The following is a 72,089-nucleotide window of genomic DNA, read 5'->3' as shown; positions in this document are numbered from 1 at the left end:
ACTAAGTTAACTCTTAGTTATCTCCTTTGCAGCAGATCTAACGTGAACATATGCAATCCATTTAATTGGGAACGCGTCTGCACTCATGAGAGGGATAGAGAGCCGCAAGTTCCAGCTGGCTTGTGATTGTTGATAATTGATATCTCCTCCTTATAAGAAAGTTTTAAAAGGAAATCATGAAGGCAACAGTAGTTCCCACTACTGACCATTTAAAAACTGTGAGAGGGCCCAGCCGTAGGTACAGCACTAGCCATAGTGGAGCAGGCAGAAGATCATTGAGAAATAAACGTGAATTAAAGCGACTGTCTTAAAGCGATAGTGTACAATTTATACATTTGTTAAACAGCATAAAATTAGCAGTATTTTTAAAACAAATTAGCAGTATTTTAAAACAAATACTTTTCATACTAAATTATAGGCTATAAAAAATGTATTTTTTTAGGCGTGTGTCGTGGGGGGGGGGGGGGGGGGGGTTGTGTGGCCCGCCGGCCAATTTTCAAAACCCAATGTGGCCCTTGAGCCAAAAAGTTTGCCCACCCCTGAGCTAGACGCATCAAATTCGGTAGGTATGTGTATCTCCCCAAGATGAACAACTTTCGTATGTACAATGCATTAGCCACGCCCAACAGGAAGTGAGGTATTTGGGATTTTGTGCGGACTAAAATGTGATGAATTGTGATGCCAGAAGACGTTCTTCCCATCGGTAAAAACGCATGAAATTTGGCACACACGTCAAGAGGTACCATGAATACACAGGGGAAAAGCCTTGGCACTGGGCTTGGCCCAGGAACTCCATTGCGCCCCCTTATGTCACTGTGACTTGTGGTTGGCATATAGTTTTAGATACACACACCAAATTTGGTGGGTGTGTTTAACTCCCAAAAACAATCAACTTTTGTATTAACATGCCATTAGCCACGCCCACAGGAAGTGAGGTAATTGGGATTTTGTGCATTGTGGACATGATCGATCAATTTTAACGTACTCCTCCTAGACGATTGATCCGATTCATGTGAAAGTTGGTATACATGATGCCAATATGCTTCTGATTCTAAATTGTGAAGCTTTTTTTGATATGTTGTAATTTGACGAAATGGCGAAACTATGAATTTTAATACCCTTCCACGTTAACAATAAATGTGTCTTAATTCACCATGCATGGCTTGAAATGTTTTAAATTTCACAGGTCTTTGAATACCATGGTAGTGATAATTCACATGCCCATAATGTATATTTGGCATAGCGCCACCACCTGGCAACAGAAAGAATGGCAATTACATTGATGTTACATGATCAATTTTAACATACTCCTCCTAGACGGTTTGTCGGATTCATGTGAAATTTGGCTAACATTATGCCAAGATGTTGCTGATGTTAAATTGCGAAGGGATTTTTGAAATGTTGTAATATGTCATGATTTTAATATCTCACCATATAAACTGGAAATGTGTCATATAATCACAGTGCATTGAATGAATGGTCTGAAACTTCTCAGGTTAAAAGATATTATGATTATGATGATATCCAGACACCCAATGGGCCTGCCTGACATAGCGCCACCACCTGGCCAAGTAGGAAATGTGCCAGAAATGGACAATGCCTTAAGTGATTGATCTGAAACTTTATAAAATATTGGATATCATTATTGTGATGATATTCACACATATAATTCACATGCCTAGCATAGCGCCACCATCTGGCCAAACAGGAAATATGCCAGAAATGCTCTATGCTTTGAATGAATGGTCTGAAACTTCTCAGGTTAATAGATATTATAATTATGATGATATCCAGACACCCTATGGGCCTGCCTGGCATAGCGCCACCACCTGGCCAAGCAGGAAAATGTGCCAGAAATTGGTAATGCCTTTATTGGTTGATCTGAAACTTTACAAAATATTGGATATCATTATTGTGATGATATTCACATGTGTAATTCACATGCCTAATATAGCGCCACCATCTGGCCAAAAAGTTTATCAAAAATGTTCTTTGCTTAAAAGGAATAATCTGAAATTTCTCAGGTTAATATATATTATGATTATGATGACACACAATGGGCCTGCCTTGCATATTGCCCCACCTGGCCAAGCAAGTAAATGTGCCAGAAAATAACATGCAAAAACAAATAACACACACATCAAATATGTACCTTTTACAAATGCACCACATCGGTGCTTTGTTGGATTCTGAAATGTCATGGGTTGCGGCCCGCAGGTGCTCGGGCCCGCCATTGCCGCTTGCGGCTATATTTAGGGCCCGAGCACCCGAAGGGCGCAAGGCCCTATTGTTTTTGTAAGGATTATTATTATTATTATTATTGTTATTCCACTTTTTTGCTTTCCTGTTTTTGAGGTGGTTAACATGGTCGAAACCTATTGAAATTTGGCACACACGTCAGGTATCATGCATCGCAGTTAGGTACAAGAGCTTGACCCCGGGCGTGGCCCAGGGACTCGCTAGCGCCCCCTTAGGTGACTGATCCCGTGGTTGGCAAATATTTTGAGGTGGTTAACATAGTCGAAAACGCATGAAATTTAGCACACACATCAAGTGGTACAGTGAATAGACAGGGATAAAAGCTTGGCACCGGGCGTTGCCCAGGAACTCCATAGCGCCCCCTTACGTCACAGTGACTTGTGGTTGGCATATAGTTTTAGATACACACACCAAATTTGATGGGTGTGTGTAACTCCCAAAAACAATCAACTTTTGTATTAACATGCCATTAGCCACGCCCACAGGAAGTGAGGTAATTGAGATTTTGTGCGTTGTTGGCATGATCAATTTTAACATACTCCTCCTAGACGGTTGATCCGATTCATGTCAAAGTTGGTATACATGACGCCGAGATGTTCCTGATTATAAATTGTGAAGCCTTTTTTTGATATGTTGTAATTTGACGAAATGGCGAAATTATTAATTTTAATACCCTTCCACATGAACAATAAATGTGTCATAATTCACCATGCATGGCTTGAAATGTTTTAAATTTCACAGGTCATTAAAGACCATGTTAATGATAATATTCACATGCCCATAATGCATGTTTGGCATAGCGCCACCACCTGGCAACAGAAAGAATGACAATTATACTGATTTCACATGATCAATTTGAACATACTCCTCCTAGACGGTTTGTCAGATTCATTTGAAATTTGGCAAACATTATGCCAAGATGTCGCTGATGTTAAATTGTGAAGGGATTTTTGAATGTTGTAATATATTTGATATGATTTTAATATCTCACCACATAAACAGGAAATGTGTCATAAATCACAGTGCATTGAATGAATGGTCTGAAACTTTTCAGGTTAATAGATATCATGATTATGATGATATCCAGACACCCAATGGGCCTGCCTGGCATAGCGCCACCACCTGGCCAAGCAAGATATGTGCCAGAAATGGAAAATGCCTTAAGTGATTGATCTGAAACTTTATAAAATATTGGATATCATTATTGTGATGATATTCACATGCGTAAATTCACAGGCCTAGCATAGCGCCACCTTCTGGCCAAGCAGGAAATGTGCCAGAAATGCTCTATGCTTTGAATAAATGGTCTGAAACTTTTCAGGTTAATAGATATTAAGATTATGATGATATCCAGACACCCAATGGGCCTGCCTGGCATAGCGCCACCACCTGGTCAAGCAGTAAATGTGTCAGAAATGGACAATGCCTTAAGTGATTGATCTGAAAGTTTACAAACATTTTGGATATCATTATTGTGATGATATTCACATGTGTAATTTTCATGCCTAACATAGCGCCACCATCTGGCCAACCAAAAAGTGTATCAGAAATGTTCTTTGTTTAAAATGAATGGTCTGAAATTTCTCAGGTTAATATATATTATGATTATGATGACACCCAATGGGCCTGCCTTGCATTACGCCCCCACCTGGCCAAGCGAGTAAATGTGGCAGAAAATAAAATACAAAAACAACTAGCACAAGCATTAAATATGTACATTTCACAAACGCACCACGTCGGTGCTTTGTTGGATTCCGACATGTCACGGGTTGCGGCCCGCAGGTGCTCGGGCCCGCCATTGCCGCTTGCGGCTATATTTATTATTGTTATTTCACTTTTTTGCTTTCCTGTTTTTGAGGTGGTTAACATGGTCGAAACCTCTTGAAATTTGGCACACACGTCAGGTGTCATGCATCGCAGTTAGGTACAAGAGCTTGACCCCGGGCGTGGCCCAGGGACTCGCTAGCGCCTCCTTAGGTGACTGATCTCGTGGTTGGCAAATATTTTGAGGTGGTTAACATAGTCGAAAACGCATGAAATTTAGCACACACATCAAGTGGTACAGTGAATAGACAGGGATAAAAGCTTGGCACCGGGCGTTGCCCAGGAACTCCATAGCGCCCCCTTACGTCACAGTGACTTGTGGTTGCCATATAGTTTTAGATACACACACCAAATTTGGTGGGTGTATGTAACTCCCAAAAACAAACAACTTTTGTATTAACATGCCATTAGCCACGCCCACAGGAAGTGAAGTAATTGAGATTCTGTGCGTTGTGGACATGATCAATTTTAACGTACTCCTCCTAGACGGTTGATCCGATTCATGTCAAAGTTGGTATACATGACGCCGAGATGTTCCTGATGATAAATTGTGAAGCGTTTTTTTGATATGTTGTAATTTGACGACATGGCGAAATTATTAATTTTAATACCCTTCCACATAAACAATAAATGTGTCATAATTCACCATGCATGGCTTGAAATGTTTTAAATTTCACAGGTCATGGAAGACCATGTTAATGATAATATTCACATGCCCATAATGCATGTTTGGCATAGCGCCACCAACTGGCAACAGAAAGAATGACAATTATACTGATGTCATATGATCAATTTCAACATACTCCTCCTAGACGGTTTGTCAGATTCATTTGAAATTTGGCAAACATTATGCCAAGATGTCGCTGATGTTAAATTGTGAAGGTATTTTTGAATGTTGTAATATATTTGATATGATTTTAATATCTCACCACAAAAACAGGAAATGTGTCATAAATCACAGTGCATTGAATGAATGGTCTGAAACTTCTCAGGTTAATAGATATGATGATTATGATGATATCCAGACACCCAATGGGCCTGCCTGACATAGCGCCACCACCTGGCCAAGCAGGAAATGTGCCAGAAATGGACAATGCCTTAAGTGATTGATCTGAAACTTTATAAAATATTGGATATCATTATTGTGATGATATTCACATGTGTAATTCACAGGCCTAGCATAGCGCCACCTTCTGGCCAAGCAAGAAATGTGCCAGAAATGTTCTATGTTTTGAATAAATGGTCTGAAACTTCTCAGGTTAATAGATATTATGATTTTGATGATATCCAGACACCCAATGGGCCTGCCTGGCATAGCTCCACCACCTGGTCAAGCAGGAAATGTGCCAGAAATGGACAATGCCTTAAGTGATTGATCTGAAAGTTTACAAACATTTTGGATATCATTATTGTGATGATATTCACATGTGTAATTTTCATGCCTAACATAGCGCCACCATCTGGCCAACCAAAAAGTGTATCAGAAATGTTCTTTGCTTAAAATGAATGGTCTGAAATTTCTCAGGTTAATATATATTATGATTATGATGACACCCAATGGGCCTGCCTTGCATTGCGCCCCCACCTGGCCAAGCGAGTAAATGTGGCAGAAAATAAAATACAAAAACAAATAGCACACGCATCAAATATGTACATTTCACAAACGCACCACGTCGGTGCTTTGTTGGATTCCGACATGTCACGGGTTGCGGCCCGCAGGTGCTCGGGCCCGCCATTGCCGCTTGCGGCTATATTTAGGGCCCGAGCACCGAAGGGCGCAAGGCCCTATTGTTTTTGTAAGGATTATTATTTTTCATTATTATTATTATTATTATTATTATTGTTATTCCACTTTTTTGCTTTCCTGTTTTTGAGGTGGTTAACATGGTCGAAAACTCTTGAAATTTGGCACACACGTCAGGTGTCACGCATCGCAGTTACGTACAAGAGCTTGACCCCGGGCGTGGCCCAGGGACTCGCTAGCGCCCCCTTAGGTGACTGATCCCGTGGTTGGCAAATATTTTGAGTTGGTTAACATAATCGAAAAGTCTTGAAATTTGGCACACACATCAGGTGTCGCACAAAGCAGCTAGGTAAAAAAGCTTGGCCCCGGGTATGGCCCAGAGACTCGCTAGCACCCCCTTACGCCCCCTTAGGTGACTGATCCCGTGGTGGGCATATACTTTCAGCTACACGCACCAAATTTGGTAGGTGTCTGTATCTCCCCAAGATGAACGACTTTCGTATGTACAATGCATTAGCCACGCCCAACAGGAAGTGAGGTATTTGGGATTTTGTGCAGACTAATATGTGATGAAATATGTGCTAAATCGTGATGCCAAAAGAGGTGCTTCCCATAGGTGAAAACGCATGAAATTTGGCACACACATCAAGTGATACAGTGAATAGACTGGGATAAAAGCTTGGCACCGGGTGTTGCCTAGGAACTCCATAGCGCCCCCTTATGTCACTGTGACTTGTGGTTGGCATATAGTTTTACATACACACACCAAATTTGGTGGGTGTATGTAACTCCCAAAAACAAACAACTTTTGTATTAACATGCCATTAGCCACGCCCACAGGAAGTGAGGTAATTGAGATTTTGTGCGTTGTGGACATGATCAATTTTAACGTACTCCTCCTAGACGGTTGATCCAATTCATGTCAGAGTTGGTATACATGACGCCGAGATGTTCCTGATTATAAATTGTGAAGCCTTTTTTTGATATGTTGTAATTTGACGAAATGGCGAAATTATTCATTTTAATGCCCTTCCACATAAACAATAAATGTGTCATAATTCACCATGCATGGCTTGAAATGTTTTAAATTTCACAGGTCATTGAATACCATGTTAATGATAATATTCACATGCCCATAATGCATGTTTGGCATAGCGCCACCAACTGGCAACAGAAAGAATGACAATTACACTGATGTCACATGATCAATTTGAACATACTCCTCCTAGACGGTTTGTCAGATTCATTCGAAATTTGGCAAACATTATGCCAAGATGTCGCTGATGTTAAATTGTGAAGGGATTTTTGAATGTTGTAATATATTTGATATGATTTTAATATCTCACCACATAAACAGGACATGTGTCATAAATCACAGTGCATTGAATGAATGGTCTGAAACTTCTCAGGTTAATAGATATCATGATTATGCTGATATCCAGACACCCAATGGGCCTGCCTGGCATAGCGCCACCACCTGGCCAAGCAGGAAATGTGCCAGAAATGGACAATGCCTTAAGTGATTGATCTGAAACTTTATAAAATATTGGATATCATTATTGTGATGATATTCACATGTGTAATTCACAGGCCTAGCATAGCGCCACCTTCTGGCCAAGCAGGAAATGTGCCAGAAATGTTCTATGTTTTGAATAAATGGTCTGAAACTTCTCAGGTTAATAGATATTATGATTTTGATGATATCCAGACACCCAATGGGCCTGCCTGGCATAGCTCCACCACCTGGTCAAGCAGGAAATGTGCCAGAAATGGACAATGCCTTAAGTGATTGATCTGAAAGTTTACAAACATTTTGGATATCATTATTGTGATGATATTCACATGTGTAATTTTCATGCCTAACATAGCGCCACCATCTGGCCAACCAAAAAGTGTATCAGAAATGTTCTTTGCTTAAAATGAATGGTCTGAAATTTCTCAGGTTAATATATATTATGATTATGATGACACCCAATGGGCCTGCCTTGCATTGCGCCCCCACCTGGCCAAGCGAGTAAATGTGGCAGAAAATAAAATACAAAAACAAATAGCACACGCATCAAATATGTACATTTCACAAACGCACCACGTCGGTGCTTTGTTGGATTCCGACATGTCACGGGTTGCGGCCCGCAGGTGCTCGGGCCCGCCATTGCCGCTTGCGGCTATATTTAGGGCCCGAGTACCGAAGGGCGCAAGGCCCTATTGTTTTTGTAAGGATTATTATTTTTCATTATTATTATTATTATTATTATTATTGTTATTCCACTTTTTTGCTTTCCTGTTTTTGAGGTGGTTAACATGGTCGAAAACTCTTGAAATTTGGCACACACGTCAGGTGTCACGCATCGCAGTTAGGTACAAGAGCTTGACCCCGGGCGTGGCCCAGGGACTCGCTAGCGCCCCCTTAGGTGACTGATCCCGTGGTTGGCAAATATTTTGAGGTGGTTAACATAATCGAAAAGTCTTGAAATTTGGCACACACATCAGGTGTCGCACAAAGCAGCTAGGTAAAAAAGCTTGGCCCCGGGTATGGCCCAGAGACTCGCTAGCGCCCCCTTACGCCCCCTTAGGTGACTGATCCCGTGGTGGGCATATACTTTCAGCTACACGCACCAAATTTGGTAGGTGTCTGTATCTCCCCAAGATGAACGACTTTCGTATGTACAATGCATTAGCCACGCCCAACAGGAAGTGAGGTATTTGGGATTTTGTGCAGACTAATATGTGATGAAATATGTGCTAAATCGTGATGCCAAAAGAGGTGCTTCCCATAGGTGAAAACGCATGAAATTTGGCACACACATCAAGTGATACAGTGAATAGACTGGGATAAAAGCTTGGCACCGGGTGTTGCCTAGGAACTCCATAGCGCCCCCTTATGTCACTGTGACTTGTGGTTGGCATATAGTTTTACATACACACACCAAATTTGGTGGGTGTATGTAACTCCCAAAAACAAACAACTTTTGTATTAACATGCCATTAGCCACGCCCACAGGAAGTGAGGTAATTGAGATTTTGTGCGTTGTGGACATGATCAATTTTAACGTACTCCTCCTAGACGGTTGATCCAATTCATGTCAGAGTTGGTATACATGACGCCGAGATGTTCCTGATTATAAATTGTGAAGCCTTTTTTTGATATGTTGTAATTTGACGAAATGGCGAAATTATTAATTTTAATGCCCTTCCACATAAACAATAAATGTGTCATAATTCACCATGCATGGCTTGAAATGTTTTAAATTTCACAGGTCATTGAATACCATGTTAATGATAATATTCACATGCCCATAATGCATGTTTGGCATAGCGCCACCAACTGGCAACAGAAAGAATGACAATTACACTGATGTCACATGATCAATTTGAACATACTCCTCCTAGACGGTTTGTCAGATTCATTCGAAATTTGGCAAACATTATGCCAAGATGTCGCTGATGTTAAATTGTGAAGGGATTTTTGAATGTTGTAATATATTTGATATGATTTTAATATCTCACCACATAAACAGGACATGTGTCATAAATCACAGTGCATTGAATGAATGGTCTGAAACTTCTCAGGTTAATAGATATCATGATTATGCTGATATCCAGACACCCAATGGGCCTGCCTGGCATAGCGCCACCACCTGGCCAAGCAGGAAATGTGCCAGAAATGGACAATGCCTTAAGTGATTGATCTGAAACTTTATAAAATATTGGATATCATTATTGTGATGATATTCACATGTGTAATTCACAGGCCTAGCATAGCGCCACCTTCTGGCCAAGCAGGAAATGTGCCAGAAATGTTCTATGTTTTGAATAAATGGTCTGAAACTTCTCAGGTTAATAGATATTATGATTTTGATGATATCCAGACACCCAATGGGCCTGCCTGGCATAGCTCCACCACCTGGTCAAGCAGGAAATGTGCCAGAAATGGACAATGCCTTAAGTGATTGATCTGAAAGTTTACAAACATTTTGGATATCATTATTGTGATGATATTCACATGTGTAATTTTCATGCCTAACATAGCGCCACCATCTGGCCAACCAAAAAGTGTATCAGAAATGTTCTTTGCTTAAAATGAATGGTCTGAAATTTCTCAGGTTAATATATATTATGATTATGATGACACCCAATGGGCCTGCCTTGCATTGCGCCCCCACCTGGCCAAGCGAGTAAATGTGGCAGAAAATAAAATACAAAAACAAATAGCACACGCATCAAATATGTACATTTCACAAACGCACCACGTCGGTGCTTTGTTGGATTCCGACATGTCACGGGTTGCGGCCCGCAGGTGCTCGGGCCCGCCATTGCCGCTTGCGGCTATATTTAGGGCCCGAGTACCGAAGGGCGCAAGGCCCTATTGTTTTTGTAAGGATTATTATTTTTCATTATTATTATTATTATTATTATTGTTATTCCACTTTTTTGCTTTCCTGTTTTTGAGGTGGTTAACATGGTCGAAAACTCTTGAAATTTGGCACACACGTCAGGTGTCACGCATCGCAGTTAGGTACAAGAGCTTGACCCCGGGCGTGGCCCAGGGACTCGCTAGCGCCCCCTTAGGTGACTGATCCCGTGGTTGGCAAATATTTTGAGGTGGTTAACATAATCGAAAAGTCTTGAAATTTGGCACACACATCAGGTGTCGCACAAAGCAGCTAGGTAAAAAAGCTTGGCCCCGGGTATGGCCCAGAGACTCGCTAGCGCCCCCTTACGCCCCCTTAGGTGACTGATCCCGTGGTGGGCATATACTTTCAGCTACACGCACCAAATTTGGTAGGTGTCTGTATCTCCCCAAGATGAACAACTTTAGTATGTACAATGCATTAGCCACGCCCAACAGGAAGTGAGGTATTTGGGATTTTGTGCAGACTAATATGTGATGAAATATGTGATGAATCATGATGTCAAAAGAGGTGCTTCCCATCGGTGAAAACGCATGAAATTTGGCACACACATCAAGTGATACAGTGAATAGACAGGAATAAAAGCTTGGCACCGGGCGTTGCCCAGGAACTCCATAGCGCCCCCTTATGTCACTGTGACTTGTGGTTGGCATATAGTTTTAGATTCACACACCAAATTTGGTGGGTGTATGTAACTCCCAAAAACAAACAACTTTTGTATTGACATGCCATTAGCCACGCCCACAGGAAGTGAGGTAATTGGGATTTTGTGCGTTGTGGACATGACCAATTTTAACATACTCCTCCTAGACGGTTGATCCGATTCATGTCAAAGTTGGTATACATGACGCCGAGATGTTCCTGATTCTAAATTGTGAAGCTTTTTTTGATATGTTGTAATTTGACAAAATGGCGAAATTAGTAATTTTAATACCCTTCCACATAAACAATAAATGTGTCATAATTCAGCATGCATGGCTTGAAATGTTTTAAATTTCAAAGGTCATTAAAGACCATGTTAATGATAATATTCACATGCCCATAATGCATGTTTGGCATAGCGCCACCAACTGGCAACAGAAAGAATGACAATTACACTGATGTCACATGATCAATTTTAACATACTGCTCCTAGAGGGTCTGTCAGATTCATGTGAAATTGGGCAAACATTATGCCAAGATGTCGCTGATGTTAAATTGTGAAGGGATTTTTGATATGTTATATATTTGATATGATTTTAATATCTCACCACATAAACATGAAATGTGTCAAAAATCACAGTGCATTGAATAAATGGTCTGAAACTTCTCAGGTTAATAGATATCATGATTATGATTATATCCAGACACCCAATGGGCCTGCCTGGCATAGCGCCACCACCTGGCCAAGCAGAAAATCTGCCAGAAATGGACAATTCCTTAAGTGATTGATCTGAAACTTTCTAAAATATTGGATATCATTATTGTCAAGTCAAGTCAAGTCAAGTCAAGTTTATTTATATAGCGCATTTCATACACAGAGGTCATTCAATGTGCTTTACATAAACAAAACCAAACAATAATAACAAATAAAAGCATAGAAGGGCAATATAGTCAAAGAATAGTTAAAAGGTAAAATAATAAAAACAAAAACATAAGACACATGGTAAAATCATTTAAAAATAAAGAATAATTAGTAAGCAAAAACAAAGGCAAAGTAGTAAAAAAAAAAAAAAAAGTAATAAAAGACAAAGTAGAATAATTATCAAGGCAGATTCAGAATTTGTAACTCGGCACAGTTAGCAGAAAGCATCTGAGAACAGTTTGGTCTTAAGTCTAGATTTAAAACTGGCTACAGTTGGGGCCTTTTTGATGTAATCCGAAAGTTGGTTCCACAGCTGAGCCGCATAGCAGCTAAAAGCTGCTTCACCATGTTTAGTTCTAACTGTAGGTTTTACGAGCAGGTTTTTCACCTGGGACCTGAGAGGACGAGAAGGTGTGTACTGCTGAAGCATGTCTGATAAGTATTTAGGTCCTGCTCCATTTACTGATTTATAAACAAGCAATAGTGCTTTACAAAAACAATAGGGCCTTGCGCCCTTCGGTGCTCGGGCCCTAAATATAGCCGCAAGCGGCAATGGCGGGCCCAAGCACCTGCGGGCCGCAACCCGTGACATTTCAGAATCCAACAAAGCACCAACGTGGTGCGGCTATTATTGTGATGATATTCACATATAATTCACATGCCTAGCATAGCGCCACCATCTGGCCAAACAGGAAATATGCCAGAAATGCTCTATGCTTTGAATGAATGGTCTGAAACTTCTCAGATTAATAGATATTATAATTATGATGATATCCAGAGACCCTATGGGCCTGCCTGGCATAGCGCCACCACCTGGCCAAGCAGGGAAATGTGCCAGAAATTGGTAATGCCTTTATTGGTTGATCTGAAACTTTACAAAATATTGGATATCATTATTGTGATGATATTCACATGTGTAATTCACATGCCTAATATAGCGCCACCATCTGGCCAAAAAGTGTATCAGAAATGTTCTTTGCTTACAATGAATAATCTGAAATTTCTCAGGTTAATATATATTATGATTATGATGACACACAATGGGCCTGCCTTGCATTCCGCCCCCACCTGGCCAAGCAAGTAAATGTGCCAGAAAATAACATGCAAAAATAAATAGCACACACATAAAATATGTACATTTTACAAATGCACCACGTTGGTGCTTTGTTGGATTCTGAAATGTCACGGGTTGCGGCCCGCAGGTGCTCGGGCCCGCCATTGCCGCTTGCGGCTATATTTAGGGCCCGAGCACCGAAGGGCGCAAGGCCCTATTGTTTTTGTAAGGATTATTATTTTTATTGGGGGCCAAGCAGCGAAGCTGCGAAGGCACCCATTGTGTTTCTATCTTTTCCTACTATTATTATTATTATTACACATCTTTCCTCTGCCATTGAAGTCTATGGCAGCCCATAGAACCGTCTGGTGAAAAGTTGTGAAATTTGGCACTGTAATTAGGCAGAGTCCCATGATTAATTTCACCAAGTTTCAAGTCCGCACCACGAGCGCTCTAGCGCCACCAACAGGCCAAAGTTGGACATGCGTTCACGCATGTATCTTCTGACCCGTTGGCCCGATTTTAAAAATTGAGGTACCATTGGAATCCTTGGACCAGGCCGAGTTCAACGCACCCTATGGCGTCGTTTTCCGCCATGATGGATTTTCCGCCATATTGGATTTTAGTGAAAGTGAAACTAATTTTTCACAGGTCACAAATTTTGTCCGATCGACACCAAACTTGACATACATGATCTTCAGACCAAGCCTCACAAAAGTTGTGGTATTTTGTCTCCGGAACTATAACCGTTCATCCATAATATACAATTGAAATTTGCGGCGAAGCCGCCAAACAGGAAGTGAGCTCATATCTCAGCAACCCTTGCATGTATCAATGCCAAACTTGGTGGATAGACTCAGGACCCAATCAGAGGGAAGCTCAAAAAATTTGGTGACCTTTGACCTCTAAGGGGCGCTGTAATTAAGAAACATGCCTTTTGGCCTGTAGTTGCTGTTGTGTTTAGAATTAAATTGCACTAATGATGTCTGGTAATACTGTTGGAGTTCCTTAGTTCGACCCAAGCCAACTTGTGATGTCATCGTAATTGATTCGGCCGCCATATTGGATTTAATCAAAAACACGTACAAGTTTTCGCAGGTCACAAATTTCAGCGGATCCTGACCAAAATTGGCAGAGACCATCTTCAGACCATGCCTGATGAGTGCATTGATTTCTGGAACAATTGAAAGAAGTATTAGCCTGTACCAGCCAATTGAAATTTGCGGCGAAGCCGCCAAACAGGAAGTGATTTCATATCTCAGCAACGCTTTCATGTATCAAAACCAAACTTAGTACATGTACCTCCGACCCCATCGGGAGGACGCTCAAGAAATTTGGTGACATTTGACCTCTAGGGGGCTCCGTAATTGACAAAAATGCATTTTGGCCAGTAGTTGCTGATGCGCATTATTTTGCAATGGAAGTCAATGGCCGCCCATAGAACCGTCTGGTAAAAAGTTATACAATTTTGCACACTAATTGGGGACAGTCCAATAATTCATTTCACCAAGTTTCATGACGGCACCTCAAGCGCTCTAGCGCCACCAACAGGCCAAAGTTGGATTTGTGTTCACGGACGTAACTTTTGACCTGTTGACCCGAATGGCAAAATGAGGTATCATTGGAATCCTTGGGCCAAGCCGAGTTCAACACAACCTATGACGTCAATTTTTGACCTCTCTGTTTAAATCACAGCAAGTGTGATCATATGTCAGTCAATCTTTTATTTTTGATGTGAAACTGATGACAGCAAGTTCCATCCAGTTCATTCTAATGTGTGCGTGCAAGGGTGGGACGGGGTGGGATGGGCAGGGGCGGTTGCGGCGGTGGACTGGCTGGGGGAGGGGGCGCCGACACTCAGCCCTGGTTCAGCCCCACAAAATCAGCTATGTTTTGATGTGAAACTTGACCTTGTAACTCAGCCAATCTTGGGTTGTATGGCATGGAACTTGCTGTGACTGCTTAAGCCTACATGTCTGATGCAACGGCATTGACTTACATGGCAAATCTGGCCTGCTGAACTGCCTGCTTGGCCCCCTCATTGCTGCTTGCAGCTATATTTATTATTGTTATTCTACTTTTTTGCTGTCCTGTTTTTGAGGTGGTTAACATGGTCGAAAACTCTTGAAATTTGGCACACACGTCAGGTGTCACACATCGCAGTTAGGTACAAGAGCTTGACCCAGGGCGTGGCCCAGGGACTCGCTAGCGCCCCCTTAGGTGACTGATCCCGTGGTTGGCAAATATTTTGAGGTGGTTAACATAATCTAAAAGTCTTGAAATTTGGCACACACATCTAGTGATACAGTGAATAGACAGGGATAAAAGCTTGGCACTGGGCGTTGCCCAGCAACTCCATAGCGCCCCCTTATGTCACTGTGACTTGTGGTTGGCATATAGTTTTAGATACACACACCAAATTTGGTGGGTGTATGTAACTCCCAAAAACAAATAACTTTTGTATTAACATGCCATTAGCCACGCCCACAGGAAGTGAGGTAATTGAGATTTTGTGCATTGTGGACATGATCAATTTTAACGTACTCCTCCTAGACGATTGATCCGATTCATGTCAAGGTTGGTATACATGACGCCGAGATGTTCCTGATTATAAATTGTGAAGCCTTTTTTTGATATGTTGTAATTTGACGAAATGGCGAAATTATTAATTTTAATACCCTTCCACATAAGCAATAAATGTGTCATAATTCACCATGCATGGCTTGAAATGTTTTAAATTTCACAGGTCATTGAAGACCATGTTAATGATAATATTTACATGCCCATAATTCATGTTTGGCATAGCGCCACCAACTGGCAACAGAAAGAATGACAATTACACTGATGTCACATGATCAATTTTAACATACTGCTCCTAGACGGTTTGTCAGATTCATGTGAAATTTAGCAAACATTATGCCAAGATGTCGCTGATGTTAAATTGTGAAGGGATTTTTGATATGTTATATATTTGATATGATTTTAATATCTCACCACATGAAGAGGAAATGTGTCATAAATCACAGTTCATTGAATGAATGGTCTGAAACTTCTCAGGTTAATAGATATAATGATTATGATGATATTCAGACACCCAATGGGCCTGCCTGGCATAGCGCCACCACCTGGCCAAGCAGGAAATGTGCCAGAAATGGAAAATGCCTTAAGTGATTGATCTGAAACTTTATAAAATATTGGATATCATTATTGTGATGATATTGACATGCGTAATTCACAGGCCTAGCATAGCGCCACCATCTGGCCAAGCAGGAAATGTGCCAGAAATGCTCTATGCTTTCAATAAATGGTCTGAAACTTCTCAGGTTAATAGATATTATGATTATGATGATATCCAGACACCCAATGGGCCTGCCTGGCATAGCGCCACCACCTGGTCAAGCAGGAAATGTGCCAAAAATGGACAACACCTTAAGTGATTGATCTGAAAGTTTACAAACATTTTGGATATCATTATTGTGATGATATTCACATGTGTAATTTCAATGCCTAACATAGCGCCACCATCTGGCCAACCAAAAAGTGTATCAGAAATGTTCTTTGCTTAAAATGAATGGTCTGAAATTTCTCAGGTTAATATATATTATGATTATGAATGATGACACCCAATGGGCCTGCCTTGCATTAAGCCCCCACCTGGCCAAGCGAGTAAATGTGGCAGAAAATAAAATACAAAAACAAATAGCACACGCATCAAATATGTACATTTCAGAAACTCACCACGTCCGGGCTTTGTTGGATTCCGACATGTCACGGGTTGTGGCCCGCAGGTGCTCGGGCCCGCCATTGCCGCTTGCGGCTATATTTATTATTGTTATTCTACTTTTTTGCTGTCCTGTTTTTGAGGTGGTTAACATGGTCGAAAACTCTTGAAATTTGGCACACACGTCAGGTGTCACACATCGCAGTTAGGTACAAGAGCTTGACCCAGGGCGTGGCCCAGGGACTCGCTAGCGCCCCCTTAGGTGACTGATCCCGTGGTCGGCAAATATTTTGAGGTGGTTAACATAATCTAAAAGTCTTGAAATTTGGCACACACATCTAGTGATACAGTGAATAGACAGGGATAAAAGCTTGGCACTGGGCGTTGCCCAGCAACTCCATAGCGCCCCCTTATGTCACTGTGACTTGTGGTTGGCATATAGTTTTAGATACACACACCAAATTTGGTGGGTGTATGTAACTCCCAAAAACAAACAACTTTTGTATTAACATGCCATTAGCCACGCCCACAGGAAGTGAGGTAATTGAGATTTTGTGCATTGTGGACATGATCAATTTTAACGTACTCCTCCTAGACGATTGATCCAATTCATGTCAAAGTTGGTATACATGACGCCGAGATGTTCCTGATTATAAATTGTGAAGCCTTTTTTTGATATGTTGTAATTTGACGAAATGGCGAAATTATTAATTTTAATACCCTTCCACATAAGCAATAAATGTGTCATAATTCACCATGCATGGCTTGAAATGTTTTAAATTTCACAGGTCATTGAAGACCATGTTAATGATAATATTTACATGCCCATAATTCATGTTTGGCATAGCGCCACCAACTGGCAACAGAAAGAATGACAATTACACTGATGTCACATGATCAATTTTAACATACTGCTCCTAGACGGTTTGACAGATTCATGTGAAATTTGGCAAACATTATGCCAAGATGTCGCTGATGTTAAATTGTGAAGGTATTTTTGATATGTTATATATTTGATATGATTTTAATATCTCACCACATGAAGAGGAAATGTGTCATAAATCACAGTTCATTGAATGAATGGTCTGAAACTTCTCAGGTTAATAGATATAATGATTATGATGATATTCAGACACCCAATGGGCCTGCCTGGCATAGCGCCACCACCTGGCCAAGCAGGAAATGTGTCATCTAATGTGTTATTCTACTTTTTTGCTTTCCTGTTTTTGAGGTGGTTAACATGGTCGAAAACTCTTGAAATTTGGCACACACGTCAGGTGTCACACATCGCAGTTAGGTACAAGAGCTTGACCCCGGGCGTGGCCCAGGGCCTCGCTAGCGCCCCCTTAGGTGACTGATCCCGTGGTTGGCAAATATTTTGAAGTGGTTAACATAATCGAAAAGTCTTGAAATTTGGCACACACATCTAGTGATACAGTGAATAGACAGGGATAAAAGCTTGGCACTGGGCGTTGCCCAGCAACTCCATAGCGCCCCCTTATGTCACTGTGACTTGTGGTTGGCATATAGTTTTAGATACACACACCAAATTTGGTGGGTGTATGTAACTCCCAAAAACAAACAACTTTTGTATTAACATGCCATTAGCCACGCCTACAGGAAGTGAGGTAATTGAGATTTTGTGCGATTTGGACATGATCAATTTTAACGTACTCCTCCTAGACGGTTGATCAGATTCATGTCAAAGTTGGTATACATGATGCCGAGATGTTCCTGATTATAAATTGTGAAGCTTTTTTTTATATGTTGTAATTTGACGAAATGGCGAAATTATTCATTTTAATACCCTTCCACATAAACAATAAATGTGTCATAATTCACGATGCATGTCTTGAAATGTTTTAAATTTCACAGGTCATTGAAGACCATGTTAATGATAATATTCACATGCCCATAACGCATGTTTGGCATAGCGCCACCAACTGGCAACAGAAGGAATGACAATTACACTGATGTTACATGATCCATTTTAACATACTGCTCCTAGATAGTTTGTCAGATTCATGTAAAATTTGGCAAACATTATGCCAAGATGTCGCTGATGTTAAATTATGAAGGGATTTTTGATATGTTATATATTTGATATGATTTTAATATCTCACCACATAAAGAGGAAATGTGTCATAAAGTCACAGTGCATTGAATGAATGGTCTGAAACTTCTCAGGTTAATAGATATTATTATTATGATGATATCCAGACACCCAATGAGCCTGCCTGGCATAGCGCCACCACCTGGCCAAGTAGGAAATGTGCCAGAAATGGACAATGCCTTAAGTGATTGATCTGAAACTTTTTAAAATATTGTTTATCATTATTGTGATGATATTCACACATATAATTAACATGCCTAGCATAGCGCCACCATCTGGCCAAACAGGAAATGTGCCAGAAATTGGTAATGCCTTTATTGGTTTATCTGAAACTTTGCAAAATATTGGATATCATTATTGTGATGATATTCACATGTGTAATTCAAATGCCTAATATAGCGCCACCATCTGGCCAAAAAGTGTATCACAAATGTTCTTTGCTTAAAATGAAAAATCTGAAATTTCTCAGGTTAATTTATATTATGATTATGATGACACACAATGGGCCTGCCTTGCATTGCGCCCCCACCTGGCCAAGCAAGTAAATGTGCCAGAAAATAACATGCAAAAACAAATAGCACACGCATCAAATATGTACATTTTACAAATGCACCACGTCGGTGCTTTGTTGGATTCTGAAATGTCACGGGTTGCGGCCCGCAGGTGCTCGGGCCCGCCATTGCCGCTTGCGGCTATATTTAGGGCCCGAGCACCGAAGGGCGCAAGGCCCTATTGTTTTTGTAAGGATTATTAGGGCCCGAGCACCCGAAGGGCGCAAGGCCCTATTGTTTTTGTAAGGATTATTATTATTATTATTGTTATTCCACTTTTTTGCTTTCCTGTTTTTGAGGTGGTTAACATGGTCGAAACCTATTGAAATTTGGCACACACGTCAGGTATCACGCATCGCAGTTAGGTACAAGAGCTTGACCCCGGGCGTGGCCCAGGGACTCGCTAGCGCCCCCTTAGGTGACTGATCCTGTGGTTGGCAAATATTTTGAGGTGGTTAACATAGTCGAAAACGCATGAAATTTAGCACACACATCAAGTGGTACAGTGAATAGACAGGGATAAAAGCTTGGCACCGGGCGTTGCCCAGGAACTCCATAGCGCCCCCTTACGTCACAGTGACTTGTGGTTGGCATATAGTTTTAGATACACACACCAAATTTGATGGGTGTGTGTAACTCCCAAAAACAATCAACTTTTGTATTAACATGCCATTAGCCACGCCCACAGGAAGTGAGGTAATTGAGATTTTGTGCGTTGCGGGCATGATCAATTTTAACATACTCCTCCTAGACGGTTGATCCGATTCATGTCAAAGTTGGTATACATGACGCCGAGATGTTCCTGATTATAAATTGTGAAGCCTTTTTTTGATATGTTGTAATTTGACGAAATGGCGAAATTATTAATTTTAATACCCTTCCACATGAACAATACATGTGTCATAATTCACCATGCATGGCTTGAAATGTTTTAAATTTCACAGGTCATTAAAGACCATGTTAATGATAATATTTTTACATGCCCATAATGCATGTTTGGCATAGCGCCACCACCTGGCAACAGAAAGAATGACAATTATACTGATTTCACATGATCAATTTGAACATACTCCTCCTAGACGGTTTGTCAGATTCATTTGAAATTTGGCAAACATTATGCCAAGATGTCGCTGATGTTAAATTGTGAAGGGATTTTTGAATGTTGTAATATATTTGATATGATTTTAATATCTCACCACATAAACAGGAAATGTGTCATAAATCACAGTGCATTGAATGAATGGTCTTAAACTTTTCAGGTTAATAGATATCATGATTATGATGATATCCAGACACCCAATGGGCCTGCCTGGCATAGCGCCACCACCTGGCCAAGCAAGATATGTGCCAGAAATGGAAAATGCCTTAAGTGATTGATCTGAAACTTTATAAAATATTGGATAGCATTATTGTGATGATATTCACAAGCGTAATTCACAGGCCTAGCATAGCGCCACCATCTGGCCAAGCAGGAAATGTGCCAGAAATGCTCAATGCTTTGAATAAATGGTCTGAAACTTCTCAGGTTAATAGATATTATGATTATGATGATATCCAGACACCCAATGGGCCTGTCTGCCATAGCGCCACCACCTGGTCAAGCAGGAAATGTGCCAGAAATGGACAATGCCTTAAGTGATTGATCTGAAAGTTTATTAAATATTGGATATCATTATTGTGATGATATTCACATGCGTAATTCACAGGCCTAGCATAGCGCCACCATCTGGCCAAGCAGATAATGTGCCAGAAATGCTCAATGCTTTGAATAAATGGTCTGAAACTTCTCAGGTTATTAGATATTATGATTATGATGATATCCAGACACCCAATGGGCCTGCCTGGCATAGCGCCACCACCTGGTCAAGCAGGATATGTGCCAGAAAATAAAATACGAAAACAAATAACACACGCATAAAATATGTACATTTCACAGATGCACCACGTCGGTGCTTTGTTGGATTCCGACATGTCACGGGTTGCGGCCCGCAGGTGCTCGGGCCCGCCATTGCCGCTTGCGGCTATATTTATTATTATTATTATATTAACTTTGTCTCAGAGCGTTTTCCTTTTTTGAGGTGGTTAACATGGTCGAAAACTCTTGAAATTTGGCACACATATCAGGTGTCACGCAAAGCAGTTAGGTACAAGAGCTTGGCCCTGGGCGTGGCCCAGGGACTCAGTAGCGCCCCCTTAGGTGATTGAGGCAGTGGTTGGCACATACTTTCAGCTAGACGCATCAAATTCGGTAGGTATGTGTATCTCCCCAAGATGAACAACTTTCGTATGTACAATGCATTAGCCACGCCCAACAGGAAGTGAGGTATTTGGGATTTTGTGCGGACTAAAATGTGATGAATTGTGATGCCAGAAGACGTTCTTCCCATCGGTGAAAACGCATGAAATTTGGCACACACGTCAAGAGGTACCATGAATACACAGGGGAAAAGCCTTGGCACTGGGCTTGGCCCAGGAACTCCATAGCGCCCCCTTATGTCACTGTGACTTGTGGTTGGCATATAGTTTAAGATACACACACCAAATTTGGTGGGTGTGTGTAACTCCCAAAAACAATCAACTTTTGTATTAACATGCCATTAGCCACGCCCACAGGAAGTGAGGTAATTGGGATTTTGTGCATTGTGGACATGATCAATTTTAACGTACTCCTCCTAGACGATTGATCCGATTCATGTGAAAGTTGGTATACATGATGCCAATATGCTTCTGATTCTAAATTGTGAAGCTTTTTTTGATATGTTGTAATTTGACGAAATGGCGAAACTATGAATTTTAATACCCTTCCACGTTAACAATAAATGTGTCTTAATTCACCATGCATGGCTTGAAATGTTTTAAATTTCACAGGTCTTTAAATACCATGGTAGTGATGATATTCACATGCCCATAATGTATATTCGGCATACCGCCACCACCTGGCAACAGAAAGAATGGCAATTACATTGATGTTACATGATCAATTTTAACATACTCCTCCTAGACGGTTTGTCGGATTCATGTGAAATTTGGCTAACATTATGCCAAGATGTTGCTGATGTTAAATTGCGAAGGGATTTTTGATATGTTGTAATATGTCATGATTTTAATATCTCACCATATAAACTGGAAATGTGTCATAAAGTCAAAGTGCATTGAATGAACCGTCTGAAACTTCTCAGGTTAATAGATATTATGATTATGATGATATCCAGACACCCAATGGGCCTGCCTGACATAGCGCCACCACCTGGCGAAGTAGGAAATGTGCCAGAAATGGACAATGCCTTAAGTGATTGATCTGAAACTTTATAAAATATTGGATATCATTATTGTGATGATATTCACATGTGTAATTCATATGCCTAATATAGCGCCACCATCTGGCCAAAAAGTGTATCAAAAATGTTCTTTGCTTAAAATGAATAATATGAAATTTCTCAGGTTAATATATATTATGATTATGATGACACACAATGGGCCTGCCTTGCATATTGCCCCACCTGGCCAAGCAAGTAAATGTGCCAGAAAATAACATGCAAAAACAAATAACACACACATCAAATATGTACATTTTACAAATGCACCACGTCGGTGCTTTGTTGGATTCTGAAATGTCATGGGTTGCGGCCCGCAGGTGCTCGGGCCCGCCATTGCCGCTTGCGGCTATATTTAGGGCCCGAGCACCGAAGGGCGCAAGGCCCTATTGTTTTTGTAAGGATTATTATTAGGGCCCGAGCACCGAAGGGCGCAAGGCCCTATTGTTTTTGTAAGGATTATTATTAGGGGTCCGAGCAGCGTAGCTGCAGGAACCCTATTGTTTCTGTACCGTTCATTTTTTGGCCAAAATTCTGTAAAAATCATACTGCAGCCTAAACCGTAACTCCAAAACTCTTGAAATTTTCAGGTATGGTTACCAGTACCCCCCTCTACCCATAACCCAAAATTTGGGGTACTGCACCCAAAGGTGGCGCTATTGAAAAAAAAAGTTAATTATGCTTATTTCTCCTTACCAGATTCACCTAGACTCAAAATTCTTTCAGAATATTAATCTCTAAACTCAGATGCATCTTTTTGGCCCTGGTCTTATGGTCTACAAATGTTTACTTTTTCCACAATTTCATGGAAAAGCCAAACATTATAAAAAGTTTCACACTCTTCAAAAATAATCGAATCTTCACCAAAATTCTCACAGACAATGTTTAGACCAAGCCTCACAAAAGTTATCGCTCAGAATTTTTAATATTTTGTTCCATTTCAGAGATATAGGCCAATAAAGTTAGACCACTTAGGCCTTTTTTCCTAGATCACCTATATTCCTATAAACCGTAAGTCCTAGAAACTTGACATTTTCAAGTATTGTTACCAGTACCCCCCACTACCCATAACCCAAATTTGGGGTACTGCACCCAAAGGTGGCGCTCTTGTCAAAAACGCTTATTTCTCCTTACCAGATTCACCTAGACTCAAAATTCTTTCATCATATTAATCTCTACATTCAGATGCATCTTTTTCACCCTGGTCTTATGCTCTAAAAATGTTTACTTTTGCCACAATTTCAGAGAAAAGCCAAACATCATAAAAAGTTTCACAGGCTTCAAAAATTATCAAATCTTCACCAAAATTCTCACAGACAATGTTTAGACAAAGCCTCACAAAAGTTATCAAAAGAATTTGGATACGTTGTTCCATTTCAGAGATATAGGCCAATAAAGTTCGACCACTCAGCCCATTTCTCCTATATCACCTATATTCCTATATGAGTAATTTTTTTTTCTTGGATAACAACCATACAACCATCATTAGGTGGATACCATTAACAGTGCACATTTTCAGATATGTACTCTTTTTTATAAAGCCCTTAATTCTATTGTCAAATGTATGCTAGGAATTTTCTTGATGTTGTGTGTTTGCCAACACACATTTTCACCATTTGAATATGACTGCTAATGTGTATGATTGTCAGTGGCTGAGTGGGATAATGCCTAGTGCTGGTGTTTGTTAGGTTGAGAGTTCGAATCCTGCTAGAGCTTTAGGCTCAAGATGCACATGCTATTGGTTATTGAAGATTCACACTATTGAACAGCACCTGAATGACATCAGACAATTAACATTCACACTCATTAGTTGCCAAGAATCAGAATGCCGACACACTCTATGACATATAGGGGAACTTCTTTGTTTACTATTTTTCCTTCATCATTAAGTCTATCATATTTATATTTCATCCATTACTGTTCTTCTCTATAAATGTCTAATTGCCCCAGAATATCCAAAAGTTTTCAGGTGTACTCTTTCAGGAAAGCCCTTCATTTTATTGTCAAATGTATACTTGGAGTTTTTCTTGTGTGTTTACCAACACATATTTTCACCATTTGAATGTGACTGCTGAATGTGTATGATTGTCAGTGGCAGAGTGGGATAATGCCTAGTGCTGGTGTTTGTTAGGTTGAGAGTTCGAATCCTGCTAGAGCTTTAGGCTCAAGATGCACATGCTATTGGTTATTGAAGATTCACACTATTGAACAGCACCTGAATGACATCAGACAATTAACATTCACACTCATTAGTTGCCAAGAATCAGAATGCCGACACACTCTATGACATATAGGGGAACTTCTTTGTTTACTATTTTTCCTTCATCATTAAGTCTATCATATTTATATTTCATCCATTACTGTTCTTCTCTATAAATGTCTAATTGCCCCAGAATATCCAAAAGTTTTCAGGTGTACTCTTTCAGGAAAGCCCTTCATTTTATTGTCAAATGTGTACTTGGAGTTTTTCTTGTGTGTTTACCAACACACATTTTCACCATTTGAATGTGACTGCTGAATGTGTATGATTGTCAGTGGCAGAGTGGGATAATGCCTAGTGCTGGTGTTTGTTAGGTTGAGAGTTCGAATCCTGCTAGAGCTTTAGGCTCAAGATGCACATACTATTGGTTATTGAAGATTCACACTATTGAACAGCACCTGAATGACATCAGACAATTAACATTCACACTCATTAGTTGCCAAGAATCAGAATGCCGACACACTCTATGACATATAGGGGAACTTATTTGTTTACTATTTTTCCTTCATCATTAAGTCTATCATATTTATATTTCATCCATTACTGTTCTTCTCTATAAATGTCTATTTGCCCCAGAATATCCAAAAGTTTTCAGGTGTACTCTTTCAGGAAAGCCCTTCATTTTATTGTCAAATGTATACTTGGAGTTTTTCTTGTGTGTTTACCAACACATATTTTCACCATTTGAATGTGACTGCTGAATGTGTATGATTGTCAGTGGCAGAGTGGGATAATGCCTAGTGCTGGTGTTTGTTAGGTTGAGAGTTCGAATCCTGCTAGAGCTTTAGGCTCAAGATGCACATGCTATTGGTTATTGAAGATTCACACTATTGAACAGCACCTGAATGACATCAGACAATTAACATTCACACTCATTAGTTGCCAAGAATCAGAATGCCGACACACTCTATGACATATAGGGGAACTTCTTTGTTTACTATTTTTCCTTCATCATTAAGTCTATCATATTTATATTTCATCCATTACTGTTCTTCTCTATAAATGTCTAATTGCCCCAGAATATCCAAAAGTTTTCAGGTGTACTCTTTCAGGAAAGCCCTTCATTTTATTGTCAAATGTGTACTTGGAGTTTTTCTTGTGTGTTTACCAACACACATTTTCACCATTTGAATGTGACTGCTGAATGTGTATGATTGTCAGTGGCAGAGTGGGATAATGCCTAGTGCTGGTGTTTGTTAGGTTGAGAGTTCGAATCCTGCTAGAGCTTTAGGCTCAAGATGCACATACTATTGGTTATTGAAGATTCACACTATTGAACAGCACCTGAATGACATCAGACAATTAACATTCACACTCATTAGTTGCCAAGAATCAGAATGCCGACACACTCTATGACATATAGGGGAACTTATTTGTTTACTATTTTTCCTTCATCATTAAGTCTATCATATTTATATTTCATCCATTACTGTTCTTCTCTATAAATGTCTATTTGCCCCAGAATATCCAAAAGTTTTCAGGTGTACTCTTTCAGGAAAGCCCTTCATTTTATTGTCAAATGTGTACTTGGAGTTTTTCTTGTGTGTTTACCAACACACATTTTCACCATTTGAATGTGACTGCTGAATGTGTATGATTGTCAGTGGCAGAGTGGGATAATGCCTAGTGCTGGTGTTTGTTAGGTTGAGAGTTCGAATCCTGCTAGAGCTTTAGGCTCAAGATGCACATGCTATTGGTTATTGAAGATTCACACTATTGAACAGCACCTGAATGACATCAGACAATTAACATTCACACTCATTAGTTGCCAAGAATCAGAATGCCGACACACTCTATGACATATAGGGGAACTTCTTTGTTTACTATTTTTCCTTCATCATTAAGTCTATCATATTTATATTTCATCCATTACTGTTCTTCTCTATAAATGTCTATTTGCCCCAGAATATCCAAAAGTTTTCAGGTGTATTTTTTCAGGAAAGCCCTTCATTTTATTGTCAAATATATACTTGGAGTTTTTCTTGTGTGTTTACCAACACACATTTTCACCATGTGAATGTGACTACCCAATATGTAGGATTGTCAGTGGCTCAGTGGGATAATGCCTAGTGCTGGTGTTTGTTAGGTTGAGGGTTCGAATCCCCGGTAGTGCTTTAGGCTCTAGCTCGAATACTATTGGTTATTGAAGATTCACACCATTGAACAGCACCTGAATGACATCAGGCAATCAACATTCACACTCATCAGTTGCCAAGAATCAGAATGCCGAGACACTCTATGACATTCAGTGGAACTTCTTTGTTTACTATTTTTCCTTCATCATTAAGTCTATCATATTTATATTTAATCTATTAGTGTTCATCTCTACAAATGTCTAATGGCCCCTCCATGCTTGGAGTTTTTCTTGTGTGTTTACCAATACACATTTTCACCATGTGAATGTGACTGGCCAACATGTAGGATTGACAGTGGCTCAGTGGGATAATGCCTTGTACTGGTGATCCTTAGGTTGAGAGTTCAAATCCCACTTGAAGCATTAGTGGGTTGTGGATGTTAGCATACTACAATAGAATGCTGTTGGGTTGTGGAGGATAACACACTATAACATTACAGCTACTTGTCAATATGGACTTGTAGTGCAAGGCAAGTATTACTGTATAATTATAAGCTGTAGCCTATAATTATTTGTTATTCTTATAATATTTGTCATTTCTTATACATATTTAGTCGGCTCTTCCACTTGACAGAACAAAACTATATCGGTTAAGGATGTCACGCATGAAACAATGCTGCAGAAACATGAAAATACGACTTTGAGTTTAGTAGGCTATAATTTTCAGTTCCTGTTTATCTATTGCACAATGGGTAATAATTTAAAGGAATCATGTTGCAGTCTTGTAAATAGTGACCCTGCAAGATCCCTAGTCATTGCAAAATCATAGTCTGTGACTTAAAACTCTACTACTTGTCTTTAGATGTGAGAGGGTCTGAGACTGTAGTCTTTCAAAAATCTTTTCCAAATCTTTGCAAATCTTTCCAAAGTTTACCCGCTGGGAAACCCTGTAGCTCCGGAGCAGGGGCTCAGACCAGGATAAATTGTTTGCTCGCCCTCAGTTCGCTCTTTTGTTCATCTCAACCCAGCACTCCAGTGTGTCCTGCTCTGTGTGCGTCTTTGAGTTAACGTAAGTCATCACTTTAATCACCCTCACTATGACTTTTGTGATGTTTATCAGTTTGTAGAGTAGCTCTGCCATCATGTGTAAAGTTAAGGTCTTTGTTTGTTGGTTTGGTGTGTTGGAGTCCCATGTGAGAGATGATTAGGTGATGTTGGTTGACTTGGGATGTCAAGTATTGTTTAGTTGTACCTTATATAGCCTTATGATTTCAGTTTATTGTTCAAATGTCAATTGGTTTGTTTGTGAGTTGGGATCTGTACTGATTTACCCCATTTCACTGATTACTCCATTTTCTGTTTGTTTCCTCTTTGATGCAGCACACATACAAGTAAAGAACAAAAGAACAGATGAATTGAAACTCAAATAAAGTTAACTTGTGTTGCACCGAAACCTGCCATTTTCGTGTCATCACTCCATACCATTGAGCCTTCTGAGTCACACCATTGAACAGCACCTGAATGACATCAGGCAATTAACATTCACACTCATTAGTTGCCAAGAATCAGAATGCCGACACACTCTAAGACATATAGGGGAACTTCTTTGTTGTGTACTCTTTCAGGAAAGCCCTTCATTTTATTGTCAAATGTATACTTGGAGTTTTTCTTGTGTGTTTACCAACACACATTTTCACCATGTGAATGTGACTGCCTAATATGTCGGATTGTTAGTGGCTCAGAGGGATAATGCCTAGTGCTGGTGTTTGTTAGGTTGAGAGTTCGAATCCTGCTAGAGCTTTAGGCTCAAAATGCACATGCTATTTGTTATTGAAGAGTCACACCATTGAACAGCACCTGAATGACATCAGGCAATCAACATTCACACTCATTAGTTGCCAAGAATCAGAATGCCGACACACTCGAAGACATATAGGGGAACTTCTTTGTTTACTATTTTTCCTTCATCATTAAGTCTATCATATTTATATTTCATCCATTACTGTTCTTCTCTACAAATGTCTAATTGTCCCAGAATTTCCAAACGTTTTCAGGTGTTCTCTTTCAGGAAAGCCCTTCATTTTATTGTCAAATGTATACTTGGAGTTTTTCTTGTGTGTTTACCAATACACATTTTCAGCATGTGAATGTGACTGGCAAAGATGTAGGATTGACAGTGGCTTAGTGGGATAATGCCTTGTACTGGTCATCCTTATGTTGAGTGTTCAAATCCCACCTGAAGCATTAGTGTTAAAATACTGTTGGGTTGTGGAGGTTAGCATACTAGAATAGAATGCTGTTGGGTTGTGGAGGTTAGCACACTATAACATTACAGCATTACAGCTACTTGTCAATATGGACTTGTAGTGCAAGGCAAGTATAACTGTATAATTATACGCTGTTTATCTTATTGACTCCGACACAGAACCCACCACCACAAATACAATTCAATTATGTGGGAAACACTGCCTTCCATTATCAAACCCTTCATCTTATCCACAACAAATAAATAGTCCTGTAGAATCAAGTATTGTTAGAATACTGTTGGGTTGTGGAGGTTAGCACACTATAATGTTACAGCACAGGGTAATCCTAATTTTATGCATCAAATTTATTCCAATCCAACTCAAAAGTGTTGAACGACACAAAGTGAAGGTTTTATCCAGATCAAAACCAAGAATAGATTATGTGATCTAATCCAATTTCAGGATCCTTGTTTCCCTTTGAACAACCCATTTTCAAGATTTGATCCAATCCGATAGCTGAAATCCGGTAACTGAAATCCGATAACCGAAATCCGATCACGTTTCTTTTGAACAATTGTGCCCAAACAATCAAAGCATATGTAAAACTAAAAAGCTATGCCATCATGTTCGTTTTGCTCGGACCCCGTAAATCACCGCTTGCGGTTATATTTATTATTATTATTATTTTTCACTATTATTATTGTTATTCCACTTTTTTGCTTTCCTGTTTTTGAGGTGGTTAACATGGTTGAAAACTCTTGAAATTTGGCACACACGTCAGGTGTCACGCATCGCTGATAGGTACAAGAGCTTGACCCCGGGCGTGGCCCAGGGACTCGCTAGCGCCCCCTTAGGTGACTGATCCCATGGTTGGCAAATATTTTGAGGTGGTTAACATAATCGAAAAGTCTTGAAATTTGGCACACACATCAGGTGTCACACAAAGCAGCTAGGTAAAAAAGCTTGGCCCCGGGTATGGCCCAGAGACTCGCTAGCGCCCCCTTACGCCCCCTTAGATGACTGATCCCGTGGTGGGCATATACTTTCAGCTACGCACACCAAATTTGGTAGGTGTTTGTATCTCCCCAAGATGAACAACTTTCGTATGTACAATGCATTAGCCGCACCCAACAGGAAGTGAGGTATTTGGGATTTTGTGCAGACTATTTTGTGATGAAATATGTGATGAATCATGATGCCAAAGGAGGTGCTTCCCATGGGTGAAAACGCATGAAATTTGGCACACACATCAAGTGATACAGTGAATAGACAGGGATAAAAGCTTGGCACCGGGCGTTGCCCAGGAACTCCATAGCGCCCCCTTATGTCACTGTGACTTGTGGTTGGCATATAGTTTTAGATACACACACCAAATTTGGTGGGTGTATGTACCTCCCAAAAACAAACAACTTTTGTATTAACATGCCATTAGCCACGCCCACAGGAAGTGAGGTAATTGAGATTTTGTGCATTGTGGACATGATCAATTTTAACATACTCCTCCTAGACGGTTGATCCGATTCATGTCAAAGTTGGTATACATGACGCCGAGATGTTCCTGATTATAAATTGTGAAGCCTTTTTTTGATATGTTGTAATTTGACGAAATGTCGACATTATTAATTTTAATACCCTTCCACATAAGCAATAAATGTGTCATAATTCACCATGCATGGCTTGAAATGTTTTAAATTTCACAGGTCATTGAAGACCATGTTAATGATAATATTTACATGCCCATAATTCATGTTTGGCATAGCGCCACCAACTGGCAACAGAAAGAATGACAATTACACTGATGTCACATGATCAATTTTAACATACTGCTCCTAGACGGTTTGTCAGATTCATGTGAAATTTAGCAAACATTATGCCAAGATGTCGCTGATGTTAAATTGTGAAGGGATTTTTGATATGTTATATATTTGATATGATTTTAATATCTCACCACATGAAGAGGAAATGTGTCATAAATCACAGTTCATTGAATGAATGGTCTGAAACTTCTCAGGTTAATAGATATCATGATTATGATGATATTCAGACACCCAATGGGCCTGCCTGGCATAGCGCCACCACCTGGCCAAGCAGGAAATGTGTCAGAAATGCTCTTTGCTTTGAATAAATGGTCTGAAACTTCTCAGGTTAATAGATATTATGATTATGATGATATCCAGACACCCAATGGGCCTGCCTGGCATAGCGCCACCACCTGGTCAAGCAGGAAATGTGCCAGAAATGGACAATGCCTTAAGTGATTGATCTGAAAGTTTACACAAATTTTGGATATCATTATTGTGATGATATTCACATGTCTAATTTCCATGTCTAACATAGCGCCACCATCTGGCCAACCAAAAAGTGTATCAGAAATGTTCTTTGCTTAAAATGAATGGTCTGAAATTTCTCAGGTTAATATATATTATGATTATAATGACACCCAATGGGCCTGCCTTGCATTGCGCCCCCACCTGGCCAAGCAAGTACATGTGGCAGAAAATAAAATACAAAAACAAATAGCACACGCATCAAATATGTACATTTCACAAACGAACCACGTCGATGCTTTGTTGGATTCCGACATGTCACGGCTTGCGGCCCGCAGGTGCTCGGGCCCGCCATTGCCGCTTGCGGCTATATTTAGGGCCCGAGCACCGAAGGGCGCAAGGCCCTATTGTTTTTGTAAGGATTATTATTATTATTATTATTATTATTATTATTATTATTATTATTATATTAACTTTGTCTCAGAGCGTTTTCCTTTTTTGAGGTGGTTAACATGGTCGAAAACTCTTGAAATTTGGCACACATATCAGGTGTCACGCAAAGCAGTTAGGTACAAGAGCTTGGCTCTGGGCGTGGCCCAGGGACTCAGTAGCGCCCCCTTAGGTGATTGAGGCAGTGGTTGGCACATACTTTCAGCTAGACGCATCAAATTCGGTAGGTATGTGTATCTCCCCAAGTAGAACCACTTTCGTATGTACAATGCATTAGCCACGCCCAACAGGAAGTGAGGTATTTGGGATTTTGTGCGGACTAAAATGTGATGAATTGTGATGCCAGAAGACGTTCTTCCCATCGGTGAAAACGCATGAAATTTGGCACACACGTCAAGAGGTACCATGAATACACAGGGGAAAAGCCTTGGCACTGGGCTTGGCCCAGGAACTCCATAGCGCCCCCTTATGTCACTGTGACTTGTGGTTGGCATATAGTTTTAGATACACACAACAAATTTGGTGGGTGTGTGTAACTCCCAAAAACAATCAACTTTTGTATTAACATGCCATTAGCCACGCCCACAGGAAGTGAGGTAATTGGGATTTTGTGCATTGTGGACATGATCAATTTTAACGTACTCCTCCTAGACGATTGATCCGATTCATGTGAAAGTTGGTATACATGATGCCAATATGCTTCTGATTCTAAATTGTGAAGCTTTTTTTGATATGTTGTAATTTGACGAAATGGCGAAACTATGAATTTTAATACCCTTCCACGTTAACAATAAATGTGTCTTAATTCACCATGCATGGCTTGAAATGTTTTAAATTTCACAGGTCTTTGAATACCATGGTAGTGATGATATTCACATGCCCATAATGTATATTTGGCATAGCGCCACCACCTGGCAACAGAAAGAATGGCAATTACATTGATGTTACATGATCAATTTTAACATACTCCTCCTAGACGGTTTGTCGGATTCATGTGAAATTTGGCTAACATTATGCCAAGATGTTGCTGATGTTAAATTGCGAAGGGATTTTTGATATGTTGTAATATGTCATGATTTTAATATCTCACCATATAAACTGGAAATGTGTCATATAATCACAGTGCATTGAATGAATGGTCTGAAACTTCTCAGGTTAATAGATATTATGATTATGATGATATCCAGACACCCAATGGGCCTGCCCGACATAGCGCCACCACCTGGCCAAGTAGGAAATGTGCCAGAAATGGATAATGCCTTAAGTGATTAATCTGAAACTTTATAAAATATTGGATATCATTATTGTGATGATATTCACACATATAATTCACATGCCTAGCATAGCGCCACCATCTGGCCAAACAGGAAATATGCCAGAAATGCTCTATGCTTTGAATGAATGGTCTGAAACTTCTCAGGTTAATAGATATTATAATTATGATGATATCCAGACACCCTATGGGCCTGCCTGGCATAGCGCCACCACCTGGCCAAGCAGGAAAATGTGCCAGAAATTGGTAATGCCTTTATTGGTTGATCTGAAACTTTACAAAATATTGGATATCATTATTGTGATGATATTCACATGTGTAATTCACATGCCTAATATAGCGCCACCATCTGGCCAAAAAGTGTATCAAAAATGTTCTTTGCTTAAAATGAATAATCTGAAATTTCTCAGGTTAATATATATATTATGATTATGATGACACACAATGGGCCTGCCTTGCATTACGCCCCCACCTGGCCAAGCGAGTAAATGTGGCAGAAAATAAAATACAAAAGAAAATAGCTCACGCATCAAATATGTACATTTCACACACGCACCACGTCGGAGCTTTGTTGGATTCCGACATGTCACGGGTTGCGGCCCGCAGGTGCTCGGGCCCGCCATTGCCGCTTGCGGCTATATTTAGGGCCCGAGCACCGAAGGGCGCAAGGCCCTATTGTTTTTGTAAGGATTATTATTATTATTATTATTATTATTATTATTGTTATTCCACTTTTTTGCTTTCCTTTTTTTGAGGTGGTTAACATGGTCGGAAATTCTTGAAATTTGGCACACACGTCAGGTGTCACGCAACGCAGTTAGGTACAAGAGCTTGACCTCGGGTGTGGCCCAGAGACTCGCTAGCGCCCCCTTAGGTGACTGATCCCGTGGTTGGCATATATTTTGAGGTGGTTAACATGGTTGAAAACGCATGAAATTTGGCACACACATCAAGTGGTACAGTGAATAGACAGGGATAAAAGCTTGGCACCGGGCGTTGCCCAGGAACTCCATAGCGCCCCCTATGTCACAGTGACTTGTGGTTGGCATATAGTTTTAGATACACACACCAAATTTGGTGGGTGTATGCAACTCCCAAAACCAAACGACTTTTGTATTAACATGCCATTAGCCACGCCCACAGGAAGTGAGGTAACTGAGAATTTGTGCGATGTGGACATGATCAATTTTAACGTACTCCTCCTAGACGGTTGATCCGATTCATGTCAAAGTTGGTATACATGACGCCGAGATGTTCCTGATTCTAAATTGTGAAGCCTTTTTTTGATATGTTGTAATTTGACGAAATGGCGAAATTATTAATTTTAATACCCTTCCACACAAACAATAAATGTGTTATAATTCACCATGCATGGCTTGAAATGTTTTAAATTTCACAGGTCATTGAAGACCATGTTGATGATAATATTCACATGCCCATAATGCATGTTTGGCATAGCGCCACCAACTGGCAACAGAAAGAATGACAATTATACTGATGTCACATGATCAATTTGAACATACTCCTCCTAGACGGTTTGTCAGCTTCATTTGAAATTTGGCAAACATTATGCCAAGATTTCGCTGATGTTAAATTGTGAATGGATTTTTGAATGTTGTAATATATTTGATATGATTTTAATATCTCACCACATAAACAGGAAATGTGTCATAAATCACAGTGCATTGAATGAATGGTCTGAAACTTCTCAGGTTAATAGATATCATGATTATGATGATATCCAGACACCCAATGGGCCTGCCTGGCATAGCGCCACCACCTGGCCAAGCAGGAAATGTGGCAGAAATGGAAAATGCCTTAAGTGATTGATCTGAAACTTTATAAAATATTGGATATCATTATTGTGATGATATTCACATGCGTAATTCACAGGCCTAGCATAGCGCCACCATCTGGCCAAGCAGGAAATGTGCCAGAAATGCTCTATGCTTTGAATAAATGGTCTGAAACTTCTCAGGTTAATAGATATTATGATTATGATGATATCCAGACACCCAATGGGCCTGGCAGGCATAGCGCCACCACCTGGTCAAGCAGGAAATGTGCCAGAAATGGACAATACCTTAAGTGATTGATCTGAAAGTTTACAAACATTTTGGATATCATTATTGTGATGATATTCACATGTGTAATTTTCATGCCTAACATAGCGCCACCATCTGGCCAACCAAAAAGTGTATCAGAAATGTTCTTTGCTTAAAATGAATGGTCTGAAATTTCTCAGGTTAATATATATTATGATTATGATGACACCCAATGGGCCTGCCTTGCATTACGCCCCCACCTGGCCAAGGGAGTAAATGTGGTAGAAAATAAAATACAAAAACAACTAGCACACGCATTAAATATGTACATTTCACAAACGCACCACGTCGGTGCTTTGTTGGATTCCGACATGTCACGGGTTGCGGCCCGCAGGTGCTCGGGCCCGCCATTGCCGCTTGCGGCTATATTTCTGTATTATTATTGTTATTCCACTTTTGTGCTTTCCTGTTTTTGAGGTGGTTAACATGGTCAAAACCTCTTGAAATTTGGCACACACGTCAGGTGTCACGCATCGCAGTTAGGTACAAGAGCTTGACCCCGGGCGTGGCCCAGGGACTCGCTAGCGCCCCCTTAGGTGACTGATCCCGTGGTTGGCAAATATTTTGAGGTGGTTAACATAATCGAAAAGTCTTGAAATTTGGCACACACATCAAGTGTCACACAAAGCAGCTAGGTAAAAAAGCTTGGCCCCGGGTATGGCCCAGGGACTCGCTAGCGCCCCCTTACGCCCCCTTAGATGACTGATCCCGTGGTGGGCATATACTTTCAGCTACACACACCAAATTTGGTAGGTGTCTGTATCTCCCCAAGATGAACGACTTTCGTATGTACAATGCATTAGCCACGCCCAACAGGAAGTGAGGTATTTGGGATTTTGTGCAGACTAATATGTGATGAAATATGTGATGAATCATGATGCCAAAAGAGGTGCTTCCCATGGGTGAAAACGCATGAAATTTGGCACACACATCAAGTGATACAGTGAATAGACAGGGATAAAAGCTTGGCACCGGGCGTTGCCCAGGAACTCCATAGCGCCCCCTTATGTCAGTGTGACTTGTGGTTGGCATATAGTTTTAGATACACACACCAAATTTGGTGGGTGTATGTAACTCCCAAAAACAAACAACTTTTGCATTAACATGCCATTAGCCACGCCCACCGGAAGTGAGGTAATTGAGATTTTGTGCGTTGTGGACATGATACATTTTAACGTACTCCTCCTAGACGGTTGATCCGATTCATGTCAAAGTTGGTATACATGCCGCCGAGATGTTCCTGATTCTAAATTGTGAAGCCTTTTTTTGATATGTTGTAATTTGACAAAATGGCGAAATTGTTAATTTTAATACCGGTCCACACAAACAATAAATGTGTCATAATTCACCATGCATGGCTTGAAATGTTTTAAATTTCACAGGTCATTAAAGACCATGGTAGTGATGATATTCACTTGCCCATAATGCATGTTTAGCATAGCGCCACCACCTGGCAACAGAAAGAATGGCAATTACACTGATGTTGCATGATCAATTTTAACATACTCCTCCTAGACAGTTTGTCAGAATCATGTGAAATTTGGCAAATATGATGCCAAGATGTTGCTGATGTTAAATTGCGAAGGGATTTTTGATATGTTGTAATATGTCACGATTTTAATAATTCACCATATAAACAGGACATGTGTCATAAAGTCACAGTGCATTGAATGAATGGTTTGAAACTTCTCAGGTTAATAGATATTATGATTATGTTGATATCCAGACATTCAATGGGCCTGCCTGGCACAGCGCCACCACCTGGCCAAGTAGGAAATGTGCCAGAAATGGACAATGCCTTAAGTGATTGATCTGAAACTTTATAACATATGAAATATCATTATTGTGATGATATTCACATTCGTAATTCACAGGCCTAGCATAGCGCCACCATCTGGCCAAGCAGGAAATGTGCCAGAAATGCTCTATGCCTTGAATAAATGGTCTGAAACTTCTCATGTTAATAGATATTATGATTATGATGATATCCAGACACCCAATGGGCCTGCCTGGCATAGCGCCACCACCTGGTCAAGCAGTAAATGTGCCAGAAATGGACAATGCCTTAAGTGATTGATCTGAAAGTTTACAAACATTTTGGATATCATTATTGTGATGATATTCACATGTGTAATTTTCATGCCTAACATAGCGCCACCATCTGGCCAACCAAAAAGTGTATCAGAAATGTTCTTTGCTTAAAATGAATGGTCTGAAATTTCTCAGGTTAATATATATTATGATTATGATGACACCCAATGGGCCTGCCTTGCATTACGCCCCCACGTGGCCAAGCGAGTAAATGTGGCAGAAAATAAAATACAAAAACAAATAGCACACGCATCAAATACATTTCACAAACGCACCACGTCGGTGCTTTGTTGCATTCCGACATGTCAAGGGTTGTGGCCCGTAGGTGCTCGGGCCCGCCATTGCCGCTTGCGGCTATATTTCTGAGTGTATTTTTAGTTACATACTTTTTGTTTTCTAAGTCTTACTAATGTTTTCTCAGCACTTGCCTCCGAAAGTTAACAATTATTTTCCACCATGGTATTGGTTATGGCTAATGACAATGCTTCACCACCCAGAACAAGGGTCCCATCTACCACATTTATTTCCTGGAATGTTAAACTTATTCTTGGTGGTGATTTTAATTGTGTATTACAACCAAGCCTAGATAGATCTAAAATATACCCAAACAAACCTAACACACACTCCAAATCTGCTGCTGTAATTAAAAACTTCCTCCAAACATATAACATGTCAGATCCTTTACGCACAATCGACCCTCTGTCTAAACACTTTTCTTTTTGCTCTTCAGTACATCACACTTACTCCAGGATAGACTATTTTCTGCTTGACAACACCCTTATCCCATTTGTATCCCGCTGTAAGTACCATGCCATTGTTATTTCAGATCACTGCCCTGTTCAGCTAGATATTGTGTTTCCAGAAACATGTGCATCACAACGTGTATGGAGATTTGACACATCACTCTTGGCAGACGAAGAGTTCATGACTGTGTTCACAGCAAACATTGACGTTTTTATAGATATTAATGATACCACAGAAGTAGCAAAGTCCACTGTCTGGGAATCTCTGAAGGCCTTTCTTCGTGGGGAAATGATCTCATATTCCTCCTACAAAAACAAAGAACGTAAAAAAGAACTAACACATCTGACTGAGCGTATCTCCAGCGTTGATGCGCAATATGCAGTTAACCCATCTCCAGACTTGTTTAAACAGAAACTTATCCTTCAGTCCCAGTTCAATACACTATCCATCCGTGATACAGAGAGACTTATGCTACGAACTAGACAACACATCTATGAACATGGTGACAGAGCTGGTAGACTGCTGCCGCATCAGCTACGGAGATCCTTAAGTAAGAATGTCATTTTAGAAATTGTTGATGAATCTGGACACATCCTAACAAACCACGCAAAAATTAATGACGCATTTAAACAATATTACTCAAATTTGTACACCTCCCAGTGTACCTCTGACCCTCTGGCCACAGACTCATTCCTGGACACTTTAGACATTCCATCTATAAACCAAGATCAACTTAAAGCTTTAGAAAACCCAATTTCTGAACTTGAGATCACTCGGGCCATAAGTGCGTTACAAAGTGGGAAAGCCCCAGGCCCTGACGGCTTCCCTCCTGAATTTTATAAAGCCTTCTCTGACAAACTGACACCTTTGTTATGCGCCGTGTTTTCTGAATCCCATTCAAAAGAGGCGCTTCCGCAAACCATGACTCAGGCAACAATCTCTGTACTCTTAAAAAAACATAAGGACCCCAGACAATGTGGCTCCTACCGTCCAATCAGTCTGCTGAATGTAGATTATAAAATTCTCAGTAAGATCCTGGCTCTTCGTCTTGAGAGGATGATGTCTTCCATTGTACACCCAGACCAGACCGGTTTTATTATGAATCGACAGTCCTTTTTCAATGTTAGGCGAATGCTTAACATACTACACTTTGACCACTCTACAGTCACACCTGAGGTTATTGTTTCCTTAGATGCCGAGAAGGCATTCGACCGCGTAGAGATGGGATATCTATTCTTTATCTTAAATAAGTTTGGTTTTGGTCCTTATTTTCAATCCTGGGTTCGGACTCTATATTCTTCACCTGTATCATCAGTAAGAACCAATAACACTACATCAGCTTACTTTCCACTACAAAGGGGTACTCGCCAGGGCTGTCCCCTCAGCCCTTTATTATTTGACCTAGCTATAGAACCTTTAGCTATTGCTCTAAGAGCAAATAATGACTTTTCAGGAATTATGCGAGATGGTATCAGTCATAAAGTGTCACTGTACGCTGATGATCTTGTTTTATATATTTCAGAACCAGAAAAGACTATTCCTATAATTTTGGAGATTCTGCATTCATTTGGTACCCTATCAGGATACAAGCTGAACCTAAAAAAAAAGTCTTATTTTCCCTGTGAATCAGCTAGCAATTGATATTGACTATGATCATCTCCCATTTCAGGTGGAATCTACTTCGTTCACCTATCTGGGGGTACAGATCACACGCACCTTCAAGGCCTTGATAAAAAATAACTTTAACCCCCTAATGGAACGCACTAAACAGGACCTGACCCGATGGTCGACTCTCCCTATTTCTCTTGCTGGTCGGATTAACTCTGTCAAAATGACAGTACTTCCTAGATTTTTATATCTCTTCCGTATGATTCCAATATTTCTACCCAAATCCTTTTTAAGAAACTTGACAAAATTATATCAGCCTTTATTTGGAATAACAAAATAGCACGAATCAACAAAGCTCATTTACAGGGTTCAAGAAAAATAGGAGGTTTGGCATTGCCAAATTTCCTACACTACTATTGGTCATCAAACATTACAAAATTACCCATTTGGCTCTCTACCTTTCAATCTGGTGAAGGTCCTACATGGGCTGCTATGGAGCTGCATTCTAGCCTTCCTATCTCACCTGTATCTCTCATCAGTTCCACTCTCCCAATGAACTTACAAAGCTGTGCTAAGAACCCAGTAGTCCACAACACAATACGAATTTGGTTTCAATGTAGGCAGCACTTCGATTGTAAACAAACACTGACGTCCATTCCTATAACATCAAATCCCCTGTTTCTCCCATCACAAATTGATTCAGCGTTCACATTCTGGAGGAGGCAGGGCATACGGCTTTTCAGAGATTTCTTTATTGATAACATTTTCATGTCATTTGACACATTAGTCAGGAACTTTAACATCCCTCAAACTCACTTTTTCATATACCTACAAGTGAGAAACTTTGCCAAGAAACATTTCAGTACATTTCCTCATCTCCCACCAGAATCCCACTTAGCAGGATGCCTACACGTCACAGGAAACCTAAAAGGTCATATCTCCAGAGTATACGACATAATTCAACAGATTAACCCCCCATCACTAATCAGGAGGAAAACTGCATGGGAAGAAGACCTTAGTGTTGACATCCCAGAAGCCACCTGGGATGAAGCCATTAGGCATATCTACTCATCATCCATATGTATCCGGCACCGCTTAATTCAATTCAAAATTTTTCACCGCTTATACTTTACCAAAGCCCATCTTGCAAAAATATTTCACACATCTGATTCTAGCTGCAGTAGATGTCATCAGTCCCCAGCAACTATGGGGCATATGTTCTGGTCATGTAACTCACTAAACAACTTTTGGACATCGATATTTGAGGTATATACAGAAATCTGCCAAAAAACAATTGAACCTAATCCATACATAGCAATATTTGGAGTTACTCCAGAAGAATATAAGCTTAATAAATACCAATCAAATGCTATTGCATTCTCCTCACTTCTAGCCCGCAGGCTAATTCTTTTTAGATGGAGGGCTACTCATCCTCCTTCATTTGTGCAGTGGGTACATGATGTTATGATGGCCCTTCAAATAGAGAAGTTAAGATCGGATCTGGGTGGTTCATATAAAAGATTTGATAAAACATGGTCTGTATTCATTAGCTGTGTAGAAAACCTAACCCTGGCATAATTTATCCACTTCCCCCAACTGTTCTACACTAAAAAGTGCATGGAGCTTGTGCACACATTTGTGTTGTTGTTTTTTTTTTTTTTTTGGTTACTGCAGTCCTTTATGGTCTGTGTTTGTATCTGTATTGTCATTCTGTCTGTATGTGTTCCCTTTTAACCCGGTTGAGATATCTTGTTTGATTGTATCATATTATTGTATTATGGAAAACTTTTAAATAAAGTGTTCAAAAAAAAAAACGAAATCTGGAATATCCACATTCATTAGTGTTTACCTTCATTCCTGTTTTAGACCAGCACATTTGATTGCACTGACTTACAGTGTTTTCCATTCCACACCCCACACCTGTTCCCTCTCAAGGGTGACTTTCTTTTGCTGTACTTTATTTTTGCTGTCTGTATGTAAGTCTGCAGAAAATAATGAGCTGGCAGCAGAAGGCAGATAGAGCCAAAGGAGTGTGTAATAAAACTCAGAATTTTCCTCTTCTGCACTTCTTCCCATTTTCTCTGTGTCCTGCCAATTCTCTCTCTCACACACACACTCACTCTTTCAACCACTCATTTAGATTCACTTTCTTACCAACTAACCAGTTCAATCTATTTCAGTAACAAAGTTACTAATCTATGTTCATTGTTCATTTAACCATAAGTCTATGTCAATGTCATATAGTTTCTAAAAAAAAAATCTTCAGCTGTATGAAACTCCGACATGCTTAAACCTTGTCTTCAGATGTTTCTCCTTACAATACTACATTTCAAATGTGTCATACTTTGAAATTATTCTCTAAGACCAGTTGGAACAGTTTAATATCTCTAAAGGCGTCATTCACCAAGTATCTTGTTGGGGCTGTTTTTAATGGAGTATTTTGTGTGGTAAGTTTTATCTGACATCTCAGTTGAATTGCCTGAAGCTATTTTAACAACAAACATGCATCTGTGAAGAGAGGGAGTTTGTTTGTTGTTGTTGTTGCTAACAATCATATACAAAACCTTACTTAGTGGTATTGAATTAAAAAAATCCTTTCAGCGAGGTAATGACGAAAAGTATGGTAATATCATGAATGGGTCCCAAAACCAAGGCCTGTAAAATATTTCTGTTCAAATAGTTTTCATATTATATTCCACCATTGGAAGCAATGTTTGGGCATTAATATCATGAAAAATATTTTTCATAACCAGCCCAAATTTGGTAAGGTGGGATACAAACATGTTCTCAATATGACTGAACCATTACAAGTTTGTATGGAATGCTCATTGATTTTGTACCTATATTTGGAAAAAATAGTAGCGCTGGAAATCTAAATACTTCAACACCGGCATATGTAACATGTTAAAAAGAACTAGAAAATCTCATTCCGAGGAATTACCAGTGCATGAAAATGCAAACCATATGACGTAAAATATACAGTGTTAAAACAGATAATGTAGAGATAGTTACAATGGTTTTGCTTAGGTAGACATGATTGTTGCAATGCTCAATAAAGCTGTTTCTATGATGGTTGCTAGGGTAATCATGTTGGTTGCTATGGAAACTGACATAGATGCTTTATTTCAATGGTTGCTATGTTGGTTGCTAGGTAGGTGGTGGTTTAATATAGTTGGCTGGAGGCATAGCTGATAACTGACATTGGAATGGCTGAACAGTTAAATAGTTGAGTAGTTTAAATAGTTCAATTAGTTAATTGTGAATTATTGTAGTGAGGACTTTTATTTCTTTGCACGTCAACTTCCGCGTTCATGTAATAAGGCTCACTCGCTTCCAGTTGCCTAGAGATGGCTAGGAGGGAGACGGCAGACCAAATAAGCCTAAATAAGGTTTTGCTAAGAAGCACACTTCCGGTTTCGATTTCTGGATGGGAGACGGTAAAAAAATCATAAAAAGCATGAGAATCTCTACTCGCGGTAGCATAATAGCACAACATAGATGATCAAAACTTGGTTTATTCTATAGCGCAATGTTTTCTTGACATTAAAGGATGTAATTAAAAGCCCAAGTATCGCTACTCGCGCAGCTTTATAGCAAATAAATCGCTACTCGTGATGGTCTGTTGGCATTGAAGGATGTAAAAACGAATGTAAGTGAACATTTGTCAAACTAATAAAACATAGATAAAAAACATTCAATTTAATTTCACTTATAGAGCGCCAAAACATTACACATGTCTCATGGCGCTTTACAGAATGTTAAACAATCAGAGAAAAGAAAGCCCATGAGTAACAGGGGCGAGGAAAAACTCCCTAGAATTGGAGATACATATAGGAAGACACATGACAAGTCCTTGACTGTGTTTGTGAGTGTTTGTGAGCGTGTGTGTGTGTGTGTGTAGTGAAGTGTAGAGGTGTACGCACATCTATATAAATTTTACAGGTGCTGGATATTGGGAATACTACGTAGAACACATGAAGAGATATCCGCACACTGTGTCTAAAGCTCCCAATTTAATGGTGGATGATGATACACAACGTTTCGACCACTCCGGTCTTCGTCAGGTGTAACAGATGCAGGGTAAGGGTATATATAGCCATTGTAGAGGACTGGGTGGAGTCCAATTATTCTAACATCCCATCTAAACGTCATACAAAGAGGTGGGACAAGTCACATAAAAAACGAGTCACACTGTAAACAATTTAAACTTATGCATATTCAGTAACCCACATCTGTTTGCAAGGGTCATCCCCACACCATCAACAAATATAAACAAACAAAAAAAGAATAAAAACTAGATGTACCGCAGAGCGGTACAAAATATGACCGCCGCCCAGTCCAGCACATTTTTTCCACAAAAATAAATCACGCTGAAAGGCCTATATGATTCTAACTGTCTCACTAAATTGCATTATCCACACTCAATTCTCACTGATATCTGCTAGACAACAAGTACCAAAACATGATTAGTTCATAGATTTCACATGTAAAATTCATTTTATACAACCCCACCTCCATCTTGCCTGTTCATAATTCTGAGAAATTCTTGAATTGTGTGCATGTGTGCATGTACATGTTTATGTTATGTGTGTGTGTGTGTGTGCCTGCGTATGTGCCTGTGCAAGCGTACATATGTCTACTGTGTGAGTATGTGCCATACGTATGATTACTGTGAATGTATGTGTGTGTGTGTATCTGTTTGTGCACATGTGTGTACATGAAATGGGTTAACATGACCCCTGGAGGCAAACATACGGAAAAAAATGGTCATCCTAGTCCCTACAGTTCTCAAGATATTCACAGAGAACTGTGTCTGCCCTACCCTCCTTTCGGGGGTCCAGTCCAGTCCAGATTTTTTTTTTCTTTTTTTTTTTTTCGCATGTCCAAATTTCCGTCAATGATTCCCGGGACACTGGAAGACCGGGGTAGACGAAACTTGGCGGGCATGTAACCCCATATGGATAGCATGGAACCATCGTTTTTCGTTTTGATCTGTAGCCCCCCCCGCTGGACTGCACCCCCCGAAAGGAGGGTAGGGCAGACACAGTTTTCTGTGAATATCTCGAGAACCGTAAGGTTTAGGAGGACCATTTTTTTTGTATGTTGATCTCAAGGGGCCATGTCAACCAATTCCATAACCACTCATTTCATGTATAGCGCCACCTAGTTAAACACAAAAAAGTAAAAATGAGGTGCTGTAATCGCAGGTATCTGTGACCTAACATAGTCAAAACTACACGAAATTGGAAGTGTAGGATCATTATGACACCCTCTGAATGCACGCCAAGTTTCGTGGAATTCCGTTCATGGGGGGCCACACAATAAATTAATTTATGTTACTATACACCAACTGGCCTGTAGGTGGCCGGAGACAGTTTTCTGTGAATATCTCGAGAACCGTAGGGCCTAGGAGGTCCACCTTTTTGTGTATGTTGATCTCAAGGGGCCATGTCAACCCATCCCATTACCACTTATTTCATGTATAGCGCCACCTAGTTAAAAATTAAAAAGCAAAAAATTAGGTGTTTTCATCAGAATATCTCTGGCTGACATGGTCAAAACTGCACGAAATTGAAAGTGTAGGATCATTATGACACCCTCCGAATGCATGCCAAGTTTTGTGAACTTTCGTTCATGGGGGGCCTTACAATAAAATAATTTATGTGTACATTTAGTGACCGTACACCAACAAGGATTCCCGGGACACTGAAAGACCGGGGTACACGAAACTTGGTGGGCATGTAACTCCACATGGATAGCATGGAACCATTGTTTTTTGTTTTGATCTGTAGCCCCCCCGCTGTACTGGACCCCCCGAAAGGAGGGTAGGGCAGACACAGTTTTCTGTGAATATCTTGAGAACCGTAGGGCCTAGGATTACCAATTTTTTCCGTATGTTTGCCTCCAGGGGTCATGTTAACCCATTTCATGTGCACACATGTGCATAAACAGATACACACACACATACATACATTCACAGTAATCATACGTATGACACATACTCACACAGTAGACATATGTATGCATGCATGCACATGCACAAACACACATACGCAGGCAAACACAAAAGCACGCACACACACACACACATAAACATAAACGTGTACACGCACACATGCACACAATTCAAGAATTTCTCAGAATTATGAACAGGCAAGATGGGGGTGGGGTTGTATAAAATGAATTTTACATGTGGAATCTATGAACTAATTATGTTTTGGTACTTGTTGTCTAGCAGATACCAGTGAGAATTGAGTGTGGCTAATGCAATTTAGTGAGACAGTTAGAATCATATAGGCCTTTCAGCGTGATTTATTTTTGTGGAAAAAATGTGCTGGACTGGGCGGCGGTCATATTTTGTACCGCTCTGCGGTACATCTAGTTATTATTATTATTATATATCCATTTAAAATGTTTAAAAAGGCGATTATTTGCAATTTTTGGTGATATATCCGCCATCTTGGATTTTGGACCTGTGCAGTCCGGGAAAAAATTGGAAACAGGTAGTTTTGCAAACTATAGGGTCTGAAGAAGTGAAAAAACATAATTTGCAAAAATCTATATGAAATGTTCCAAACACCTTTTTTTGCTACATATCGCCCTGCACTAGGTCTTAAGTTTGTTAATAAAGTCAATAGAATCTCTGGTGTAAGAGGGGAGTGATATGGTATGGCTATGTAGAATGATGTATGAACAACATAGTCTACAGGTGCCAAGTAGCAGTAGTATATTATTACCAAGTAGTAGTAGTAGTAAGAATAATATAGATATATGCTGTATATGAACAGAATATAATATAATATGGATATTCAATATGACAAATATAGACAGATATGTACATAACATACTGCTATGTGCAGTGTGGTAACAGTGCCATTAGTGCAGAAACAGTAACACTATAAGAGTAGTAAGAATACATGTAAATGTAAATATGTTGTGTAAAGACATCATGTGTAGACAAAAGGCATGTGACCAGCGTTAATGGCAACCTACAAATTTAGAGGGTATAACAATTTCTCTCTAGTTATCACCTGCTCCTAGAGCAGGGCTATTCAACTTCATAACCAAGTGGGCCAGACAGGAAAACCACTGGGTCATTGTGGGCCACTCAAAATACGGTGTTGCTAAAATTACTCCTATTGTGGCTATTAGAGACATGCATTCATGAGCAGTGTTGGGAGTAATGCGTTACTGTAATTCCACTACTTTTAGTGGTAACGAGCATGTAACGAAGTATTTTTGTAAATCAAGTAACGCAATTACAATTACTGAAATTTCAACAAGTTCGTTATTTGCGTTACTTTGTTGATCTTGAATGAACGACTGCAGACAAGATGACAGATGCACATTTGCTGCTTCTGATATGTCTCCCGACATTAGCTGTGTTTCCAGCGATTGTGTACATGTTTAGATTGCAGATGCATTCTTTACAGTTAATAGGAACCTCCTCACATTCCTCCTTATTTCGTATTTATGCTAAAACACACACGAGTGCATTAGGCTACAATTTAAATGGGCATCTTAAAAGCCTTTTCCCTTTCGTTTCCATCTCGTAAGCTCCACTACAGTAAAAGCGCATTGTTGTTTATTTTATCTCTGCCCTTGTGCAAAAGCCTCGTTATATCAATTTCTCATTCTTACAACATAGCCACGCCACAACACCAATAGGCCACATACAGTTGCCTATATATAGCCTTGGCACAAGCAAGCACACGTTTAACTCGAGAGGAAAATGCAGATTTCACTTACCAGATAAAGAAACCTCCAAATAGCCTACCGTACATACTACAGCGACTTGAGTTATTTGCACAGTATGTTTACATCGGAATTGACGTCCGTGGTGTTATGGATTGATTTGTCTGTGACAGAACATGCAACTTCTCTCTGGAACACCTTATCAGCCGAAGAGTAACCTTCTGCATAGTGCGTGACAACCCCAAACCCTCGGATGCGCATTAGAACTTATTTCGGTAGGTCAGCACTTGTGAAGCGCAGGCTTTTCCCAAACTGGTGGTGCTTAAAATGCTATATAATACAACTGTGTTCAAAGCAGGATGAGGATAACCTAAGGTTGTATGTGTGTGTGAGCAGACAATAACTGCTTTGAAAATAAGCCATTTAACATTGTTTCACATTACATCCCATTGAACTCATTCCATGTAGCCTATAGGATAGCAATAATAATGATAATAATAACTTACTATATTGCAGAATTCAGTGTCAGTGCACCACCATGCATACTAGTAGTAGTAGAAGGCAAGCAGTAGGCAGTGTGCTGTACATATCTATCAAACCACCTAGATGGTGAGGGTGGCCCAAAACAAGGTCAGGGAAGCCTTCATGCATTGTAGAATGTTTTGTGGTCGGAAAAAGTTTGAGAACTCATGCACAAGGCTATTGATTTGAAGGCCCGTTGAAACTACAATAAATAGGTCTAAAAATTAGGTTTATTGTGTGTGTGACTTCAGTACTGTTCATATTGACATTTTAAAAGCAGACTTAAAAGTAACTCAAAAGTTACTTTCTCTAGTAACTAATTACTTTTGATATACAGTAATTGGTAAGGTAATTCAATTACTTTTGAAAGAAGTAACTAGTAACTGTAACTAATTACTAATTTTCAGTAACTTTCCCAACACTGTTCATGAGTAGCTTATCCAGCTACATTTAATGAGTTAAGTAAAATACATTCACACACAAAAAAACACCACTGTATGTGGTGGACATTCTTTTATTCTGAGATACATCAATAGGCTCTCAAAACAATTCAGACATAAGGTGCTTATAGAGCAAATCCATATAGATTATTTGTCAAATAAACCAGTAAAACAGTATTAGGGGATGGGATATATAACATTCACACCCAACTTCTGTCATAGCTCATATTTTTAAAATAAATCAGTGAAAAAGTATCCTGACAAACAAGCAGCTTTTTAATGTCCCTGTCATATTTCATATTTGTTAAATAAACCACAGTGAAACGTTAACTGCTGCCATTGGTCAATTCTTCTGTAGGTTACCTGACAGCTCAGTTTGAGAGGCGCAAGCCGTGCAACATTGTTTATTTTTGATGCCAATCACTGCTGTCATTTTATTTTATTGATTTGATCCAGATCCAGGCTTGATCCAGAAGCCAGATTTGAAAGCAGGCGGCAGGTAAAATCCAACAGGCCGCTTTCACCCCGCGGATCAATAGTTAAATAGCCCTCTCCTAGAGCTTTTCAGATATTGCCACTGCTCCAACACTGAAAGGCACTGTTAGAATGCATGCCAGGTTCAGCGTAGCATATTCCACTGCTCACGTTGGTGACCGCACCAGGGCAAGCACACTTTCGCAGTTCCTCCGGAAATGCAGTCTAGTTATTATTATTATTATTATTATTATTATGATTATTATTATTATATATAAAGCCCTTTGGTGCAATGCTGTTGCTTTTAAATGTGCTATAAAAATAAATAGACTTGACTTAAAACAGTCAACACTACTTTATACTGGATTCTATATTGAACAGGAAGCCAATGCAAAGCTGCCAGTACTGGAGTGATATGTTCTTGTTTCCTTGTCCCAGTAAGCAGTATGCTTTTTTTCTCGGGCCTAAATAGTGGTCCTGCAAGATTCCTAGTTGTTGCGAAATCATACATAATGACTAGTCTGTGACTTGCCTTTAGGTGTGAGAGGGTGTGAGTCTTTCGTAAGTCTTTTCTAAGTCTTCTGATGTATGGGTTTCTTTGAACTTTTATAATTGTTCAGGATTGGCAGAAGTTGAGTTAAATACTATATTGAAAGCTATAGATTATTGAGTATAAGCTAAGATCCGATAGAAGAAGACATCTGAAGATAAAACAAATTAATTCATCTTTGGGTGAATTTATAACCCATTTGCTTATTCACCCACTCAGCCTGGTATTTTTATACCACAACTCGGAAAGAGCTTGCCTCTTGTGTTTTGGAAGGTTTCTCTCCAGAGACTCTGCCAGATTCTGGAAGTCAAATTTTCTCTGTTCTCGGGGTGTAATGAGGAAGACAGGAGGAGATTTCAGTTCCCTGATATTTTTCTCACAGACCTTCCTTATTGTCTGAAGTGTCTCTTTCTCTTTTACTCCCTTCTGCGCTTCCTCTTGTACGTCTCTGTCAATCTTTGTGCGAACAAAGTAGAATTTCTTTTTCTTTTTCTTGATTTCCTTTGCCAGCACTATGTCATTATCCATGAATCTTGTTTCACTCACTATGATGAAGAAGTCATATGTTTGGAACTTCACTGCTTTCATGTAGGTCTTTGGTTTGAATCCAGGCCCCCCAGTCCCTGGCAGATCCCAGATTGTCACGTTTGGCATAGTTGGGTGAGGGTAAGAGGTGGGCTTTGTGGTCGTTTGTGTGACTCCAGTGGGTGCAGCTCCATCATCGGTATCTTTAAGACCTCTGATGGCGTTCACTAAAGAGGACTTTCCTGCACCAGTCTCCCCTGTTACAGCAATGTTGACACAATCCATGATCTAAAAGGAAAAGGTAACGTCTTCAATGACATGATGTCCTGCTTTTTCAAAGCTATCTAATGTAATTTTGATCAAATCTGAAATGTGTAATAATAATGAACACAACTTGCGTTGTTTTTAACACATGTCTGTGTTCAGATAGGGACAACACAGTTTATCTGATTTCTTTGTTTTATTTATTACACAATATGTGTTGAAAATAACATGACTTGCATTGAAAACAACACAACATATGTTTTTTTTAACACATCTCTGTGTCCAGATAGGGACAACACATTAATGTTAAGAGTGCAGGATTAATACAGCTCAACAATGTAATTTGAGTCTCATGCCTAAAGGAAACAGTATTACATAATTTGTAGTAAGTGATGTCTTTATAGAAAAAACTTTAAATGTGCATTCTGTAACACTTCTAAACATTATAACATTGTTTGTTTTATATTTGAATTTATATATTTTTAACCTTATAGACCTTTTTACTTATTAAATACAGATACCAAAATGAGGGATAATATGCATCCTTACTACACATATTGGCGCAATACAATATTTAAAGACAAAGTTAATCAAAGTCAATTAAAGTAAAGTTAATCTAAATACCTACATTTTTTACTTACATAATCAGGGTCTTGCTTTTGCCAAAAACAATGCTGGAAGTATAGAAATTATTCTTCATTACTTTTAAATGCTGTCTGCACTCGAAAAGTGTTACTCAGTGTTACTGAGTGAACTGAATTTTAAACCAATATAAGTTCTTTCATAAGGAGGAGCTCAAACTGGGGTGGGGACTAACTGCTGAATATTCAGCAGGAGAGGATATTTATTTAGAAAGGCATGATATGATGTGGGTATACCAGTGGTATACTCCTCAATAGTGGGTACATCCTTACCAATGATATAATCTACTCCGTTGTGGTCTCATAACCTGATTGATTAAATCGAGGCACCAAGGAATTAAACCGTTTAAATCTGTCAGCATGAAACAGACTTCAGGCTGGAACACTTGTAGTCTTTTCCCTTTGTGTTGATGTTGCATTATTGTGTTGGGTGTTTTACAGTCAATGTATTCCATACTCGAGGGACCAATACCAAAAACAAGCATTCACTGTTTCTCTTTGGAAGGAACTGTTAACAACTGTACACAGAAATAGTATGATTATAAGTGGATAATCATGTTAGTAAGTGAGTAATAAACATACTTTAAATTGCCTTCCTTTGATTTTCTTTTGCTTTTAGAAGTGTATATTGTATTTTAAAACTTCCATAGTCATTTGTAACCAAACAGGAAATTACCTTATATTATCAGCCAATCTTTGGTTGTTTCACATGAAACCTTCTGTAAGCTGTGGGTCTAATGTATAACATTGTCACGGAAAGCACATTGCATTGAAGAAGACAGCCATGAAGCCCTACAGCTTAAATTATTTGCATCCTGCACTTGTGACTTAATGGAAGAAAACAACTTGGCAGCATATTTTGTTGTTTGTTTGATAACATCTTACAATGAAGTGGTTCAATGGTTGACAAGACAGCAGATGACAGCTGAGTGGAGCAGATCATTTACTCAAAAAAGAAGTCTGGAATATCCACATTCATTAGCGGTTACACTCATTCCATTTTAGATCAGAACATTTGATTGCATTAAATTACAGTGTTTTCCATTCCACACCCCACACCTGTTCCTGCTCAAAAGTGACTTACTTTTGTTTGCTGTACTTTTCCTTTTGCTGTCTGCATGTTATTCTACAGAAAAGAATGAGCTGGCAGCAGTATGTACTACATAAAACTCTGTCTCTTCCTCCTCTTCTCTTCCCCTTTTGTATTTGTGTCTGTTCTTCTTCCGTAGACGGTAATGTTTCATGTAGGGTTCATGTCAGTTAATATTAATTAACATTTAAAAACATGTTCAATTATATATATTTTCATATTGAAGTTGCACCTGACTATAAGTCGCAGGACCAGCCAAACTATAAAAAAGTGTGACTTATAGTCTGGAAAATACGGTAGATAATTTTGTGTTACCATGTGAGTACATGTAGGCACATACAAACTGACATATTGTTCTTAAATATTGGCTCATTATTTGCTGAGTGGCATCAAAAAATCTAGTGGGAGTGTAACTGTGTGATCTCATCTATCTGCCATGTTGCTGAGTCATCCTCCTTGGCAACCCTCTGGTTGCCTACTGGTTAGCGCTTCAGACTTGTAACCGGAGGGTTGCCGGTACGAACCCTGACCAGTAGGCACGGCTGAAGTGCCCTTGAGCAAGGCACCTAACCCCTCACTGCTCCCCGAGCGCCGCTGTTGTAGCAGGCAGCTCACTGCGCCGGGATTAGTGTGTGCTTCACCTCACTGTGTGTTCACTGTGTGCTGAGTGTGTTTCACTAATTCACAGATTGGGATAAATGCAGAGACCAAATTTCTCTCACGGGATCAAAAGAGTATATATACTTATACTTATATTTATGTTGGCTCTGTGTTAAAAGGCAATACAGCTAAAATGTCAGATAAAACTTCTCCCACAAAATACTCCAGTAATTAAAACAGCCCCAACAAGATACTTGGTGAATGACGCCTTTAGAGATATTAAACTGCTCCAACTGGTCTCAGAGAATCATTTCAAACTCCATGACACATTTTAAATGTAGTAGTGTACTAATTAATTTAGAGTTATGATTTGTATATGTCAAGTGTTTTTCTTCTTGGCTGTGCTTAACCCTCACTTGATAGGGAGGCACCAAGCTACCAGTTGAACCTCGTTCTTGTATCATGCTGGGCTCACTACAAATTACAATGTACATCTGGTGTCTGTAAGACAATACAGGCATCTAAAAGAGGATGGAACTCACTAACTCACTACAATATGTACTTAATGTCTATATGTCTTATTTTTCATTTTAGATGAAGATGTCTGTCAATGGCTTCAGTCCATCAATTTAATTGATGGCAAAAAGATAGTATCCATTACCTCTGACTATCTTAAGTGTCCAATTTGAGATGTAAAGTTTTACCTTCCCAAATATTTGCAACATCTACAGCTACTTAATCAGCATCTTCCTGATTTCTGCATTGTTTGCATTATATTTAATGTAATGAAAGTGTATGGTCATACTTGCATTAACAGAACAGCAAATTGATGGGGAGACTGCTGGGGTTGACAGAGAGGATGGTTGAACAACTGTTTCCTCTGATGAAACACAGTCTTGTTTTTGAGAGGTGGAAAAGTTACGCAAATCATCGTTGGTTCAGTGAGTATACTTCATTAATTTCTCCTGGTAAAGAGATTTTTTTCATGAAGGTTTTTAGGACCACATGTTATTTTTTTCTGCCTATAGACTTTTGTTATTTCTTTCCTGCGTATTGTTTAATAACGCTCAGCATCTCCTCTGCTACTAAAACCACGCGTAGGAAAATTCTAATTCTTGATTGTTCTTTCAGGTACCCAAACCATAAAAAATACACTAATGTCCTGTGGTGTCTGATCACTAGATATCCATTTCTTAATGACCACAGCTAATCTGGTAATGTATGTTATTTTTTAACGTTTTGTTATGGAAAACATTATTCCTCAATTGAATTCCTATACTACTCTGACTCTTTCTGAGTCTCATAATTCATGTCTTTACTCAAAGGAGACCCTGCTGTACTGTCTTAAGAATAAGTTCAAAAAGGAAAGTTCTCCTTTGATAGACTTGACGACGGTGCAGGAGATTAAGAGAAAGTTTGGTGTCAGAAGACAAAGAATTGTGGACCATGTGCCTCTGGAGGACCCACCTGGACATCAGGTGCCATTTTTACATTCTTGCTTGTCTTTAGCCCGTTTGTTTTCTTGTCTGTATGTCTATATGCTAGCTAGTCACAGTAGCCACTGTTTGTCAGTACAGATATCTTAATATTACACATTTCTCTTTGCTAATTTCAGAGAGCAAAAAAGTACAGAGTGGGGGTCCAGATGTCTTCTGATTACACTCTAAAAAACATTGGGTTAAAAACAACCCAATTTCAACCCATCCACTGGGTAAATAGTGGTCGAGCCCAGCACTGAGTTATATTAGCCCCGAAAATTGGGTTGTTCGGTCAACCCAATGAGTTGGGTTGATAGTCTAACCCAAACATTGGGTTATCGTAACAAAACTGTTAGGTTAAACCTACATAATTGTTGGGTAGGCTATCTTATACAACCCAGGATTTATATTATTTTCACTGTCATCTCTGGGTTATGCTGACCTAATTTATGGGTTATTCTAAGTATCTTATTTTTCTCCTTAATCCAATCACTATTAATTTATAATAATTCAAATAAATGTTTGCAAATCATTAATGTTACAATATAATGTTTTAAAATCCATCCAATGGGCAACAATAGCCATGCAATGAAATAAAACAGTTCGACATTTATTTATTTGGCAGTTTATTTTTTGAACAGATAGCTAGAAAAAGCTTGTGATACTTCCATGAAGGCAGGCAGATTCCACCGTCCGTTTTGGGGATCACCCCTGTGAATCAAAGAAAAATATTAATCACTGTTATTTACAGAACTTTATCTCAAGATTTTCATGAACCATTATCATTGAATGATGTTGACAAACATTAAAAATTCACCAGGAGACAAAATATTAGCGCAACACACTCGGAAACCATGACCACCTATGCAGTTATAATAACTTGTAGTTTCTAGCAGCTAGTTCTAGATGCTAACGTTACCGGGTAACGTTATCTAAAAGACTGTCTGATAGTGCTACTACAACCAGAACCCGTCTTCTCTGCTACAACCAAAAACACCCAGTAATGTTAAGTTACATGGCTATAATATGAAGCTACCCTGAATGAATTAATAAGATGTTGTTTGCCATTATTATTACCGTATGTGTGGCTTGTGAAGAGACTAACATTAGCTGCTACTTCAACTGTGTTGGCTAATATTAGCTGACAAACGTTAGCTGCAACCATAGTCTAGTCTACAACCACCACAAAGCATATTTAATTAGCATTGATGCTAGCTATATGGTCTGCTAATGTCAACCAGCTTGGTATGCTCATTTTAGTTCGTTGTAAAAGTTCGTTTTGTTTCTGTCAGCAGTTCATACCCAGTGAACAAAGAACTATGTTTTTATGAGTCTGTCTTTGTGTATATTTAACATGAACAGTAATTGTAAGTTAATGTTAGCTAACGTTAGTTAGCATGAATGACACAATTGTTAACCTGTTTGAGGCTGAACGAAATTGGCAGGCAGAATATCCATTCATATCATGAAGGGTAGCTTCTACATCTCTGGGTGGACTTTTAAAATCAGTCATTTTTTAAAAAAAGTTAAAGATACATACCTTACGAAATCGCCTGATTTCCATTGCATGCTGACAGCTGGTGGACTGGACGGTTGGAAGAATAACGATGTTTTTTCGAACTCTCAAATAACTATGCAGCTGTGTTAAAGTCACCCAGGGGCTGGGTAGTGTACTCCACGTCAGGTGGGAGAGAGGAGGGGCGCTGTCCTAAACTATCAACCCAACAAGCTGGGTTACAGAAAATAACCCAACATGAGTAAAAACAACCCCACAAAATTCCCTGACAGCCTCAACCCAACGTTTGGGTTGAGAAAATAACCCAGTATTTTTTAGAGTGTACGAGCCAACACAAGAGGTTTGTAATATGTTCGTGAATGAAATGTTGAATCATACAGCAGTTAGGTCCGGCTACATTATTTATTTATTTCTGATTGAATGAAAGACTATCTGGCTTGAAAAAATTTATATTATCATTGCTCACATACGTTTTGCAATTTTCTGCATGTCTTTTTTTTTCAGATTATGTTGGACCTTGAAGCAGTTGAGGAGGACTACCACAGCTTTCAAGAGCATATAAACGCCATAAACAATTAGTTGTGCCGTCGTCAGCCAGATATTAGTCATATAATGGACAGGATGAGGTAATAGTAATAATAAGTAGTAGTAGTCCTAGTAGTAATAAAACACACCTGGTAGTTATGGTTCCATTTAGAACCATTAGAATGTAAAATAATGGCACCCCTGATGGTTCATCTTATAGAACCTTTTTAAAAGGTTCCATTTCTTTCTGAGTGCGTGCGTGTGTAGCCTAGGCCTACTGTACGTGTGTGTACCTGCCTGTATGCGCATAGACCCAGCTAACAATTTATGGTTTCCAAAACGTTCTAGGAACCATAGTTTTTGGTTTCGGAAACGTTAGTTTTTGGTTCCCAAACGTTACCCTAAGGTTAGTTTTTGAGCAAGTTTTGGTTCCCATGGAAAGTTTGCTGAACGTTCCGGAAACGTTAGTTCTTGGTTATATAAAACGTTCCCTGAACGTTCCCCTAACGTTATCTAAAGGTTACAAACTTTAGAGAACCTTCCCCTAACGTTCCCCAACCGTTGCAAACTTTAAAAAACCTTCCCCTAACGTTCCCTAACTGTTCCCATAACGTTCCCTAACATTTAGGGAACGTTCCCTTCCCTAAATATTGCAACCTTTAGGGAACCCTCCCCTAACATTGCAACCTTTGCATACCAATTACTTTAAACAGCACGAGCAGGAATGCATTATTATATATTAGCAGGAAAGAATGAACTGGCAAAATCGATGGAACTTATAACTTTAATATAAAATTATCAAAAGACAAAAAAAAACAATATAAAAGACCTCACTATATATTTATATATATATATATATATATATATATATATATATATATATATATATAAATTAGACTTAGTGTTAGCTAAGTATATTAACATAAGGCATTTGACTTTGGTAGGTGCTACATTCAACAAATAGACACACTGTACAATAGACAACAATATACATTGTGGCAGATACCAACACAATATACAAAGACATAATACCAATACAAGTACACATGGAGTGGGCTGTTGAGTGCAAAGTAATAGTGCAAATGTAGAGTGCAAGACGTATATTGGAATGATAAAGTATGTAATGGGCAGGTAAACGGTCAAAGTGGGGATGACCCCACTTATCTGCAGTTCAGGAGAGTGACGGCAGTGGGAAAAGAGTTGTTCTTGTGTCTGGTTGTTTTTGTGTGCAGGGATCTGTAGCGCCTGCCAGAGGGGAGGAAGTTAAAGAGTGTGTGTGCAGGATATGTGGAGTCTTTGGTGATGGTCTCTGCCCGCTTAGGTCCCAGAGTACAAGTCCTGGAGGGAGGGCATTTTGTTCCTCCTCTCCTGCAGCTCAGTGACTGTCGAGCAGGACGACAGCAATATGTCATCGACTGGAGCAGAGGGAGGTGACTGGGAGCTCCTTAAGAGCATGAGCAGCTCATCCATCTTCTCCTCAAATGCGTCCATTCGCTATGCCATGCGGTAATGGTTGTCCTTATTGCTATGGAAAATGGATGGTGTTAGTTTTAGTTGTTAAATACATTATATACCTGCATATGTGAACAAATTAAGTGAGTGTTCTTACCTCTTATTTCCGTCTCCATGGCCAAGCCACCTCCCTCTGTGTGATGAGTCACTTGTGCTGTTTACAACAACAAAAAAGTTACTTACTCTCAAGTTCCTTGTCATGAAATTGTATTTACTTGGAAATGGAAAATTCAAAGACACTGTACCTTCAACTGGGTCCCAAGATGAAGTGGCAGGCGTTATAATAGACCCATCCAGCTCTGGGCAATGAGCTGGTTGCCTGTGTGGTGTTGACTCATCTAAAAAGAAATTAAATATGAATATTGGTCAGTTAATTTATGGTAGGTTTCTTGCACATGACATTTGCAAAAGATAAACCTATGCTGTTACATTAAACAATCGCTAAAAAGAAAAACTCACATGCAGGTGGTGGAGGCAGTGACATCTGCTGACCTAATAAAAGGCAGGAAGAGACAAATACATCAGAACAGTAACATGATATGCACTAGGTTAATAAACATGAATGTCAGTAGTTCCATGGTAGGAAATATGACTCAACTGGTTTTCTTAAATAATACATGTATAAATGTTAACTTACAGACAGGGCTTCCAGGCACACGCACCATCCTGGAATGCTTTCTTGCTTGCGGAACGGATTCATCTGAAATAAAAGACCATGCAATCTGCACTGATTGCAAAAAGAATATTTGAATTGTGCAAATAATGTAGTCTGTATTTAAGAGGTCTTACCATCACGTGACCATGCACTGCCTTTTGTGGACGCTCGCATCTTCTTCCGCCTCAATGCTAGAAGTGTCCATCAGCCGCTGACATTTTTCCATAGCTTTGGTGTATGAATCTACGTTAAGAGAACAACGTTTTTGTGAGCCAGTAGTAGAGCAAAGCAGTATTTCCATATAGAGAAAACTATTATTGATAGTATTGCAGCAATCAGTCATCTGTACATAACCAGATTTTCTTAACTGGATATTTGGCCCAGCTTTTGACTTGATTTTTGTATTGTAGCCCAGAGAATTTCTAATGGGGAGACACAGCATCCATAGAAATGCATGGGCGTAGACCTCAGACCTCTGAAGTTCGCCTACAAAAAGGAACCAAAACTGCCATCTTTGCCTATAAGGAGATCAGGGTGTTAATTTAACCTAACTACCTATGACAAGTTACATTGCAAGTTAGGTCTGGGGTAGCAAAAATCTAAGTTGCTGTCTTAACGTAGGCCTGTTGAAGATCACAGTTAGCCTACCACTCGAAGGCAGAGGACAAACGTGTGTTGAGCAAATTGTCTGCATTTCAGACTTCTTCGTCCACGGGAGAGTGCAATAATTCTCTCCCCATGTTATTTTCCCATAGCAAAAATTGCAAGATAGGCTACCGGATCTCAGCTTTTTGAAGGCAAAATTCAGAGGTCTATTCACTTGAATCGTCTATCCGATCAACTGTGTTGCAAAATGGCCGCCGACAGTGTAGCCTACTATAGCCATCTCTATGGCTCTAGTGTAGCCTACATATGCAGGACTGTTCAGTAGGTTATACCAACTTAAAAAGCCTCACCATCTCAGTATACCCACTTAAAATAGACTAGGATACATTTGGGATTGATCACAGTATAGCCTACCCATTACAGCTAACTAGCCTACATCACAGTAGCCTAGATCCAGCTACATACAGTAGGCCTATATCCACTAGCCTACACCACTGCTGCCGAGTGACTTGCCTAAAAGGACTGACTGTACACTAAAACTAATTAAAAGAAACGGTAGCCTAGTGCTATTATTTGTAACATCAACGTGAGCAGGTTAACACGATGACACAAAACATACAATGCTGCAAAACATAACACGTTGAGAACAGCTCAAACAAAGACGAACGAGCAATGTGCTCTGGTAAATTACAAACTTGGCAGAATCGGAATATAACAAAGCCCTACAAGTGAAAGGACTTAAGGTTAAACCTCAAACCCTTGCATTACAACCACTATAGGCCTACATCATGAAACTGTAACATATTTCACTTACTTTCATGAGATCGAATTCAAGACGAGTATAATCCATTCCAAGACTTCTTCTTCTTCTTCTTCTTCTTGTTTTTATGGCGGTTGGCAAACAACGTCTGGTTGCATTACCGCCACCTTCTGAAATGGAGTGTGGGTCTGAATAAATTATTTCCCTACACTTAAATTATCTTTATTAAACCTGTTCTTCTAAAAAAGGAAAATAAAAACCCAAAACAAAAATCACCAGAATTCCTTAGCAAAATATCCCTTACTTTCAAAGGTATCTCTTCATCTTCTAGCTGCTGGATTAACTGTTGTCTCTCATTACTATATCTAGTACATTCTTCAATAGCATGTTCTATGGTATCCTGTGTGTTACATACACTACACCTCCCATCAGCATGTTTTTTCATTAAAAATAATGTACTGTTTAAGCCTGTGTGCCCAAATCTCATTCTTGAAATGATGTTCTCCTCCTGTGTATTTCTGCAAGTACTTCTACTCACCCCCACTCTTTTTTGGATATTATATAGTCTCCTACCAGTCTGACCATTATCCCACAATACTTGCCACTTTCCAAGACTTCTTCTAGCGGTGTTGAAGAATCACGGAATTCAAACAGAGACCGTTTACGGAAGTCAGGACAAGACTTCAATCGATCACCTGAAAGCAGAGGCGCTGTCTTCCCCCTACTGGCGTGGGGGTAGGCCTACGTGTAAGGGAGAGCCTGTCTGATTGAACTGAAGTGAATTGTGAAATGAAATAAGTGAATTTTCTTAGTTGTGAAAAGTGTTCTATTGATAGATTTTTGTTTAAAGTTCACCTAATACGTAAAAAAAAGCACAAAAGTATATATTTTTTATTTAGTAAAATTGATATTAGCCTAAAATAAATATTATCTTGATATGATGTTTACCTTACTTAGATTTTATAAGACCAATCATTTGAGTGGATCTAAATCAAGTGACTGCAAACATTTTGTATGTTACTTCAAAAACTGAAATGGAGCTTGTGTTGTTATTGTCTCCAGTTTCTAACGCTGATAGAGGCGCAATCAATCACACAATGCTATATAACACATTTAACACGGCATGGCATTGGAATGAATAGAGACGCATTACCATTGACGTCATTGCCACCTAATCAGAAGCCTCGAATGCAAATAATGTAACATGTGTGAATGTAAAATGGTAATGGTAGGCTACAGGAACAAATGAAACATGTTCTGAATGTATTCTAGTGATAGCAGAAAACTATTATAAAAATATTTTATATTTTATTTACCGAAGTATTATTGTTTGTTTAATCCAACGTGAAACTGCAATCGGTTCTGAATGCAGACCAGGCGTTGTCTTCCCCCTACTGGCGTGGGGGTGTAACGGTTGGACTTTTATATTGAGCTAAGTGAAATGTGAAATGTAGAAGTGAAAATTGTTTTATTGATAGATTCGTGTTTTAAGCATTTTCACTTCATACGGTTACAAAACTGAAATCAAGCACAAAAGTATTGTTTATAGCAAAATTGATATCAGCCTAAAAATAAATATATTCTCTTACTCCTTATCTTAATTTGATTACATAAGGCCAATCATTTTTAGTGAATATCAAGTGACTGCAAACCTTGTATATGCTAGGCCTACTTCAAAAACTTAAACGGAGCTGGTTAAAATAAACATGTCAATACAGCACTCAGAACAACCAAAAACAACCAATAACAACCAAACGGGAACGTTGTGTGAAGGTACTGTGCAACCATAGGAGAACGTTTTGGTTGGTTGGTTCCCTTAACGTTTAGGAACGTTAAGGAACCCTTAGGTAACGTTCCCTAACCGTTAGTTTTTGGTTTGGTTCGAACTACCCTTTAGGGAACCATACACTAACGTTCCCGAACGTTCCCTTAACGTTTTGTGTTAGTGGGGATAGAAATGTGATAGGTTTGCTTGTTGTACTGCGTCAAGATTGACAACAATTTCGACCAATCATGACTGACTTCAGATCTTAAAAAGTTGAGTGCGTTCTGAGGCCGACCACTCGTTGATTTGTTGTGGATAACTTTTGTGGATATCTAATTTTTCTCCTCCCTGCGTCGACGACAATCGAATAGCGCAATGTAAAATGCAGATGGCTTCTTTGCTACTGATGCATGTTGCAGAGAAACGCTCAAATGCATGTCAATCGAAAGCGGAGGAGCAGGTGGGCACCCACCCAGCCCTCCACACACACACACACACACACACACAACAGCCCTCCCTCCATGAAACGTCCCTCTTCATTCTTCTAACATTTAGCTATTCTGACCTCTTCCTCAATTTGTCCCTGCTGGGTAACGTCTCCTCCTCCGTAACGTCTCTGTCCACCTCCTCCGAATCCACCAGTAGCCTACTTCTCCTTCCTCTGTCACTACACTGCACATCAAACGTAACGTCTCTCTCCTCCTCCTCCGAATCCACCTGTACTTCGCCTTCCTCTGTGTTACTACACATCAAAGCTGTGTTCCACTCCTTCAGCCTGTGCTGGGTTTGTAATTTTGAGCAACAGGCTAAGTTAACGTTATTGTTAGCTGTGATGCTCATATGAGTCTGTAGCCTATTTGATTTAAAATGGGTTAGCAATTTCGGCAGAATATGTTATGGTAGTGTGGTTTAAAAAACACACATTGTTATTTAACGTTAGTCTGGTCTTGTCTGTTTTAATGTGTTGCTGTTGTCCATAGTCCATAGTGCTACTATGCTAGCGGCATACAGCTGCTAGCTAGCATGCTGCTAGGCGCAATTGCATAAGTTATTGCTAATGTCTATTATACATATATATGTTTGAGATCACGTTTGCGATGCAATCCTTGATTAAGCTGATACATTGGCACTGGTATTTCAGTCAATGAAGTCAGTGAAGCACTCGTCTGCTATGAAAGCTACCTACAACTTTAGCATGTTGACTCACTGATAATGGTTTAGCCCTAGCTTCTAGCTAGCTGTGCATTAACGTTTGCATTTTGCCAAGTTTGGTCTCATACGTAACTTTAGTGTCCTTCTGCCATCTTTGTAATGAAAGCCTCGGCATTTTAATCACTGTTTAAGTCGGTTCAGACAACTAACGTTAATGGGTATTGGCGTCTGTTTGTGATTTATTATGCTAACGTAACTTAACTGTATGGAACTTGGTCCCCATCTTCTATTTTGTTTGTTCTGCAGCGTCAACTTTTATCGGCTGGATTCTACCATCTAACGTTACGATTGCCTCTGTTGGGTTCACTTGATGAAGATACTTTCTGGGTTGTTAAAATGTAATGTGAACACATTCCCGTAGCATTCCAAAATAGACCAGAGATGCTTGTACTATATGTATATTTGGACATTTTGGGATTGCAATAACCATAATGATATGGTTATTTAACAGCCATCGTTTCGGGGACTCTGATGAGAGTGAAGAAGAGCCAGTAAATGGTGACTTTGCATCTCTGAGGTACCTTCCAACTCGCCTGGTATATCAGTTGAAGCCTCAAACCTAAGCCAATTGCACTGGCAAAGTAAGTAATAATCTCTTAACATTGAAATAACTAAATCATAATATTAATATTAGAGATATGGTTAACATTCTTAGTGCTAAAGACATTCCCCTCTCCTTGTATCTATTCTTCCAGCTCCACCATCTTGCCGAGTGCCAGGCAGCAGAGTCACTACCCCTCAACCTGGAGAAAACTGTTAAGGTAAAGACTGATCTCTGAAATAAAATTGAATACAGTGGCCCCATCTATATTAACACAGCAGTAGTCACTCTATTTCAAATCAACAGATTGCATCTGCATTACCATCTCAGATTTTCTGCATACTTCATACATTACATAAATCTCAGCCAAATATTTTGTCAGTTAAAACATCTGCATTCATGCAATATTGCCTGAAAAGTTCATTCATTATTATCAGATTGTATTGAAACACATTGATTTCAATGTCAATCCATTCATGGAGTTGATATAGATAGTGCATACCAAAATGTTGAAACATACAAATTCATGTCCAGTATGACCAGAGATTTGTTTTTGTTTGCCATTGTTTGGACGTAGCTCTCAGCCTACCATGGTTAACAGATCACAACCATTTCTCTCCCTTAGCACCTCACCATGGGGCAGGACCGCAACACTCTTCACCACCTCAACTCCCTGCACCTGCACCCGCATTTAACATACGGAGAGTTACTCAAGGTAGGGACTGATCTCTGAAATATTAGTGAATAGAAAGGCCCCATGTGTATTATCAATGATGACTACCATTTAATACATTTTTCCCCCCTCTCGCACACCGCCCACCTCACTATGGGCCAGGAATGGCAGTCCCTCCTCAACTCCCTCCACCCCTACACCAGCCCTCAACGTGCAGCGAACAGTGGAGCTTTGTAAGTCATGTTTCTTTTTAAATTTAATCTCCTTAATACCTATCTCATATATTGTATTGTGTAAGCATACTTGGCTTTGGATGCTACATACCATAAACATAAACATATCTGTCTGTTTGATTACAGGTGCTGTGAGGAAAAACATGGTGACACGGTCAGCCACGGACGCTGAGGTCACCAAGCACGCAATTAGGTGATTCAACTGGCGGTGGATCGGGCAATGAGGAGACGTATTCCGCCTCCATCCACACAAATGGAGTAATAGGAGAAATAAGCATTAAACAATCTTTTTATTGAACTTCTTGTCATTCACCAGTTATTCATTTTCTGATATTTTAGATGTGCATAGCACAGCATTTCATTGAAGTTGTAGCCTATTAGATAAAATATTTCATGTCTGCACTGACCTAGGCTGATAAAGCACTAAATTAGGTTTTGACCTCAAAATTCATGTAGAGTAGCCTAGGCAACGTAGGCTACTTAACAAAAACAGAATAGCTTATAACCTGTAACTTTCCATAAATGTCCATTTTATATTTCCATTGAGTAGTGATCACGTTTGTACAGTAAATTGATGTCTTGACTTAAACCTTTTCTGTTAGGTTTATTGACAGTATTGTTAAGTTAAAAATACGAGGCGATGCTAATCGTAGGCCTATCTTGCTGTAGTAGCCTAGGCTAGGCCTAGTGATAGTTTTACTTTTATCCTATAGTTTATCCTATTTAATCCTACAGCAAGAACAGAAGGAATTTTGAAAATGAGATAAACGGGTCCGAAACGGACCCGGGCCAGATGAGCCTTTATGAGTCCGTTGCGGGTCCGCGGCGGATGTATGTATCAATTTGCGGGTCCCAAACGGACCCGCCGCGTAGGTAAGGTTTTAATCGCGGATGCGGGGCGGATGCAGCGCGGAGCCACGGCGGGTCCGCGATCCGCCTTCGTAGCGGATCCGTTCCTGAGAGCATCTGGACTCCGATACGGGTCCGTTTCGCGGGTCCGTTCCGGAGGCCGTCATACATCCGCGGCGGATCCGCCGCGGAGTCCTTTTGCTGTGTGGGGGGGTGCTGAATAACAAAAAAAATGGATGTCCGACGATTTCTCCCCTCCTGGACATGTTTCGGATTTTGACTGCTAAATACGTCATTTGCGGTGTGCGGGTCATAGAGAGAAGTTTTAGAAAAGTCCTGGGCAGCCACAAATTCCAATGTTCCGCGACAGCAATCCGAAGCCACCTCGCCCACCCTAACCCCACAGAAGCGCACTTGACATCATTAGCCTATTTCAGTATAGCTAAGGAAAACAGGGCCCGAATTATCTTTTTGTCTTTAAGGGGGTCTCTCTATCTCATAAAAAGTTGGCACACCCCGCGCATAGCCTAACAAGGCGATACAATTACAGTAAATAGCCTAAGCGCGAGTGGCGCTTTTGTGCAGTAGCCTATATGCGCACGATAGGCCTAGACACACGCACACAATAGACAGAGATTTTTCATAGAAATTGATTCCTTTTAATTCATTTCAACATATTATTGATTGTAATATTCCATATTTAATTTTAATTTCACAATACAAAGATAGACTAATTTTTACTTTGAGTGCCATTCTCAATTTCACAACGTAGGCTAACTCATTTGAAGCAGACCACCGTCTCAGATAGGCTATCCTCAGTGTCAAACACAATAATGCATGTAGTATAACTTATACACAGGGAAAATGCACTAACTGGCAGAAAATAATAAAGCCATTGCAGCCAAACTATGTTCTAGTATATAGGCTAATGTGCACATAGTAACAACACCTGGACGTTCAGTCGTCTCGTGTGTTGAACCGTGGGAATAAATAGACGAACAATTTTGGAATTTGCACTGAGATGTTGTCGGGTAGCCATTGAATAGGCTATTCTGCCATCAGAGATTGCTAACAGGTGTTTCAAAATATCTGGGAACTTTCCGGAGCTCTAAATGACAGAGGATAGCTACAGATCAGTTCACAAAATCATTGAAGTAAGCTGCATTATGGGCCATAATGTATGGCTTTGTTAATCAACATAGAAGAGGTAAGGCGGAAGTTCAACAGCAAACAGGACTTTTCCGCACGTATCAACCAATGTAGGCTAGCCCAATGAACGCCTATGTAAATGCACAAAACATTCTCATCAAAGCAGGGTAACTTCTTCAGACTTCAGACGAGTGCTGTCAAATCGATCGTATGCGGTTTGCTCATATAGTCTAGTGGTGTGGTGGTGAAGTGTCATCATGCTGCGTTCAAGAGCGTAGGGTAGGTCTACGTCCCGTAGTAGCCTATATTTTAATTTCACGTTTGTAATGGTAAGAGATCGAACAGGGATAGATAATGAGCGGTTGTTTAAGATTAAATTACAATGCCAGACACCTTCAGATATAATAATAATAATAATACCTTCGACTTATATAGCGCCTTTCATGGTACCCAAGGTCGCTTTACAACACATGGATGGGGGGACCTCGCTAGTAACCACCACCAATGTGTAGCACCCACCTGGGTGATGCACGGCAGCCATTATGCGCCAGAACGCTCACCACACACTAGCTTGAGGTGGAGAGTGAGGGAGTGAATGAGCCAATTACAGTGGGGGATGATTAGGGGGCCAGATTGAATGAGCCAGGACACCAGGGAACCCCCTACTCTTTACGATAAGTGCCATGGAATCTTAATGACCACAGTGAGTCAGGACCTCGGTTTAACGTCTCATCCGAAGGACGGCATCTCCCACAGTGCAGTGCCCCCGTCACAGCACTGGGGCATTGGGATCGATCTTTTTTGGCCAGAGGGAAGAGTGCCACCTACTGGCCACCCACCAACACCACTTCCAGCAGCAACCTAGTTTTCCAAGGAGGTCTCCCATCCAAGTACTAACCAGGCCCACACCTGCTTAGCTTCAGTAATTCAGCTAAGACAAGGTATCTATTGGTCTGGCTGCTGGCTAAAATCAGAGACCCCCTCAGATTTTTGACTTTATTGCTTTCATGGGAGCCAGTCCTCACTCTATGGGAGCTCGGCTCCCTCTGGCTCCCACGTAATTCGAGCACTGAAGGAAAATTACTTTTCTGATCGTCAAAACCACACCAGAGATGTTTGGCTTTAAATATAGGCTAATAATCAGGCTGCAATGATCTCGCAAATCATTTCTGAATAGCCTAAAGTGTGTCGTCTCCACAGCAAGTGTCCTAATAATTTCTATCTTAGTGACTAGGATAGTGAAATGATTTCACTAGCTATACATTTTTTTAATTTTGCAAAACTGTAAAACACAATTAAAGTTTCTTTCAGCTTATCCATGCTTTTTTGAACGTGTAAATCACATAGAATATGTAGACCTATATCAACCGTAGATCGCAATCACATAGGCCTAGGCCTAGCTGAAACCACGCTACGGTTCTTACAGTAGGCTAACTGACTCACGTTCACGTTGATCTCTATAACTGTTCATTTTTAGTAGCCTATATTCGAACCTATCCATAACCCTTTTTTGTTATTTGACTCATCATTTCACATACAAAAATATAAATAATGTCGGACAGCGAATTAGTAATTATTTAAACATGTATATAATATTTTTTAAAAATCTATCTCCTGCCAGCAGGGGGTGCTGCAGCACCCTCAGCACCCCCCTTCCCGCGCCCTTGGTCAACCTTGAGGTGAACATTTCTGTGATTGACACATTTTGCTGCGTCCACTTGTAGGCTTTTTAGCCTTTTGTCTCACAGCTTCTGTGCGCCCCTCTTGTGCTTTTGTGGTTTATTAGGCCTACTATCCATTTTCACAATTTCACAGACGGAAACCCAGCTAGCACAGTTACATTGCCAGTACGTTGCTGCAATGTAACTGAATGACCCAAAATACATTGCCACAATGTCGTATCCAACGTTGCCACAACATGCAAAGTGAAAGGTGATAATTTGTAACCGCAACGTCACTCCCCAACGTTGCTAATCCGTAACTGCAACATTAAGTTACGTTGCAGCAACGTGGAATTGAAAGGTGCTGTTTCGTAACCGTAACGTAAGTTATCGACGCCACCAGTCCTGTTCAGCAACGTTGCCACAACATGCAAAGTGAAAGGTGACAATTCGTAACCGCAACGTAACTCCCCAACGTTGCCAATCCGTATCTGCAACATCAGGTTACGTTGTAGCAACGTGGAATTGAAAGGTGCCATTTCGTAACCGTAATGTACTACCGACGTCGCCAGTACTTAACTCTAGGCTTGTGAAATGAGATAGCTTGGCTTGCGACAAGTCAGACATTTCTTTGGTGGGTTTGGGGGTGTCACCCCCGGGAAAATGTATTAAATATTGTTATGTAAATGCACAAGTTCTGCACACTTTCAGTCAGAGATTAATTTTCGCTGAGAAATTAATCCATGCTTTTGTCACCTCAAGGATTGATTATTGCAATGCTCTATACGCTGGCTGCAATAACACCTGTCTAAAGAGCTTACAGTTTATACAAAATGCAGCTGCTTGCACACTCACTAGAACAAAAAAATATGAACATATTTCCCCTATCCTGGCATCTCTACACTGGCTGCCTGTTAAAAGTCGCATTGACTTTAAAATATTACTTCTAACATACAAAGCCATTAATGGCCAGGCACCAGAATATATTAAAGATCTCCTAGTCCCAAATAACCCACCCAGACCGCTACGATCACAGAATACTGGCCTTCTTGTAATTCTAAGAATCTCAAAAACTACAGTAGGAGGCAGAGCTTTCAGCTATCGCGCACCCCTCCTCTGGAAGTCTAGACTTAAAACATACCTCTTTACTGCCTCCCATAGTTAGGTATGGTGCGGTGTGGAACTTCACCCACCTCAGGGATTTTTGGAATGGACCACCCTGCTGAGTCCTCGCGTGACTGGCACCCCAGTCACGCGTGCGATGGTGGTCACTGACCATACCTGCGCTGGTGTCGACTACCCCTCGCCATGCCTTAGTTATGCTGCTATAGCATAGTGCTGTCATGGAATTGTCATGTGCCACACCGTACAACCCCCCCCCTCTCCACTCTCTCTCTCAACTATCCCTCTCTTGCCTATTCTCACTATGGTATACTGTAACAATATAGTACCACTGATTACTTATTGACATTAACCATTTTGATTTTCAGTAATACTAACCCACTCTACATCTCTCTTTCTTCCCCCTTACTATACCTCACTTGTGAGGCATATCATCACCAGTCATCAACCATCCGTGTGTTTGGCCCTCTTCTCATTCATCTCACCTGAAGTCCCATCCTCGCCCTATTACTGTCCCCCTATCTGGATTCCTGGCCCGTACAGCTTAGCGACCCATCACCTGCCTATGACAACTCTGCCCGGATTCCTGGCCCGTCTGCCGACCCCCCACATGCCGCTGTCCCTTCCCCTGGACAATTCCAACGCTGGACTATTAAACTTTCTGTCACTAAATAAGGATTAATGCATTATCATACTGGATACGTAATCATCCCACCTCTTGTAACTTTCACCTCAGATGCTTTAAACACCATGTCCTATTCTCTACACCTGACTATCATATGCATTTGTCATGTATACAGACCTTACTGTCCTGACCCTAGGCAGATGGGTCAGGCCCTTGAGTCATGGATCTGCTCGAGGTTTCTTCCTATATGTATCTCCAATTCTAGGGAGTTTTTCCTCGCCCCTGTTACCCATGGGCTCTCTTTCTTTCTTTTCTTCCTTTCTTTCCTTTTTTCTCTGATTGCCTACGTTCTGTAAAGTGCCATGATACATGTGTAATGTGAAATTGAATTAGTGCTTGCACTATACCTTAAGCTTAAGCCCGGGCTATTATTTGGAGTTTCACGGTAAATCGAAACAATGTAGGCAATTATTACTGGCCTTTATTTGTCAGAATCTGAGGCCCAGCTATAAATAGAATCCCGGTCATAATTTGAGGGTTTAGGTATGCTCGCGTGTTTCAGGCATAGTGCAAGCACTAATCTCTGACTAAAAGTGTGCAGAACTTGTGCATTTACATAACAATATTTAATATTTTTTCCCAGGGGTGACACCCCCAAACCCACCAAAGAAATGTCTGACTCGTCGCAAGCCAAGCTATCTCATTCCACAAGCTTAGAGCGCTCTCTCGCGGCTGTAGACGGTAATGTTTCATGTAGGGTTCATGTCAGTTAATATTAATTAACATTTAAAAACATGTTCAATTATATATATTTTCATATTTAAGTTGCTCCTGAGTATAAGTCGCAGGACCAGCCAAACTATAAAAAAAAGTGTGACTTATAGTCTGGAAAATACGGTAGATAATTTTGTGTTACCATGTGAGTACATGTAGGCACATACAAACTGACATATTATCTTAAATATTGGCTCATTATTTGCTGAGTGGCATCAAAAAATCTAGTGGGAGTGTAACTCACGTTACATGTGATCTCATCTATCTGCCATGTTGCTGGGTCATTCTCCTTGGCAACCCTTTCTGCCTGCCAGGTCACTGCCCCAATCCCTTGAGTATAAGTATATATACTCTTTTGATCCCGTGAGGGAAATTTGGACTCTGCATTTATCCCAATCTGTGAATTAGTGAAACACACTCAGCACACAGTGGAACACACAGTGAGGTGAAGCACAAACTAATCCCGGCGCAGTGAGCTGCCTGCAACAGCGGCGCTCGGGGAGCAGTTAGGGGTTAGGTGCCTTGCTCATGGGCACTTCAGCAGTGCCTACTGGTCAGGGTTCGAACCGGCAACCTTCCGGTTACAAGTCTGAAGCGCTAACCAGTAGGCCACGGCTGCCCCAAGTGAGTGTCCTGTCAATCTCCCCTGCCACTGGATCTCAGACATGGGTCCCTACATCCTGACCCCCATCCACCCACCCAAGCTTGGATTTTTGGACTTGGGTATTAAACCGTCTTGTGTTCTTTTCTTTGCTGGATTGTTTAGTCTCTTGTGAAGGTGATTATTTCGTCTCTTGTAAGGGTGAGGTTGTGAGGTTCTGCATTCCTGGCCTGCTGGTCATGACCGTAAGGCTTTGTATATGATTGTTAGCAGCAGCAACAACAACAAACAAATAAACTCCCTCTGTTCACAGACTCATAGGGGCAGCCGTGGCCTACTGGTTAGCGCTTCGGACTTGTGACCAGTAGGAAGGGCTGAAGTGCCCTTGAGCAAGGCACCTAACCCCTCACTGCTCCCCGAGCGCTGCTGTTGTAGCAGGCAGCTCACTGCGCCGGGATTAGTGTGTGCTTCACCTCACTGTGTGTTCACTGTGTGCTGAGTGTGTTTCACTAAGTCACAGATTGGGATAAATGCAGAGACCAAATTTCCCTCACGGGATCAAAAGAGTATATATACTTATACTTATACTTATATTTATGTTGGCTCTGTGTTAAAAGTTAAAATAGCTTCAGGCAATACAGCTAAAATGTCAGATAAAACTTCTCCCACAAAATACTCCAGTAATTAAAACAGCCCCAACAAGATACTTGGTGAATGACGCCTTTAGAGATATTAAACTGCTCCAACTGGTCTCAGAGAATCATTTCAAACTCCATGACACATTTTAAATGTAGTAGTGTAAGGAGAAATGACGGTAAGCACTAATGAATGTGGATATTCCAGATTTCCATGAAGTAACACAAGTGCAGAGAGCAGGATGCACATAATTTAAGTTGTAGGGCTTTATGGCCGTCTTCTTCATTGCAAAGTGCTTATCATAACGCTACAGTGGGTTGCATATGTATTCACCCCCATGCTAAAGTTGACTAAAAAGAGGAATAAAAAATCATCTTTTGGAAATTGATCTTAATGCCTTAACTAAAAAAATGAGGAAACATCCAAACTTTAAGGACACCAATTTTCTTTGTGAATGAATAATGTATCGTAAATAAATAAGTGTTCTTCATTAAAATACAGTGTGCATAAGTATACCCCCCCCCCATGTTAAATTCCCATAGAGGAAGGCAGATTTTTATTTTTAACGGGCAGTTATTTCATGGACCCAGGATACTATGCATCCTGATAAAGTTTCCTTGCCCTTTGGAATTATTAAAATAGCCCCACATCATCACATACCCTTCACCATACCTAGAGATTGCCATTATTAATCTCTATTGTCTACACAACCATCTCCTAC

The 72,089-nt window shown here is 40.0% G+C and overlaps 1 protein-coding gene and 3 long non-coding RNA genes across 10 annotated transcripts; 2 read left to right on the top strand and 2 right to left on the bottom strand.

The window, feature by feature from the left end:
• Nucleotides 1–48,528: 48,528 nt before the first annotated feature.
• LOC143138446 (T-cell-specific guanine nucleotide triphosphate-binding protein 2-like) lies at nucleotides 48,529–50,886 on the bottom strand. Of its 2 annotated transcripts, none has more exons than XM_076298912.1 (2): nucleotides 50,773–50,886; nucleotides 48,529–50,168 (listed from the first exon to the last, which is right to left on the bottom strand). In XM_076298912.1, the coding sequence occupies exon 2, from the start codon at nucleotides 50,163–50,165 to the stop codon at nucleotides 49,563–49,565; it is 603 nt and encodes a 200-aa protein (XP_076155027.1). In that variant the 5' UTR covers nucleotides 50,166–50,168; nucleotides 50,773–50,886; the 3' UTR covers nucleotides 48,529–49,562. The 2 variants fall into 2 exon arrangements, with proteins under 2 accessions (XP_076155027.1, XP_076155026.1); XM_076298911.1 differs by having other exon boundaries at nucleotides 50,786–50,886.
• A 2,027-nt stretch (nucleotides 50,887–52,913) lies between these two features.
• LOC143138444 (uncharacterized) lies at nucleotides 52,914–54,135 on the top strand. 3 transcript variants are annotated; one of them, XR_012990214.1, is made up of 5 exons: nucleotides 52,914–53,167; nucleotides 53,293–53,416; nucleotides 53,607–53,689; nucleotides 53,801–53,953; nucleotides 54,091–54,135. It is a non-coding gene; the product is annotated as an uncharacterized LOC143138444 (long non-coding RNA). The 3 variants fall into 3 exon arrangements; XR_012990213.1 differs by having other exon boundaries at nucleotides 52,914–53,416; XR_012990215.1 differs by having other exon boundaries at nucleotides 52,914–53,416; nucleotides 53,607–53,694.
• A 415-nt stretch (nucleotides 54,136–54,550) lies between these two features.
• LOC143138445 (uncharacterized) lies at nucleotides 54,551–55,801 on the bottom strand. The gene is made up of 2 exons (XR_012990216.1): nucleotides 55,494–55,801; nucleotides 54,551–54,664 (listed from the first exon to the last, which is right to left on the bottom strand). It is a non-coding gene; the product is annotated as an uncharacterized LOC143138445 (long non-coding RNA).
• A 6,079-nt stretch (nucleotides 55,802–61,880) lies between these two features.
• Nucleotides 61,881–64,249, top strand: LOC143138443 (uncharacterized). Of its 4 annotated transcripts, none has more exons than XR_012990210.1 (7): nucleotides 61,881–61,977; nucleotides 62,751–62,842; nucleotides 62,956–63,085; nucleotides 63,200–63,265; nucleotides 63,671–63,760; nucleotides 63,881–63,951; nucleotides 64,078–64,249. It is a non-coding gene; the product is annotated as an uncharacterized LOC143138443 (long non-coding RNA). The 4 variants fall into 4 exon arrangements; XR_012990209.1 differs by having other exon boundaries at nucleotides 61,881–62,076; XR_012990212.1 differs by lacking the exon at nucleotides 61,881–61,977 and adding an exon at nucleotides 62,083–62,191.
• The last annotated feature ends 7,840 nt before the right edge of the window (nucleotides 64,250–72,089 follow it).

The sequence above is a fragment of the Alosa pseudoharengus genome, unplaced genomic scaffold (assembly GCF_046254945.1).
Source record: "Alosa pseudoharengus isolate Yale_2024_CS ecotype anadromous, Long Island Sound unplaced genomic scaffold, YU_APseudo_1.1 YU_APseudo_1.1_scf_21, whole genome shotgun sequence".
Classification (NCBI taxonomy): domain Eukaryota; kingdom Metazoa; phylum Chordata; class Actinopteri; order Clupeiformes; family Clupeidae; genus Alosa; species Alosa pseudoharengus.
This window is presented reverse-complemented; position numbering and strand designations above follow the sequence as displayed.

Bases quoted from the DNA above. Each gene is read 5' to 3' on its own strand.
- LOC143138446 (XM_076298912.1), bottom strand. From the start codon at position 50,165: ATGGATTGTGTCAACATTGCTGTAACAGGGGAGACTGGTGCAGGAAAG.